At 36.2% G+C, this 60,948-nt stretch overlaps 2 protein-coding genes across 2 annotated transcripts; one reads left to right on the top strand and one right to left on the bottom strand.

Annotated features, from left to right (window-relative positions):
• Positions 1-10,408: 10,408 nt before the first annotated feature.
• On the top strand, positions 10,409-24,930 carry LOC114414116 (cytochrome P450 CYP72A219-like). The gene is made up of 5 exons (XM_028378463.1): positions 10,409-10,676; positions 12,983-13,200; positions 19,196-19,440; positions 21,374-21,761; positions 24,378-24,930. Exons 1-5 carry the CDS (start codon positions 10,418-10,420, stop codon positions 24,801-24,803), a joined length of 1,536 nt encoding a protein of 511 aa, XP_028234264.1. The 5' UTR covers positions 10,409-10,417; the 3' UTR covers positions 24,804-24,930.
• Positions 24,931-31,129: 6,199 nt separating this feature from the next.
• Positions 31,130-35,310, bottom strand: LOC114416774 (protein transport protein Sec61 subunit alpha-like). The gene is made up of 7 exons (XM_028381776.1): positions 35,157-35,310; positions 33,756-34,123; positions 33,283-33,510; positions 32,799-33,153; positions 32,588-32,715; positions 32,291-32,426; positions 31,130-31,634 (listed from the first exon to the last, which is right to left on the bottom strand). The coding sequence occupies exons 2-7, from the start codon at positions 34,097-34,099 to the stop codon at positions 31,395-31,397; spliced, it is 1,431 nt and encodes a 476-aa protein (XP_028237577.1). The 5' UTR covers positions 34,100-34,123; positions 35,157-35,310; the 3' UTR covers positions 31,130-31,394.
• Positions 35,311-60,948: the final 25,638 nt, after the last annotated feature.

Raw genomic sequence — 60,948 nt, 5'->3', positions numbered from 1 at the left:
CTTCTTATTAGGTGCCTGATGTTAAAAGGATATTCTCTACTTAACAATGCTCATGTGTTCTATGGTGTCTCCTGAAATGCTAAATCCTGATTCCTCATGATAATCTAGCCTAATCCTGATCAAGCATCGTCCTCAAATTCCTCTTGTTGGACTAAACTCGACCAGAACCTCATTAAGACAAACATACAAACAACTAGGTTACCGTACCTCGATCCCTCGTGATAATACGATAAACTAGCCCTGTCCTATCAAGTTCTAAGAATTAGACCAGTTTCCATTGTTGAATGATCCTAACAAAGCATGCATCTACATGATCAAGGCAAAAGCACACTGAAATGACGTACTAATAGCACAGAGAACACATAAAACATCATTAAATAGATATACAAGTATTTACATCAAGTACCTACAAGGAAGAACCAACAGAGGATTTAGCTCTCCATATCTGGGAAGCTTCCTTTACAACAAAGAGAAGAGAAAAATGAAGGATTGAAGAAATACAAGTAGTGGGGATGTCTCCTCCACCTCTAGAACCTCACAATCACTCACAGACTCATCTCATGCTCTTAGGATGGCTTCCTCTTCTCGCTCAGTTCTCTGCCAATCTTCTCATAGCAAAAGCTCTCAAAACTCTCTATAACTTGGGCTTTTTTCTCTCTAGAAATCTCTAAACATGCAAAAGCTTAGAGAATTGCCCAAACTCCCTTCCAAAATCTGATTTCAGGCTTAAATAGGTGGCTTTGTTTGTGCTAGCATGCTTAGCGCGACTATGAACCACTCAACACACATTAGTGGATTTCAGCTTAACGCGTGCTTTTCTCGCTCAGCGGATGGTCTGAAGCGGTGCGCTTAGCAGGATGACCCTTCACTCAACGCAAATGCACAGCTCATCCTCCTTCTAGATTCTTCCTCATGCTCAGCCAAGGAGTGTTGCGCTCAGCAGATGGCTCGCTAAGCCAGAAGATTGGCTTAGCGAGTTGATGAAAATCAGCACTTCATAAACTTGCCCAATTAACCTGAATTTGAGAGGAAATGGTTATTAAACACACAAAATGGGAGTACTAAGTATTTATTACCTATCTTTAACAAAAAGTAATTACAACACTAAATTGGAGGAGTTTGATACAATTTACACAGGTTTTATACACAAAAGTTAGTCGTATTCATCGACTAACATGTGATAAGCAAGAAGAAAGTAGTATGTAATTACAAGGTAAACTAGGCATGACTAGTAAAGAAAATAAGCTATGAAGTAAGCAAGAAATTAAAGTGCAAGAAATGTAAACTACCGAATCCTAAGAGTGTTTGGATTGCCGCATTTAAGGTTCCCAACAAAACACTCACTATCCTAAGGGAAAATTTCCTAAAATTATTACACACAAATGAAAGTTTGGTAACCTATTAGAGGCTCCCCAGATACTTCTAATGAAAGACCTTTTTGTTACCAAATTTGAAAGCAATGGATGTAAGTAAATTGTCAATTATAAAATTACAAAACAATCCTCAATTTTGGTGGTTGTGCTCTCTTTGGCGATTCACTCAATTTGGAGTGCTTCTTAGTCCAATAGCTCTTAAGGTGGTTGGCCCCTTGCTTCTTGACTCAAATTCTTCAAGGGATGGTACCAATCCTCCTTTCTGAATCCCTATATGGCAACTCACAAACAAGGAAACAAAGAGACAAGCAATAACCAAAGACCAAAAAGTGAAATGAAAGCTAAACCAATAGAGTTTTAAAAAGACAAGTTTTCAAGGATTATTCAACAATTAAAGCAATGAGAAGCACACAAAAGCAAGCTAGGACTCAAAGAGAAATCTAGAATGACTCTAAAGTAGAGTTAAAAAAAACAAAAAAAAAAGACTCAAGAAACCTCTAGTTTTGACATTTGTTTTCACACTAATTTTCAATTGAAATTTTATAATTAAGATTGGTATAAAATAGGCACCAATTATAGAACAAATTTCAAGCCAAAACAACAAACACATTTCCCATTCACTTTTTTTCTTGGACACTGATTTTCCTGCCAACTTGAGTGATTTTTCATATTTTTCCTTTTATTCAAATCACTTGTTTCTTTTTTTCTAATTTTATTCCAAATGTCTAGAAAATTTAGTAAAAATTTCAGCTCAAAATTCGCAGTGACCAATTCCTAGTAATTTTTACAAGTTTGTATGTTCAAGATGCCAACACCAACTATTTCAACCTAGAAATCAATAGTCGTGTTTATGTTGCTTAAGGCTTGGATAATTACAATTTGTGTTTGCTTATGCTCAATTGTCTTGAATAACACAATTCAAGAGAGCTTAATACTTATGTTTATTCACAAATCCAGCCAAAACTCAACATCACAACTCAATTTCTTCGTAGGCATCATATAGGAAACTTAGAAAACAAAACAAAGTTCAACAACAAGACTACTTCTAGGAATTGATTTAGAACATGTTATGAACTAAATAATATGCATGAATTAGACTTAAAATTCAAAAGATAGGCTAAGAATGACAAGAATACATGAACAATTGTATCTAGAATTCAATCAACAAAATCAAAATTCAACACAAACTTAGAACATAATGTGACAATTATTATGACTAAACATGACTCTAAGACAACATGGATTAAGTGATTTACACTTAGATTTTTGTGTTTTTTTTTCTAATCAATATTTTGGAATAAAATTTAGATCTAAAGGTTCAACACAAGAATATTATGACTGAAAAATGATAGAACCTAAAATCAACACAAAAACATGATTCAAGAGTAGATCTATAAAATTTGAACCATAGAAATGCAAGAATAAGTGTAGATATAAGATTTAATCTGTTTATTTTTTTGAATCTACTCTAAACAACACCAAACCACAAGACAATGGAGGATATACATGGAGAATAAGATGAAGAACAAGGAATTAAAGTGAATTGACCTAACAAAAAGATAGAGGAAGCAAAAGAACATCACCTAGACGAAGATGCTCTTGATACCACATGATGTAGCTCCATGTGGAGCTTGTAGGCCTTAGATCTTCTTCATCAATGGAGTCCTTTGCTTCTTGAAGATCAATGACAGTGGAATGGAGAAGGAAGAAAGATGATTGGAGATGCCACTTTAAGGAGAAGATGAGTTAAGAACAAGCTCACCACCATACGAAACCATGGATAAGAGCTTGAAGGTAGGAGAAGATGAGTGAAGGGAGAAGGAACATGAAATTTTATGCCTCAAATGAGGTCTGAACTTTGAAGTGTAATTTCTCAAATGATCAAAGTTGAAAAAATGCACACACATGACCTCTATTTATAGCCTAAGTGTCACACAAAACTGCAGGGAAATTTGAATTTTGAATTTTTATTCAAATTTCACTTGAATTTGAAATTGAATTTGTGGAACTAAATTTTGGAGCCAAAATTTCACTAATTATGATTAGTGAATTTTAGCTATGGTTCAGTCCGCTAATCCAAGATCCAGTCCAAGATTTTTCACTAAGTGTGCTTAGGTGTCATGAGGCATGTAAAGCATGAAGGACATGCACAAAGTGTGACTATATGAGTATTTGAACCTTGTAACTTAACAAAACCAAGATGAATGCCCCTAAGTTCAAATGAGGAACACAAAGAATATAATAAGTTAGATCGTATAAAAATTAGCCGAGGTTTGATGTCTAATATCCATGTTAAAACTTGTTCTCAAATTGAAGACTAGAAAGGTCAAATTGTGAGAAAGTTTAGAATTGGAAACTATTTTGTCTACTGTCAAAATTTGACAGTGAATAAGTTGTCTTGCAGAAGCTCTTACATCCAAATCCGAAAGCATCTGACTACGATATTTTACGTACTTTTAGCACTAGAAGTCCTCTTTCAAACCTCTTTGGTCCCATAATTTTTCGATTTATACAGAATATTTTCTAATTATTTTTGCCAGAGAGGTTGCAGGGCTTATTATGCAAACTTGTTTTTGGCATATTCACTGTTTTACCTTAAGAAAATAATCATGGTTTAAACTAATGACCGAAAACACATTACTTAGTCTTATGCTTCAGTGGGAACCCCAAATTGTTTATTCTCAGGTTTGAACAGGTATGTTAAGCCAGTTAAAAGGGAGCAATACTGATTTCCAAATTATGTAGGGGAAAAAATAATAATTAATGTGTAGCTGCTCTATTTTTTTTTGTTTGCTCATGATAGAAACCTTGGATGGACTTGGGAGTGATCTTTTGTTACTTTCTAATTTTAATTGTCCTCTAACTAACCCCTGTGACCCCATAACTTGAATATCCTAGGAAATATTTAGCAAATACTATGGTAGCCTATGTTTAAGTGAGATTGCTGAAAATTTTAAAGAGGGATAGTGATTTGAAAAGCCTGAGGAGTGAGGATACAACCTTAACTAATCTTGTTTTATATGCCAGGAGTGGTATGAAACAACTACTCAGCTATATAAACACTTACCATGTTCGTTAATCACCCGATGTGGGATTCGCAACACGCCCCCTCGAGCCAGGGCTCGTCACCACAAAGCGAGGGCTAGCGGCACTATCCACACCACCATGCATAACCTTCTCTGATACCATGTTAAAGTTTGGCCAGGCACCCGAAAGATCCCCTTAAAAACCGATTCATAAGGGGGTGACCTACCTAGCTATATAAGCACTTACCATGCTCGTTAACCACCCGATGTGGGACTCGCAACACGCCCCCTCGAGTCAGGGCTCGTCACCATAAAGCGAGGGCTAGCGACACTATCCACACCACCGGGCAGAACCTGCTCTGATACCATGTTAAAGTTTGGTCAGGCATCCGAAAGGTCCCTTTAAAAATAATAATAATAATAATAATAATAATAATAATAATAATAATAATAATAATAATAATAATAATCTCATTATTATCGGAATGCCATGCTCTTTGTACATGTGAACTATAATATTCTGTTTATAATGATTATCAAATCGATATGTGACTTAATTATGTTTGAGATCAATGATTAAGGCAACCTTTATTGGTCTCTATATGAATGAATCATTGAGTATGTTGATGCAAATATGATTGCTTGAAGATTTTTGATGAGTGTGGAACCTCTACTAATGTGTGTAGTAATCATTTCCCTACATAATGAATCCTCCAAGGATAATTTTGATAGATTGTGGCAAGTTGTATTACCCAATTGCATGAGTAGATAACTTTGTTCAAACTACCTAAGATGATGACCGAGATGACAGATTTTGGTTTGAAAACTTTGTCTAGGAGTAGGTGTCCATTATATTTATGAATTTTGGAGTAAATCAAATTCTTTGAAGACCCTATTCAGGGACTACGTGTCCATTGACTCCGTAAATTTTAGTGTAAGCCTTTTCTTGAAGTTTTACTAGGGACTAGGTGTCCAACAATAATACTTTCCCCATTAAACTTTCCCCATCAACCTTTTCTTCCAATAATACTTTGACTCATGATTTGTGAAATAAGAAGTACTTACTTGTAAGTGAGTACCTAGACTTTTTGCCAAGGTCCAGGTGCCCTTTAGAACTCCTTTCTCATATTTAGCTCTTTTGATTTTTTTAAGGAATTTATTGTATAAATACTCATGCTTTGAAAAGTTTGTGAAAAGATAGATGTTCCATGGATAAGGTCTTATCTCCTTAAAACCCATCTCCCGTTTTCTCATTGTGGCTGCTAATAAAGGAAATGACTTAATAATTGATCATGCATCATGACATCCCAAGACTTAGTGTCCACCCCAAGCTAGGTGCCACATCCAGGCTTAGTGTCACCCCAAGTCTCTGGGTTATTTCATGGCTTAGTGCCAAAGGGCGCCATATAAATACAATCTTCAGGTACCCACATACATCATGCATTAATCGCAAGATAATTACTAGTTGACTGTATCACCAAGCATGACATTCATACTAGGTGACTAACTCTTATTGGATGATTGAACACACTTATGCATGTCAAATGAGTATTGTACTCAAATTGTATTCTTCCATGTGTCTACTAAATGTAATAATGTTACTTGTGAAGTGCTACTGGTGCTCAAAGTGCAGGTGGAGTAGGAAATTGTCAATGCTTGAATAGTTGTAATTGTAAATGATAATTGTGTTCCGTATTTGGATTCTATAGTGTAGTATGACCACTTGACATAATGGTAAGTTATTGTGATTTACTCAAATTAATGATTGATGTATTATGCATGAAGTAGATTCGAATAGGGTTGAGCTTTCAATTACTTATATATGACTTAGTGATCAATGAGAAAGGATTACAAGATTGTTGCCATAAATAGAATTGTATTAGTGTTCCAAAGGTCTATGTTTGTTGTGGGGCGGATTACTTCTAGAGGCAATGGTATCTTCCCCAGTCTATCATGTTATGTACATTGCATGCTCTTTGGCTTCATATCTCACACCCCTTTGTTTCTTGATTTGTGGCCCTGTTTATCACAAGCAATTGATAGACAAACAACACGGCAAGAAACATTCCTAAATCTACAAGACAAAAAGCTCGTGGCGACTAAGATGATATATCTCTCGTGAAGACTATAACCCCCTAAGGGTATTATTGTAACTAAGCTTAAGATTTCTAATGACGTGACAATGAAAAACATTCACACGACGTCATCATGCGGAAGCTAGCGAATAAACTTATAAAACTACAACTTGATTCCATGTATTATAAAAAATACAAATCATCTCATATACAACATACAACATAAAATGAAATACATAGAGATATAAAACAACATCTTCCAAGACAAGACTCTATGCTCCAATGACATGTGTTGTCACATGTTTTTCTGAAAAAAAAAAAAAGGAACTTAAAGGAGTGAGACATAATGTCTCAGTGAGTACTCTAGGGACTCTAAGGTTGGATTAGACTTCTCTTCTAGGACAACCCAATCATTTGCTTCTCATGGTTTTATCCTCTCTGAGTCTCTATCAAATTCTATCATTTATATAGTTTGATTTACATATGTTGATCATAAACACTTTCCTTTGACATATTCCTTGTAATCGCTTACTACAATAGTTCATCTTCACTAACATCTTGAGATTTATTCTTTAAGCAATAAGTTATTTAATTTTATAACTCTCTCTCTCTTGCAGTAACTCCACTTTCCTTACTCGAGTTTTACTTCCAAACACTCACCTAACATCAATCTTTGCTCAAAGGAAATATTTGTTTTAGGATATACTCACATAATGTCACTCTAGATACATCACACCATGCCCTTAAAGAGCTACATCTCATCCCATCACAAGTTATCACAATAATTTAACATATAGATACATATACATTATTAAAACTATGGGTAAAATCATTCACACATAACATAAGTACAACACAAGCCACACATGGCTTCCACTTCATAAACCACACAACTTAGACAATTCATAGATATACACATATGCAATGTGATGTCGATTTCTATTTTCTCATGCAAGTGGTACCAAAAAACATTTGTGAAAGAAGATCGGGAGGACATGTAGTAACGACCCAACATGATTCCATTAGTACGCTCTCACCAAGAAGAGATTGCCAGCGGCGCACTAGGATTACCCAGTCTTGCAAGGATACTCCAACCCATGGGATCAACATAAGTCCTACTAAACGGGATACCTCTAAGGATAAAGTCATACTTTAACTAATTCATGTCCTCCCCAGTTAAGCTCAACCACATCTTTCATCTTAAAAACATATGGACATTTATGATGCATGATCACATAGGATGCACATGGTTTAGTAGTAGTAGTAGTAGTAGTAGTAGTAGTAGTAGATATGCTGATAGTGAGGATGCTACGATTGACAACTTGCAGATAAGCATAACAACTTTTACAAATAAATGAATAACACAGATAAATTAATAACAATTTAAATACATTTGAATGTTGAAACAAACAATTTAAATACATTTGAATTTATGTTGTTGTGGTTTATCCATTATTTCCCACATTTGAAAATGACACTTTTTGCTACTACCACCATTACCACCATCACCAACATTGCATCACCATCGCCACTGCCACCAATACCACCTTCGTCATTGTCACCACTGCCACCAATACTATCGTTGTCATTGTCATAACTGGCTGCCACCACCACGACCACAAATATCGTTACCACCACCACCAACATTACTACCACCATAGTCATTATCATCACCACCACCACCACAACCACCACTTGGTGCCACCATCATTGCCACCGACATCACCAAAACCACCATCATTGTTACCACCAACACCACCACCACCAATGTCACTGTCGCACCACTACCAATGACATCACCTTCGTCACCTCCACCACAACCACCACCAACATCGCTGCAACCACCACCACCCCACCACTATCAAAGCTACCACCACCAACACCACTGATATTACTACAACCACCAACACCACTACCACAAACATTGCTACAACCACCACTATTACTATCTCTAATACCACCTTTGTCGCCACCACCATTGACATCGCCACCATTGGCTGCACCACCTCCACCGCTACCACCACCTCATTGTCATTGCCACCACTACCACCATTGTCACTGCAATCACCACTGATATCTCTATCGCTACTGTCGTTGTTGACATCACCATTGTTGTCTACACCACACAAAAATACTCTCGAACTAATTTTAATACAATATGGAACTTTCAAAATGAGTTTATTTGAAATTAATCACATTTAAAAACCGATTTAAAAATTGTTTGAAACAAAAACTAAAAATTGGTTGTTATTTTAAAAAATTTTGGCACAAAATTAAAAATCACCCCAAACAAACAATTATTATATTTATGTTGCTTCTGGTAGGTGACTGAGATTGGGTGAAGTTTGTTATTTTGGAACTGGTTAGTTCATTTTAAGGAATGTATATTAATTATGTTCATTCAAATACTTCTTTCTACAAATTTAGTTCATATTTATTTTCCTACTTATGATCATGTAAGGCATCCTCTATTTTAATGCATGCGAAAATTTATATATTTCTCTTCCCACCATCCCATATACAATTGTTTTTAGACACCAACAAACAGTGGCACCTACCTTAAGTTTTACTTAAATTTTATTTAATTATAGCAAGATTTATATTTGCTTATATTTCCAAGAAATTTTATGAAAATATTGGTATATAGTAATTGTTCATCAAGTATTTGTGGACAAGATCATTATCAATAATTAATATTTTGTATTTATTTATTTATTTATTGAGCACATATAAGCATGCACACTTTTTTTCCATGTTTCATAGTATATAAATTTTATAAATTGAAATACAAGTTTCCAAACATCACAAAAAATTTACTCATAATTTTATCAACTTTAGCCAGACAAAGATCTCTTTGCTATATTCAAAGTTAAATAGCTAAGTTCCAATCCTAACAAGTTAGGTCTTTAGAGACGTTGTTAAAGAAAAATTGATGAAAAAACCAAAATGAGTCTATTCATAAACATAAAAGACTAAACTAAAAAAAACAAAAAAAAAACATAATAAATCAAAATAATAATTTAGCCTAAGATTTAAAACATATCTCCCTTCTCATCTAATATGAAAGAGACATTCTCATTGATTTGTCTCTTGTATATATTTACAAATTTGAAACTAAGTTAATTGAATCACAATATTTAGACACCTAAGCAATACAAATATCTAATTAGCACATTTTGTTTATCTTTATATATCTCTTCTTCTTGTGACATTACATTTCCAATTATATTAATTACTTATCTTTCTTCTTATTTTCTTATTTAATTTAGGTTAAAATGTAATTTTCGTCCTCTTATTTTTTTATAACAACAATTTTAGTCTCTTTATTTTTTTAATTAAGACATTTCATTTTTCACTTTTAAAAATTTTATGATTTTAGTCCCTCATTTTTTAATTGAAGGTTTTCATTCCCCACTTTTAAAAAATTCACAATTTTAGTCTATGTAATTAATTTCAAACATTGATATATGTACTCTATAAACATTGACCACACATGTTTATTTATGATCCATGACTTTTTAAAAGTAAAAAACAAAATATCTCAATTAAAAAACACACTAAAATCACATATTTAAAAAAAAAAAGTTACATTTTAGCCTTGAATTTAAACCAAGAAGTGTCCGTCAGACTTTTTTTTTCTAAACTATTTAATTTCTAAAAGAAAGAAACAAAGTTTACAGCAAGCATACGTCGTTGTCCCCATAAATTTCAACGATGTATGCCTTTGATTATTGGGTGGATCGATGTGTCGTTAGAATTGAGTTGGAGGTTCTTATTGTCCGTACACGCATATGTGTCAACAGTTGTTTTCTTATTGAGAGACTCTTCTCTAGTTCATATATATATATATATATATATATATATATATATATATTGGACTTCCAATTAAACCAATTATTATAGACACTTCACTAATTTGGAAATGGAAGTTGATGCAACAACGATGATGTTTGTTGGATTTTGTATTGCATTTGTTACCATACTCCTAACGAAAGCACTGAGTTGGCTGTGGCTGGAGCCAAAAAGGGCAGAGAGGTACCTTAGAAGACAAGGCTTAAAGGGAAACTCATACACACTTTTCTTTGGAGACATCAAAGCAATTTCTACGTTGATACAGAAAGCAAAATCTAAGCCCATAGACATCAACGATGATGTTACTCCTCGCCTAGTTCCATTTCAACATCAACTGATAAGAAATTATGGTATGAAGTCTAATTCCTTGTATATTTCTAATACTTTCCATGTTTGACTATTGAAATTAATACTCGGTTTCATTAATCAAGCAATCCATTTTTCAAGGAACTTGGGTTGTTATTTTCCCGGAAAGTAGCAGGCAATTTTATGAGTTATGAGCTATCTAAAATATTTTCAAAATATTAAGGACTAAAATACACTTTTTAAAATTTGATGCAGTGAAAATCGAGATTAATCTTAAAAATATTTGTTTCACGAAATCTTATTAAAATTTTAAAATTGTTATTTTTGAGAATATTATACAGGAGTGACCTTCTTTGATATTTTGAGAAAAATATGTATTTGGTTCACATTATTTAGAATATTATACAGGAGTGACCTTCTTTGATATTTTAAGAAAAATATGTATTTTAAAATTGATTGGAAATATTTTTTATATTTTTGAAAATATTTAAAATATATATTTGGTTCACATTATTTTTTTTAGAAATATATGTTATGTTACCAAAATATCTTTTATGCATTAAAGAAATTATTATATTTTATATCAACAATCAAATTTCTTATGCTTCTCATGAGTCAATGCAATGTAATTATCAAATTTTAATAAAAAATATTAAATTATAATTTTGATTCTCTTATAATTTTAAATTTATGATTTTGGTCTCTCTAATTTTAAAAAGCAACATTTAATCACCTTATTTTTCATAATCAGTTTAAGCCTAACAAAAGATATGTTACAGTAATGAAAATTAAACCAAAGGTAGTGGGGTAGTGAGTATATTGGTTGTGACTTGTGAGGGTATAATACAATTTTTACACAATAAATATGATTCTCACCACATAAAAATTTACTCTCATCCTCATTTCATGAGAATAAAATCAATGTAAATATATGGAAATCTCATTTTCTTAGGAATAAAAGATACCCAAGAATCTTTTTTTATTATTATCTAACAAACATGAAAAATATATATTTTTATCTCCATATTCCTAAGAATTCAATGACATTTTTTGAAACAAACACTTCATAGAGATTAATCTCGGTTTTGATTGACTCTATTAAATTTTAAGAAAATGATATTTCTTTTGTGTGTACAATAATCACACTAATATTTAAACCCATGATCTCGTGCATTAATATTTTACCCGAATCCTATTAGGCTGACCTGACCATGGTGGGTTTTTAAGAAAAATTAATAGAAGAATTACTATACACATTAAAAACCTTAAAGTTCAACTTTTTTTTAATATGAACATACTAAGTTGGACATCAAACCTCACGTACTAATTTTCCCATAGTTTTTAAAAAATACTTATCTAAGCGGACAAATACTAGGTATATATATATATATATTTGGTGTAAAGATATTCTTATATTTTATAACTTGCAATTATATCTTAGCAACACTTTGTTTCACTAGCATTACTAATTTACTATTGTATTTTATGAAGTGTTTGTTTCACAAAATTTTGTTGAATTTTTAAAAATATTACTCCTAGGAATATTGGATGGGAATACCATTTTTAAGTATTTCAAGAAAAATTAATATGTTTGGCTAATTATTGAAAATCTTTTTATATTTTCAGGAATATTTAAAATATATGTTTAGTTCACATTATTTTTTCCTAAGAATACATGTTATATCACTAAAATATTCTTTTTGTATTAAATAAAATTATATTTTATATGAACAACCAATTATACCATGAATCGATTATGTATGACGCTACACCATACATCATTTAAACCTACATATATATGAAATTAAATTCAAAATTAAAACACAATTGAAGATATTTTATACTTACAATTTTGAGGTGAGTATCATTAAGCGGGAATAAAATCTGATTTATACAGTAATAGGAATATACAATATAGTGAGAATAATTGAATTCATAGGTAAGTAGAGAAATAGATCGAGAAGTAGTGGGGCAGTAGATATTAGTATAGCAAGAATATACTACTATTTTTACAAAATAAATCAGATTTTCACCACATAGAAATTCATATTTCGATCCTCTTTTCATGAAAATCAAATCAATACAACAAAATGAGCATGATAATCTTACTTTTTACCTTCTAAGAAATGAAAATATATATTATCATTTATAAAATTCTGTGAAACAAAACGTCCCTGAATATTTATATAACCATTTTATTATATACATTTGTATTAGCGGATAATAGAACCCACTTTCTTTCTTGTAACTAAATATTCCTGCTTATTATCGTTATTATATACTTTTTCTGAATTATTATTTATTATTATTATTATTATAACATATATTTATTTACATAATCATTTTACAGGTAAGAATTCGTTTTTTTGGTATGGCCCGAAGCCTGTAGTGCATATTATGGATCCTGAAGCAATAAAAGAGGTTCTCAATTTGATAAATGACTTTCCAAAGCCGACCTTAACTCCACTTTCCAAGTTCCTGATAACCGGACTTGTAGACCTTGATGGTGATAAATGGTCAAAGCACAGAAAGATCATCAACCCTGCATTTAATCTCGCGAAGCTAAAGGTTTTTTTTCTCATTATATATTGTGCCAATCTCTAACTTTAAATTTTATTATATATTATTGAAGTTACAGGGTTTGTCAAGTTCAGATTGCATCCGATACACACCTAGCTAGTAGTGGGATCTTAATGATTCTCTCATATCGAGGGTGTATCATGTGCACTCTTAACTTTCAAGTAGGATTAATCTTATGATGAAAAACGATAATATATATATATATATGTGGGTGGGTGTGGGGTGATGAGATGTATCAAATGCAAAGAAATTTAAAATGAGAAATAAAAAAAATTAATGATTGAAATTAAAACCCCAATTTTTCATAAAATACTTTTTATATTGGTTAACAAAGATTTTTTACATTAATTTGTGATTTAAAAAGTTTGACTTTTTATTTCACTTACATAAACATTGTATATATAATCAATGTAAAAAAAAAATTTGTAGTAATATTTTTTCAATTGGATACATGATATATTAAAAATTAGAATTTTAATCTTAATCATTAATTTTTTTAATTATAATTTAACAATTAAAATTAATTTTTCTCATTTAATTTGATAAATCCCATATATAAAATAACCAAATAAGAGTAGTCTTGCGCAACTGATATAAAAATTGAGTAATCTTGTTTTTTATGAGACATATATGAACTGCTTGATTAAACGAGAATGAGAGAAGAATTAACCTCAATCATGATTACTTTTGTAAAAAAAGAAACTCTATTAACCGTATCATGCCAAAAAATTCAAAGAAATATAAATCTTAGCTTGTACTTCACATAAGAGGATAATCAACCAGGAAAGTATAATATAATTAAATTAAGTTTAATATGTTATTCAAATTAAAAAAGGTCTATGTTATTCCATAGAATGGTCTAAGCGTCCGGAGAAGTTAATTAATGATTATAATTGATTTTGACATTTGCTGGGTTTATGAATATATATATATATATATATATATATATATATATATATATGACTAGGCATGAGGGACTAGTGTCAGTATAGAGTAATAAAAAAAGAAAAATAAATAAAAGAAAGAGAGAAAAGACACAAAATTTGACGTGGTTCAGCACACAATATATGTGCCTACGTTCATGGCTACATTAGGAGAACTTTTATTACTTGCACACATATAAAAGCTTACAAAGTGAAACACTAATGAGACACAAGTTTTTACAAACCAAGCGATGTGGGACTAAGACTACAAAACTCTAACAATCCAAGCGATGTGGGACTAAGACCACAAAACTCTAACAATTCTCCCGCTTGGGGTCTAAGTTCCAAACTCTAGCAGCTCCTTGTAAGCGATGAGTTCATCGACTCTTTACCTAGTGTAGCGCCTTCATCTTCAATTATCCTTGAAGGTCAACTGAGGCAACGCAAAGCCTCAGTTTGTCAGTTGTAACAACTTTAGTCAACATATCTGTTGGATTCTCTAATCCTAAGATCTTCAACAAAGATAAGTCTCCATCATTTATCAACTCCCTGATAAAATGGTATCTTAATTGAATATGCTTGCATCTAGAATGGAAGACTGGATTCTTAGCAAGACTTATAGCACTTTGACTGTCACTAAACATTGAAGCATTATCTTGTTCTTTCCCTAATTCATTGAGAAAATTCTTTAGCCAAATCATCTCCTTAGTTGCTTCTGAGATAGCTATGTACTCGACTTCCGTGGTTGAGAGAGCAACTCTATTTTGAAGTTTAGACTTCCAACTCACAGCAGTACCTCCCAATGTAAAAATGTAGCCTGTGGTGTTTTTCTTGGTATCAAAATCTCCTCCCATGTCTGCATCTGCAAATCCCTGTAAAGTGAGATTGCTTTTTCTGAAGCACAAACACATCTCTGAAGTACCCTTTAGATATCTGACTATCCACTTTACGCCTTCCCAATGCTCCTTTGCTGGATTTGATAGGAACCTACTGACAACTCCCACTGCATGTGCTATGTCAGGTCCGATACACACCATAGCATACATCAAACTCCCAACTGCTGATGCATATGGTACTCTTGACATATAACATTTTTCTTCATTTGTCTGCAAAGATTGCTTCTTTGAAAACTTCAAATGAGATCCCCAAGGGGTATTCCTGGTCTTAGAATCTTCAAGGTAAAACCTGTCAAGCAACTTGTGTATATATTTCTCCTGAGACAACTTCAAAATTCCTTCTGATCAGTTTCTAAGAATTCTCATACCAAGGATTTGTTTAGCTGGACCAAGATCCTTCATTTCAAAGTTTTCTGTCAACTGTTGCTTCAACCTGTTAATTTCTATCATACTAGATCCTGCAATCAACATGTCATCAACATATACGACAATGATAACATAACTATTAGTATATTTCTTAACATAGCAGCAATGGTCTATGTCGCATCTATTGAATCCTGAGTTGCTCATAAACTCATAAAACTTCTTGTACCACTGTCTCGGTGCTTGTTTCAAGCCATATAAACTTTTGTGAAGCTTGCACACAAGATTCTCCTTGCTTGACACTTCAAAACCTTTTGGTTGGGTCATATAGATGTCTTCCTTTAAATCCCCATGCAAGAATGCAGTTTTAACATCTAACTGCTCCAAGTGAAGATTCTTTGCAGCTACAATACTCAGAATAACTTTGATGGTAGTCATCTTTACAACTGGAGAGAAGATCTCTATGAAATCAATTCCTTGTTTCTGCTGAAACCCTTTCACCACAAGTCTCGCCTTGTATCTTCTTCTACCGCCAGATTCTTCCTTTAGCCTATAGACCCACCTATTCTGTAACGCTTTCTTTCCTTTTGGCAATTTAGTTAAAGACCATGTCTTATTCTTCTGAAGGGATGTCATCTCATCTTTCATCGCTAGCTTTCACTCAATAGTGTCATTCCCCTGCATAGCCTCACTGAAACATTCTAGCTCACCAACATCAGTTAACTACAAATAATGCAATGAAGGGGAATACCTATCTGGTGGTACTGAAATTCTGCTAGATTTTCTTGGAGAAGTTGATGGTTCTGACTCAACCTCTACGCATGTACTCTAGTTTCTGTTGGCTACATCACTTTTTGAAATTTCTTCAAGTGTTGATTTCTCAGAAATTTCTAACAGTTTACCTGCACATGTAGATTCGGAAAAAAATTTGTCCTTATAAAATAAGTTCTCATTAAAAGTAACGTTCCTGCTTCTGATAACTTTCTTGGTTTGGTCATCCCAAAACCTATAGCCATACATGTCAGATCCATAACCAATAAAATAACACTTCCTCGCCTTCGGATCCAATTTATCTCTACTATTAGAGTCTGTCAGTATATATGAAACACAACCAAAAATTCTCAAATGTGAAAGTTTTACCTCCTTTCCAGACCATACTTCTTCGGGCAACTGATAATTCAAAGAAACTGATGGTCCTCTATTGATGAGATATGCTGTTGTGTTTATTGCTTCTGCCCAGAATGCTTTAGGCAAGCCAAATTGGATCCGCATACACCTTGCTCTCTCGTTCAAGGTTCTATTCATCCTTTCTGCAACACCGTTTTGCTCAAGTGTTCCTGGTATTGTCTTGATCATTCTGAACAAAAGTCTTTAAACTCCTCACTATCATACTCCCCGCCATTGTCAGATTTCAGACTTTTAACCTTTAGACCTGTCTGATTTTCAACTTCTGTTTTCCACCTTTTAAACACAGAAAACACATCAGATTTATTTTTAAGAAAATAAACCCATACCTTTCTGGTAGAGTCATCGATAAAGGTGACATAATAGCGTGAGTTTCCAATAGATTTCACTGGGGCTGGCCCCCAAACATCTGTGTGCACCAATTCTAGCCTTTCAACTTTAGGAGTCTTCCCTGCCCTTGAGAAGCCGACCTTTTTTCTGCTTTCCAAGGATACAGTGTTCACAAACACCAACATCAACATGCTTTAGGCTTGATAGCTTACCCTTTGTCGCCATAAGCTTCATTCTTTTTTCACTCATGTGTCCAAGTCTTTAATGCCACATGGTTGAATTATTGATAGCCTCAGTAACTGCTACCATATTCTCATTTGCAATCATGTAAAGAGATCCTCACTTCTTTCCACGAGCCACAACGAGATTGCCTTTTGTTACCTTCCAAGCTCCATCTCTAAAAATGGTGTGATGCCCCTCATCATCTAACTGCCCTATGGATATTAAGTTTCTCTTTAAGGCAGGAATATGTCTGACATTGTGCAATGTCCATAGGGATCCACTGGAGGTCTTGATGTCATTATCACCTCTTCCGAAAATGTCTAGAGATTTTTCATCTGCAAGGTAAACTTTCCCAAATCTTCCAAAAATATAGTTAGACAATAAATCTTTAGAGGGAGTGGTGTGGAATGACGCACCTGAGTCCACGATCCATGAATCAACAGGACTATCCAAATTGCAAATTAATGCATCATCAAGTTCATCAGTTGCTGCATTTGCGAATTCATCATCATCATGCTTCTTGTTTTTGTGCGACTTGTTCTTCTTTGGTGCCTTGCACTGATTGCTAAAGTGACCTCTCTTGTCACAATTCCAGCAAGTAACGTCACTTTGAAATTTTTTCTGACCTTTCCCTCTTGACTTTGATCTGCCTCGACCATTCTGACCCTTCAGGGTAGTCCTTCCCCTGCCTTCAGTATTCAATGCTGAATTGGAAACATGACTGGAAGATTCTCCTGAATCTCTCTTGTGAACATCTTCGCTTAAGATCAAGTCACGGATGTCACTAAGCTTTAATGTGTTCTCCTTTGTAGAACTACTAACTGCAGTAACAGTTGCAACCCAACTATCCGGTAGTGATGACAATAGAATCAATGCCTTCACCTCATCCTCAAATTTAATCTGCACTGATTCCAACTGGGCAAGAATAGTATTAAATTCATTAATATGATCAGTTACAGAGATAACTTCTCCCATCTTGAGGTTGAACAACCGGCGCATCAAGTATACTTTGTTGGCTGCCGACGGCTTCTCGTACATATCTGATAACGCCTTCATTAAGCCTGCAGTAGTCTTCTCGTTTACGATGTTGAACACAACATTCTTGAGTAGTTTCAATCTGATCACGCCAAGAGCCTATCGATCCAGCAAATTCTATTCTTCTTGCTTCATGTCGTCTGGCTTAACCCCTGATAAGGGCTGATGCAACTTCTTCTGATATAGATAATTCTCTATCTGTATCTTCCAAAAGCTGAAATCTTTGCCATCGAACTTCTCGATCTTCACCTTCCCCTCTTCCAATGCCATTGTTCCCACTGCCTCCTCTAAATTGAGAAGACTCCCATTAATTCCTTTAAACTAAGGAAATCCCGTGAAATAACCAAAAGCTCTTGATACCAGTTGTTAGTATAGAGCAATAAAAGAAGAGAAAGAAATAAAGGGAAGAGAGAAAAGACACAAAGTTTAACGTGGTTTAGCACACAATGTATGCCTACGTCCACGGCTACACTAGGAAAACTTTTATTACTTGTACACATATAAAAGCTTACAAGGTGTCTCTATATATAATACTAATGAGACACAAGTGTTTACAAATCAAACGATGTGAGACTAAGACTATAAAACTCTAACAATCCAAGTGATGTGGGACTAAGACCACAAAATTCTAACAACTATGTTAAAGCATCTTTCTACTTTGTCCCAACCCGTGCATTTATTGACTTATATTCAAGTTGACAGACTCTCAATGTACGTATTTTTGTATACTTCTATTTCCCACTAAGAAAACAAACAAGAAAAAAACAAGGCTTTACACATAAAGGTGGCTATGAAAATACATATATAGCAGCATAAAAATTACATAATTTTCTTTTTCTCATACTAATAAATCGCATTTAGTGATAACAAAATTGAAAAATATTTTTTCTTCAAATTCGGAGAACCTAATAATTATATTCAAAGCACAAAAATAAAATCATTCTTATTTTTAGCATTAGTGGATTGATCCATTGGATATTTCTTCACTCAATATCTTCATTTTTTTTTCACTTCTCAAATTTGTCGCAGCTTGTGTTGCCTGCCATGTATCATAGTTGTAACCAAATGATGAACGAATGGAAGATGTTAGTATCCAAAAAAGAATCATGTATGGTAGATGTTTGGCCCTTCCTAAATAGCTTGACAGGAGATGTCATTTCTCGTACGGCTTTTGGAAGTTGCTATGAAGAGGGAAAAATAGTATTTCAACTCCAGAAAGAACAAGCCGAGCTTACAGCCAAGGTTTTTCAATCTGTTTATATTCCAGGATGGAGGTATATTTAATTATAGTTTCAATGTTTCATTTAATTGTCAATTTTTATTCAGTAAAGAAAAAAATTCTATTTAGGGAGTATACAAGGTTACTCCACGGTCTTCACACCTTTAGCTAAGAGTTTATATATAAAGACAAAATTTAATAAACTCTTAAAATAGTTAGTTAAAGGTAATATATACTATTGGGAAAAAGGAAAGATATGATCTATCTAGTTTTGACATACCCATCACCAACACCTAGTCTTCACGACAACCATAAACTTAACATCAATTTCTTTGAGAGAGTTTGATTGGGGAGAAATTTTCATTTTCTCATATAATTCTAACTTCGGAAAATTTAGTTTCTCACATTTAATTGATACACTTTTTAAGAAATATATTTCTAAAAAACTATGAATTCTGAAAATTATTTTTAACTCATATAAAAAAAAACATTCCTATGAAAGGGGTGTGAATCATATTTTTTTAATTTTAATTTTTTTATTATAATAAAAACAAAAATGTTATACTTATTAAATTATTTAATGTGTTAAATAATTAGAGTTATTGGTAAAAATATCATGTAATTTTTGATTCCTAAAAAATTATTTAATCATTCTCAATGATCAACCAAATAATTTTTCTTCATTCCCAGATGATTTTCAAGAATTACTATTTCCAAAAATTATGACTATCCGGTATGAAAATTTTTTTTTCCTACCAAACACTCCCTTATTTAAAACGCTTAATATACTTTTGGTGTAATTTAACTTTTTTTTTCTGGTGCTTGTAAAATTCTTCCTTTGTTTAGTTTTCATCCTTAATTTTGTACTTCAATCTATTTAATATACATACATATATATATATATATATATATATATTCATTTTAGTTCCTATAATATTTGGTTTATTTTAAATTACTGCTTATGAAAAAAATTGATACGGCTAAAAGTAAATTATCCACATATTAAAAGGATAAAAGCAACAAAAAAAAAACAGATAATATTATAATGACAACAACAAAATAATAAGGATCAAAATGAAAAAAAAAGCACCATTTTGAAAAAAAAAATCGTAGGGTGAAAAACCAAAATTGGCCGTAATTACACATATTAATGAGATGTTTAAGTCTTTTTAAAAACTACACCATTAACTCTTTATTATCCAATTAGACTATGTGATAGTTAAACAAGAACACATTCCTTGTCTTTGTTTGTAAAGAAAACATAACAAAATAGCTAGATCTTTTTTTTTCTTGTTAAGAAAAAAATGGGTTAATTAATAAAATCTCACCTTTACACCATAATCTTTCATGTTAATTTCAAGGGAATGAAAACTTCTACAACCATACTCTACCACTAAAAATTTCCACATGTTTTTAACTCTAAAATTATAACCCAAAAAATTGGTGTAAAAGAAAACCGTAGATTGACAAATCATCCTTCTAAAAACGTTAGTAACATGAATGTTCCTACGAACTCTTCAACCATGGAAACTTCCATGGTTACTCTCCAGTCCACTTCTCTCATCCACAAGCTTAATTCGTTCTTTTAGACTAGTTTCATGCATGATTTCAATTAATCGGTTATTACGTAATAACACGGTACTGTTTATTCAATTTTCTTACATGTTTTATAAATCATCTACTATAAATAATTAAAAAGAAAGAAACAAGAGGAAAAATAAAGCTCAATCAGGAGAAGAAGATTCAACCTAACATGCATCCTTTTCCCCTTTTCTATTTCAAGGTTTGTATCAATTAAATTGAACAAGAGGATGAAGGAGATTGATTGCAAAACTAGAAACATAGCATTTATTCAAATTTAATTTATTGCATGTTTTATAAATCGTCTATTATAGATAATTAAAAAAATTATATGGGAAAAGCTGCTCTAGAGAAGAAGATTCATGCTAACATCTTTTTTTCCCTTTTTTTTTTAATTTTATTGTAAGGTTTGTACCAACTAAATTGAACAAGAGGATGAAGGAGATTGATTTTGAAATTCGAAACGTACTTAGTGGAATTATCCAAAAACAGGAAGCGGCTATGAAGACATGCAAAGCTCCAAATGATAACCTACTAGGATTATTATTGGAATCCAATCAAAAAGAGATCGAAGATCGTGGACATAGAAAGGATGTTGGAATGAACACCGATGATGTAATTAACGAGTGTAAGTTATTTTACTTTGCTGGACAAGAAACAACGTCGGTGCTACTTAATTGGACAATGGTGTTATTAAGTAGGTTTCCAAATTGGCAAACACTAGCAAGAGAAGAGGTCATCGGAATTTTTGGCACAAAAGAACCAGACTATGATGGATTAAATCGTCTAAAAGTTGTAAGTTTAACTCTATTTCCAGTTGCTCTTTCTCTCATTTTTTTTTTGTCCTTTAAGCCTTGCACTTAGTTTTTTTTTCATCAACACTTAAGGGTTTTGCAACTTATGATAATTTGAAACTTTTTAGAAAAATTCCAACCTTTTTTTGCATCATGTCTTGAGGTCATGGTACTAAGGTCATTAATTGATTTCTAATTGACTATTCATTGTACCATGAGAAAATTCATACTTATAAATTTTGGATTTGTCTCATCTAGCAAAGTATAAAAGGCCAAATCTAAAAAAAAAAACATTTAGGAGGTATTTTCTTTAAGTGTTTCATAGCATGCAAAACTACTTCTTTGTTATCATTGAGCTTGTTTAGTTCATTGTTATCCAACACGGATCATGTCGGATGAAATTGAGAACTTTGAGCTTCCTTCATCTACCAAACTAGATAACACTAAACCTCAAAAAAATTTTGAGGAGAGGTTTTCTCCTAGTATTCCTAGCATGGAAGATTACTTCCTTGCAATAGTTGAGTTTGTTTCATTTATTGTAATCCAACGGATGAAAGTGGAACTTTGAGCTTCCCTCGTATACCAAGCAAGATAACTCCAAATATTAAAAAACATTAAGGAGAAGTTTTCTCTTAATATTTCCTCGCATGGAAAGCTGCTGCCTCTCAATCATTGAGCTTGTTTCGTTCATTATTTGGGTTTCCCTCAATTACATAACCAGATAATTCCAAATCTTGAAAAGTTTTTTAGGAGAGGATTTCACCTAGTGTTTCATAACATTGAAAGCTACTTCCTTCCAATCATTGAGTTTGTTTTGTTCATCATAGTCCAACTAGGATCATCTAAGACAAAAGTGGAAACTTTGAAATTCTTTCATCTACCAAACTAGATAATTTCAAATCTTGAAATCTTTTTTAGGAGAGGTTTTCTCCTAGTGTTTGCTAGCATGGAAGGCTACCTCATTGCAATCGTTGAGCTTGTTTCGTTCATTGTAGATCAATTTGAAAATGGAAGATGAAAGTGAAAACATTGGGCTTCCCTATTTATCAAATTAGATAACTCCAAATCTTGAAAACCTTTTATAAGAAGAGATTTTCTCTTAGTGTTTCGTAGCATGAAAGACTACTTCCTTGCAATCATTGGACTTGTTTCATTCGTTGTAACCCAACTTGGAACTATAGAATAAAAGTGGAAACTTTGAGCTTCCTTTACCTACCCAATTGGATAACTCTAAATCTCAAAAACATTTTTAGTAGAGGTTTTCTCATAGTGTTTACTAGCTTGAAAGGCTACTTTCTTGCATTCATTGAGCTAATTTTGTTCATTATAGCCTAACGTAGATCACCTGGGACGAAAGTGAAAACTTTAGGCTTCCCTCATATATCAAACTAGATAACTCTAAATCTCAAAAACTTTTTAAGAAGAGGTTTTCTCCTAGTGTTTCCTAGCATGGAAGGTTACTTCATTGCAATCATTGTACTTCTTTCATTCATTGTAGTCCAACTTGGATCATCTGGGACGAAAGTGAAAGCTTTGGACTCCTTATCTACCAAACTAGATAACTTCAAATCTTGAAAACTTTTAAGGAGGGATTTTCTCCTAGCATTTTGGTAGCCTAGAAGGTTACTTCCTTGCAATCATTGAGCTTGTTTGGTAGCCCAACTTGGAATTGCAGGATGAAAGTAACAACTTTGGGCTTCTCTTATCTACCAAACTAGATAATACCAAATCTCGCAAACTATTTTAAGGAGAGATTTTCTCCTAGGGTTTACTAGCATGGAAAAGTGAAAACTTCGAGCTTCCCTCATCTTCCAAACTAAATAACTCCAAATCTCAAACTTTTTAAGGAGAGATTTTCTCCTAATGTTTTCTTGCATGAAAGACTACTTCCTTATGAAAATTGATCTTGTTTCATTCATTGTTGTCCAACACTAATCATCTCAAACCAAATTAAGAATTTTGGGCTTCTCTTCAAGTCTAGATGCCCTTAGTTTTTTTTCTTCATCCAGACTTAAGGGTTTTGCAACTTATGATACCTTGAAACTTTCTAGAAAATTTTCAAACTTTTTTTACATCATCATCTTGAGGTCATGGTACTTAGGTCATTAATTGATTTCTAATTGACTATTCATTGTATATAGAGCAAATGCTAACTTCATACTTATAAATATATGGTCTCGGCTAAGTTTTATATCATTGCTCTTCATCATTTTATACCCTATATGGTCACGTTAAATTATCTATGACGAATTTGATTTGAAATAGAATATTAAGTGAAGCTCAAATCTTTTATTATTGGAATACTAAATTTAGTATTCGGCATGCACCCAAAAAATCAAAAATAGAAAATGGTAACTTCATACTTGTTAGCCTTAATTTCCCTCTTAATGATTTTTTTTTTCTCTATTTTAATTCATCTAAATCAAGTCTACCAATTGTCATACCTCATCCAAAAATCTTGTTCAATTTATTATTCATATGAGAAGTTTTGAGAAATTGACGCTCTTGCGATAAACTATTACAATGCTTTCATAATAATTCCTATGTTCAAGAAATTAAATCTCTTGTTTATGTCAATTCAATTCATTGTAGTTTCATGCATGTGGCATTGTTGTAGGTCACAATGATTTTGTATGAGGTTCTACGACTATACCCACCAGTTACTGCTATTACAAGAGTCGTAAGAAAGGAAGCAAGAGTTGGAAATTTGACTTTACCAGCTGGAGCACTTGCTACTATTCCAATCGTGTTGGTACACCATGATTCTGAATTATGGGGCAGTGATGCAAAAGAGTTCAAACCAGAAAGGTTCTCTGAAGGAATCTTAAAAGCAACAAATGGCCAAGTTTCATTTCTCCCATTTGCATGGGGTCCCCGAATATGCATTGGACAAAACTTTGCTTTGCTTGAAGCCAAAATGGCATTGTGCTTGATTCTGCAGAACTTCTCGTTTGAGCTTTCCGCATCCTATACTCATGCTCCATTCACTGTTATAACTGCTCAACCTCAATTTGGCACGCCTATTATATTACATAAATTATAGTTCGTGATTTTGAGAAGATGTTGTATTGTTTTAAGAGAAAAACGATTACATACTCACAGTTTAAAAAGTTTTACATCGTTCAATCATAACTCATCATGAATAATAAATTTGTTGAGTTTTACAATAATTATTTTAAAAGTTATATTAACGGCGAATTATAATTAGATGAAAATATAAAAGTGTTTACATTATATTTACATAACCATTAAACTCTTATTTTAATACATTTCTATCTCATGTTGTGTGGCTTCTAGCTAAATTTTATCATACACAAGTGACATACAAAAGAAAATCTTCATGTAAAATATGTAATAATTCTACGTATAATTTTATCTGTTATATGTTTTACTACAAACTCTATAGTGATGGACTGATAGCTCTGTTGGAAATAAGGCTTTTTATGTTTAGGAAAAGTGTTTAGGAATATTGGAGACTTTGAATAGAAACTTGATAGGAAGGAAAATTATTTATGGAGGAGAAAACTTTGTATTTTTGCTTGATACAAATGTGTAGGATTACATCTCTATTTATACTACTCTAAGGAGAACTCTAGACACACTAATTTTAGAGAGTTCTCAACTCTAGATATCCAAAGAGTATTTTAGAGAATATTACAACCATAAGAAATATCTAGACACTCCAAACACTACAAGAATTCTCTAGAAACATGACCCATAATTACTTAAGCCCAAAATAACTAAGTCCAAGGAACCAAATAATTAATTTAGGCCCAAATCAAGTTTATATTTCAACATCTCCCCTTAAACTTGATTTGTGACTCCAAGCATACTCCTTAGCTTCACGAAAGTTTCCAACTTGAGTGGCTTTGTGAAAATGTCGGCAGCTTGATCTTAAGACATCACATACTTCAACTTTACCTCTTTCTTCTCAATGCATTCTCTTATGAAGTGGTAACGGGTGTCGATGTGCTTACTTCTTTCATGAAAGACTGGATTCTTTGCCAAAGCGAGTGTTGATTTATTGTCAACACATATTTCCATAGGTTCTTCTTGTGGCATTTTTAACTCTTTCAACAAGTTTCTTAGCCAAATTGCATGACAAACGCATGATGTGGCAGCGACATACTCGGCTTCACAAGTTGATAGTGTGACTATTGGTTGCTTCTTTGACATCCAAGTAAAAGCAGTATCTCCCATAAAGAACACAAAACCAGTAGTGCTCTTTCTATCATCCAAGTCTCCACTCCAATCGCTATCACTATAGCCAACAATGTCATAATTGTCAGAAGAGTAATAGTGCAAGCCAAAGTTTGTTGTACCTTTGATGTATCGAAGGATTCTCTTTGTCGCCTTGAAGTGAGTTGTGGTTGGAGCTTCCATGTAGCGACTTACTACTCCTACAGCATAGAGAATATTCGGCCTTGTACATGTCAAGTAACGTAAACTTCCAACCAAACTTTTGTAAAGAGTTGGATCCACATTCTCTCCTTTTTCATGCTTGCTCAACTTGCTGCCACATTCCATCGAGGTGCTAACTGGATTGGCGTCATCCATCTTGAACTTCTTAAGGACTTCTTTGGCATAGCCTTCTTGGGTGATGAAAATTCCTTTGTCTTCTTGTTTTACTTCGATGCCGAGATAATATGCCATGAGCCCCATATCCGTCATCTCAAATTCATTTGACATATCTTTCTTGAACTCTTCGAACATGCTTGGATTGTTCCCTATAAAGATCAAGTCATCTACATACAAACACACAATCAAAATATCTCCACTTTGCGCTTTGATATAGAGTGCATGCTCATATGGACACTTGATGAAGTTCTTGTCTTGAAAGTACTTGTCGATTCGAACATTCCAAGCTCTCGGTGCTTGCTTGAGACCATACAACGCCTTCTTCAACTTCAAGACTTTTTCTTCTTTCCCTTTTACTTCATAGCCCAGTGGTTGCTCAATATAGACTTCTTCTTCGAGAAAACCATTCAAGAAGGCTGACTTCACATCCATTTGATAGATCTTCCATTTATTTTGGGCTGCCAAAGAAATGATCAGTCTAATAGTTTCAAGACGAGCAACAGGAGCAAATACCTCATAATAGTCAATTCCTTGTCTTTGACTATAGCCTTTAGCCACCAATCTTGCTTTGTATCTCTCCACATCTCCTTTATCATTCTTCTTTGCCTTGTACACCCATCTTACTCCGATTGCTTTGTGTCCTCGTGGAAGTGTAGTAAGTTCCCACGTATCATTCTTCGTGATTGACTTGATTTCTTCGTCCATGGCGTCTTTCCACTTTATGTTTTCCGCCGCTTCTTGATAGCTTAGAGGCTCATAATCACCAAAAAGACAAAAGAGGTTAATGTTGTTTAGGTTTTTGGTTACCTCATAAATCTCTTCAATGCTCCTTAGTCGCGGTGTCCTCTCACTTGAACTTGTTTCATCCAGCCTTGGTGTCGGTGAGGCAGGTGGTGTAATATGTTCCTCTATGATTGGTTGTTCAATTTCATCATCTTCTTCAAAATAAGGAAGAAAATCATACTTATCTTCTTGAACACTCCAATCCCAACAATCTTCTTCGTCGAACTCCACGTCGCGACTTATGACGATCTTTCTACTATTTGGAATATAGAGCTTGTACCCCTTGGATCTTGAGTCGTAACCCACAAACACGTACTTCTCACTTTTATCATCGAGCTTTGTCCTCTTTTCATCTGGAACATGGGTATAGGCAATGCTTCCAAACACTTTGAGGTGAGAGATCCCAGGCTTCCTTCCACTCCATGCTTCTTGTGGTGTCTTCTCATGCACGCTTCTTGTTGGGGAACGGTTTGTTAGGTAAACTGCACATGCCATTGCTTCAGCCCAAAACTCCTTCGGCATCTTCTTGCTCTTGAGCATGCTTCGCACCATGTTAAGTATGGTCCGGTTCTTTCTCTCTGCTACTCCATTTTGTTGTGGCGATCTTGGCACTATCAATGGGCGACGGATTCCATGGTCTTCACAATATTTGTTGAACTTATTTGAAGTGAACTCTCCTCCTCGATCATATCTCATGGCCTTGATGGAAAGACCACTTTCTTTCTCCACGAGGGCTTTGAACTTCTTAAAGTTTTCAAACACTTCTGATTTCTCCTTTAAGAAATAAACCCAGGTTTTTCTGGAATAATCATCAATAAAGAGGAGAAAGTACTTATTCTTACCAAATGAATTGGGTTTGATTGGTCCACAGACATCGGTGTGTATGAGCTCTAGCGGCTTTGTTGCTCTTGTTATTGATTCATTTGGAAAACTTTTACGAAATTGCTTCCCAATTAGACATCCTTCGCAAAGTTGGTCTGGGTGGTTGATGCTAGGCAAGCCTCTCACCATCTTCTTCTTCGCTAAACGTTCTAGACCGTCGAAGTTGAGGTGCCCGAATCGTAGATGCCATAGCCACGAAGAATCGGTGTAGCAAGCCTTGAGACACTTTGCCACATCATTTTGAATGTTCAAGAGGAACATTCTATTCTTTGACATAGGCACCTTAGCAATCAAGTTATGTCTACAATCTCTTAAGAAAAGACTATGTTCTTTCAAATGGATGTCATAGCCTTTCTCTAATAATTGTCCCAAGCTCAAAATATTATTCTTCATGTTAGGCACATAGTAGACATTGGATATGAATTGATGACTCCCATTCTTCAAACGTATGAGAATTTTACCTTTGCCTTTGACTGATATCTTTGAGTCGTCTCCAAATGAGACATCGCCAGTTGCCGCTTCATTGATCTCCACGAACATGCTTTGATTGCCGCACATGTGGTTGCTTGCGCCGGTGTCGAGGTACCACTTGTTTCTTTTCTCTTCAAATTTGTTTTGGCACGCGAGTAGCAAAGTTTCTTCTTCTCCGCCTTTTTCTTCTACAAAGTTAGCTTTCTCTTCAACCTTCTTCGAGAATCTACACTCGGATGCGTAGTGACCAATCTTGTTGCAATTGAAGCACTTGATTTGTGATTTGTCATACCTCGACCATGAATTTCCTCTTCCACGACCTCTTATTACTTGTGGATTCCAACTTCTTTCTCCATTGTTGAATTTGTTGGAGTGGTTGTTGTAACCACCTCTTCCTTCTCCTCCATGTCCTCGTCCACGTCCACGATCTTGGCCGCGACCTCGTCCTCTTTGGCTCTTGTAATTTGCATAGTTTGCTTCCTTTACGTTGAGTTGTAGTAGTTGCTCCGTAGCCTCCTTTTGTTTAATTTTTCTCTTTTGTTTTTCTTCATATGCTTGTAAGGAACCCATGAGTTGCTCAATAGTCATGGTCTTTAAATCCTTGTTTTCTTCAATGTTGGTAACAATGAAGTCAAAACTTGGATTTAAAGTTCGAAGTATTTTTTCCATGACCTCACCTCATCAACATCTTCACCATTTCTTTTAAGTTGATTGACTACGGCCAATACTCGAGAAAAATAATCAGAAATTGACTCGAACTCCTCCATAAACAAACGCTCAAAGTCACCTCTAAGAGTTTGAAGACGAATCTTTTTTACCTGCTCAACTCCTTTGTTGCAAGTTTAAAGCTTATCCCATGCTTCTTTGGCCGTCGTTGCATTGGATATCTTCTCAAATGTATCTTCATACACCGATTGATAAATGAGAAAGAGAGTTTTCTTGTCTCTCTTTCTTGACTCCTTCAACGTCTCCTTTACACCTTGGCTTAGCGAGGCTTCATCTTGCTCCTCGAAGCCATTCTCTACAATATCCCACACATCTTGAGCTCCTAGTAGCGCCTTCATCTTGATACTCCAATTATCATAGTTGTTCTTTGTGAGCATCGGCATTTGGAAAGGAAAACCTCCATTCGCCATCTTTTGAGGATCTTGAAGCTCTGATACCACTTTGTTGGAAATAAGGCTTTTTATGTTTAGGAAAAATGTTTAGGAATATTGGAGACTTTGAATAGAAACTTGATAGGAAGGAGAATTCTTTATGGAGGAGAGAACTTTGTATTTTTGCTTGATACAAATGTGTAGGATTACATCTCTATTTATACTACTCTAAGGAGAACTCTAGACACACTAATTCTAGAGAGTTCTCAACTCTAGAGATCCAAAGAGTATTCTAGAGAATATTACAACCATAAGAAATATCTAGACACTCCAAACACTACAAGAATTCTCTAGAAACATGACCCATAATTACTTAAGCCCAAAATAACTAAGTCCAAAGAACCAAATAATTAATTTAGGCCCAAATCAAGTTTATATTTCAACAAGCTCTTCCCTAATGTTACATCTGAATTTAATTTTTAGTGCATTATTTACAATCGGCCTTCCCAAAAAATAACTTACAGGCAGCGATCAAGTTGAGAACTCGAAAAGTGTTTGACGAATTCGTCTTACTCACAGAATTTATAGGAAAAGTGTGCCACTTAAGGGCACAGTCGCCACTATTAAGAACACGGAGTGAGACCCTCTTTGAGAAGATGAAAGAGGAGAAAGAGATGCCTTAGAAAATGATATGAAAAGATTTTATTAAGAGTTTAATTACTGATGAAAAGTATGTTTCAGAAATTTCATTATGTAACCTATATCATAAAAGAGGATAAAAAAAATGTGATTTTCTAGACATTTAAGATGGTGCACATGACTCACAATTCGTTTTAAATGAATCACTTCCATATACCTGATAGAAAAATTTAGTGATGCCTCACCTTCGTACCTTATCTTGAAACTTCACATTGGGAGGCATTTGTTTCAAAATATAATTTTGGGTTCTAGGAATCATTTTCAAAAATATTTATTCTAACATTTAATTAATTAATTAATTTAAGTTTTGTAATTTCTAATAAAAATTAAAATTTAATTAATTAGAATTGAAAAAATAGGGTGGAGAAACTGTAGAATGAAAGAAAGATAGATACCCCATCTTTCAGTAAGGCAAGTGACAACAGTGAAACTTCACATTGGGAGGCATTTGTTTCAAAATATAATTTTGAGTTCTAGGAATCATTTTCAAAAATATTTATTCTAACATAATTAATTAATTAATTAAAGTTTTGTAATTTCTAATAAAAATTAAAATTTAATTAATTAGAATTGAAAAAATAGGGTGGAAAAATTGTAGAATGAAATAAAGATAGATACCCACCTTTCAGTAAGGCAAGTGACAACAGTACTACATTATATTCCTACGACTACGAGTCAACAATTCCTAAAAATATATTTTCAAAACTTGTACAAAACATGAAAAATGTTCACTTTTTGAGAAATTCTGTCTTAAATCTTGAGATAAACCTAACATCAGACTTTGCACCTTAACATCAGCTATACCTTTCAAATAGTTACCCTTTCAATTGAAAGATTCACGTCAAAAACTACTGCAATGCACGTCAAGAAAACTAATAATATTAAATAGCAAGTAATTTCTAGAACTGACAACTTAAATTAACGCAAGTGTATTCAGAGAAACTCCATAACGTTTACAGTGATATTATACTAGGGCTTCCTCGGTTGAGAAAAGTGATACAAAACTAATCTAAGTTCTTCCTTACTGTGTTAAACAACCTACCAACCAGTCCTCATTACACAACAAAACTGTGGGTGCGGTAGAGCCGAATTGCGTCACCAACAGTGAATGTGCTAAGCAGAGCTTAGAAACCGAAGAAGCCAAGCTCGCTTGCTCTCTCCTTCTCAAATGTTTCGAAGTACTGATAGATGATTGTTACTGCAAGCAATATTCCTGTCCCTGAACCAATTGCCCCCATGAAATCTGCCAACACAGTCAATGCACCGATACATATGCCTCCAAATGCTGCCGCGGTGGGAATGTATCGGTTCAGTTCTTTCTGCAAGTTTGATTCCCGATGTCCAGGCATTACCATTTGTTGTTCCTGCAAATTAAAAAAAAAAAAAAAGTGACAACCGAAAATTTAATAAACAACATAATAGATTCAGGCATTGAGCTCATGAATCTTACTACAAACTACAAATATCAATTTCCGTGGGTTAAAAATAAAACAGAGTGCTTGATAAGACTGATCGATCAGCTTACAGAAAACATTACTTATATAAAGTAGAAATGAAGCTGGAGTTTGGCCCAACTTTTTTGGGCCTCTTCTTAAAAGTAGAAATCTTCTAACCAGCTTCCATAGAAGAAGCTCTACTTTTTTGGGTTTTGTTTATTTAAAAAAAAGGAAAAATTACATTAAAAAAAATTGTGACTCAACTTCTCCTTTTAGAAAGAGAAACCCAAAGAAAAGTTGAGATAAACACTACATTAGACAAAATATTGCTTCTAAAGTTAGGTTTGGACCAAATCCTAGCAGACCTGTTCATGTGTTTTGAGTGGAGATTTCCAGTATTAATTAATTGGGAAACAAGACTTAGAACATGTCACAATATAATAAATCACACAGCTTATCAACAAATGAACTTTTATTATGAACAAATATGATGAGAAAACAGGCTCATTATATTGAAGTGCTAATGTTCTTCCAGATACAAAACAAAATAGTAAATTCACAAAAATGCATGTTATAGTCAGTACCTTCAGCTGCTTTGCAACATCTCTAGCAGATGAACCAGAGACTTCAATCCAAGTTTTAGAGAACAAGGCACAGGCTGACAACATAAACACAAGGTAGAATAATGCATGGAAAGGATTGGCTGCCATATCAGCTAAGCTGCCAAAAATAAAGAGCCAAAATGAAAATTGAACTAATATAATAACAATGAATGGCAAAAATATAATTGATTGAAGTTTTAGATCACATCAGCATGACAAAGTACAGAGATTTGCATGTTTATAAACCATAAACCATACAATGGGAAGCACTTCTCTTACCTGGAAGGTGCAGTGATGTAGTATGCAATACCACCAACAGGAACAGACTGACCACCTCCATATTCAGACTCCTTCCATTTGCCCAATAGATCTACAATGAAGTTTCCACTGTACTTTCTGTGTAGAAGCTGTACAAATCCATTAAAATATTGTTAAAACAATAACAAAATTTTACTCCAAGTGACAATTTACCATCATTAAACTCCACTACCTGAGAAATGAAGTAGAGATTGGAAACAAGGGCAGACTGAAGAATAATGGGCATGTTGGAGGTATAAAATAACTTGATTGGATAAGACCCCTGCTGTCCACGGGCATTCTTTGATCTCACAGGCAAAACCACACGAAATCCTTGGAAGTATATCACAATTAGGAAGATCAAGATGGTAGCAAGCAGATTTGTCACATTGGGAAGGTTTTGCCGGTAAAATGCTTCACGAAGGGCACGAACCTTGTCTGTTCTAGTTATCAACAAATGGAATAGAGCAATGACAGCACCTTCAAATTCAGCTCCACGTCCACTGTTAATGGTGGTGGGACTAAATGCTTTCCATATGATGTTTTCACTGCAATGTAATCAGAGAATTCATATAAGTTTTTTATAAAAGACCATACACTTTGCTAATAGTTGCTATGAGACACAAGCTCGATGCTGGAATAAATTATACAATAAATTAAGGGACAATAAAACTTACCATATATTAGTGGCAATGAACAGAGAAATTCCAGATCCCAAGCCATAGCCTTTTTGAAGGAGCTCATCCAAACATATCACAATAATACCCGCAAAACATAGCTGGAGGATGATGAGGATGGCATTTCCCACTCCAAGTTGACCCACACTACCATACATTCCAGAAAGAACATATGCAACTGCCTCACCAACAGCTATCAAAATGCCAAGTAGCTTCTGTGCACCATTTCTGAGAGAGGAGAAGACATTATGTCAATAGAAAACATATACAAAAGCGCAAAACCTCCTTAAGAAAATTGAAAACTGTGAGACATAAGCCAGTGCACATGCTAATAAATTTTATACACCATTAACAATGTATCACAAATTGACAACCACAAAAGCAACCAGCTAAAATCACAGGAATTGCAAAAGGAAAAGTGTAAAACACATGTACCAAGAAAATTAATAAGATACAGAAATAAAGATACTTACAAGAGAGCACGATCCTCCCTTACATTGTTGTCCACTTCAATGATCTTCGATCCAGCCAAAAGTTGCATTACCAGCCCAGAAGTCACAATGGGGGTGATTCCCAGCTCCATAACAGTTCCACGGTTTGAAGCAAGGATAACACGCATCCAATAGAATGGATCAGCACCTGTTGTTGAGTGTATGCCATACAGAGGAAGCTGACTGCAAACAAGGAAAATGAACAGAGAGATCACAGTATATATGACCTTCTCTCTAAATGGCACTTTCCTGTCAGCAGTCTGAACTTCAGGAAGAAACGAGAGAAATGGTCTAACTAAGTGAAGCACTCTAAATCCACCACCCATCTTACCAAACTACACAAACTTAACCTGCACCAGACAGTTAAAAGGTATAGATAAGAGGATTTCCAAAGAGGGGAGGAAAACAAAAACTGTAATTTAAAAGCATACCCTTAGCCTCCAAATAGCAATTAAAAAAACAGAAACCAAGTAATGAAAAAGTAGACATGGCATAATAATTTTTTTATTAAGTTCTTTAATTTTCTTTTATTGGATGGAATGTGGGGGGAAAAGAAGCTGCAAGAATTTCACAAAATTCTGATCACCAAAACCCATGATGCATGGAGTAGTTGCAATACTTAAGGATTATTGAGTATGAGCATTTAACCATGCATAAATGGAACAATGACACTTATAAAAAAGGAAAAGAAATGGAAAAAAAATCACTTTCAGCTCTAGAGAAAACTCCTGAATTAATGTAGATGGTCATCTCTAGATACAAGTCATGCACCCCATGAATTAACATAAATAACGTCAATTGTTTCATATAATCATAATAATAATAATAATAATAAAAAAAAAAATTAGCAGCTTGAATACTACAATCAATTACAAAAATTCAAACTTTTGGTAAATGCATTAACTAATACAATTGAAGCAATCTAACATTCCCTTATCTGTGGTTTAGAAGAAAAAAAATATAATGATTCAAGCAAACCATTCAGATAACCACTGACAATCCAGATCACCTACATTCATCACCAAACAAAAATTAAAATAAATGACAAGACACCAATCAAATCATGCGAAGCAGCACCACACTCGATCAAACTAGATCTGAATCAACGCATTAAAGGACAAACCCTAAAATAACACAAATCGGAACAGGATCACGAATTCAAAACCCTAATCGCACGCCATCAATCGACAATTCGCACACGACATGTTCGTTCGAACACAACGCACGCGAGAATTCAATACCAAAGACGAACATGCAATCATTCACAGAACCAGAAAACGTTTAACGGATGGAAAATGCAGATCGAACGAAGCCAGAAATAACACAGATCTGTGAATCTGAAAATTCTCGGAAACGAATCGGAGAAAGAGAAAGAGAATTTACCGGTTTGTTGAAGATCTTTGGTCGATAGAGAATTTTAAAGAAAAATCTAAAAGAAAAAAAAAGATAGGACAAGAATGGATCTGAATTCTGAACTATGAAGAATGAAGCTTTGTGAATTTTGTGAAGCTTTTGTGAGAATTCTAATAGGAGAAGCGGAGTTGCAGCTTTTGCGCTGCGTGGAGAAGTGGTACGTGGATTCACGAATCATCGTTCGACACGTGTACTAATAACGTGACGTGGCGAGCGTAGGCATTTTTTGACTTGTTTCTTGACATTTTAGCTGGGTCAATTTTTTTCAAACCAAAGGCTTTTTTTTTTTTTTTTGGAATTTTGGACGAGATTTTTTTTTCTAAATTGAAAATTTTGTCCTATAATTTCTAATTCGTGATTTTGCACCTTTTATTTTCAAATAAAAATATTTAGTAAATAATTTTAGTCTATCAAAAATCAATGATATGACATATAAATGTTGATATGAGAATTATATACATAATCAACATAATACTTACGTGATAAATATTAAATAGAACAAAAAATATTTTAATAGGAATTAAATACATTTAATATAATAATAAGGGAAGAAATCATTGTGTCACTTAATTATTTTGTTTAGTTCATTTTTAACAATGTTTCTATGTATATGCATTTTTTAAATTATAAAAATTTATAAATTAAAAAATATTTCATATATAATTTTTATTTTATTTTATATAATTTACGTATTTTTATTTCAATTACACAATTTTAATCTGAAAAAAGAATTATTTTTTATTTTAATTATAAAAAATATTTAAATTTCAAACAGTACAGTTGCTCTAATTATACACATTAATATAATTTCATCATGTAAATTATTTTTTGTAATTTATACAAATTACATATATTCATTTTCATATACATATTATTTTATGTAATTTTTTGTATAATTTAAATATTAAAATTAATTTACATAATTTATATAAATTGTATAAAATAATTTATATAAACAATTTAGATTTTAATTTATGTAAATTTCTTTATTTATATAATTGGAATATAAAAATTATTTATTATATAATTTTTTAGTTAAATTTAAAATTTTAACATGCTATTTATATTAAATAAATTTTTGTAATTGAAATAAAAATATGTAAATTGTTCAAAATAAAAATATGTAAAATAAAAAATATTTATATATAAAATAAATTGGTTTCATTTATAAATTATTAGAATTATAAAAGAAAATAACTCTTGGCATAATGATACATAAAAAACATTGTGTACAAATAAAATAAAATAAAACAAGTGGCATGTGTTAAATTCCTACAAAAATACTTTTTATTTTTCACTATTTAGGGAGTGTATTTGATTAGGATTTATAAAGAGCATTTTAACGTAAAAAATTATGTGAATTTAAAAGTAATGGCTTTTAAGATTTTTTTAAGAAATTTTTATGATTAGAATTTTGTAGTTTGGATTATAATGAATTTATAACAAATAAATTCATACAATCTGAAAGAAATTTATGGATTAACAAGATTTTGAAAGATTTTATAAATTTGTAGAAAATATTCGAATTTTAACATATAAATAATAAGTTTTGAATAGAGAAAAGTAAACCACCCACCTTCCATTAGATATGCAAATTGTAGAAAATTAGCCTTTATTTCTCATTGAGCCATAGAAGTTTATAAGGTTTTGGGTGGTGAATGATAGTCATGTTCAATTTGGAAACTAATCTTGTGCTACAACAATTGCAACAAGATCCACTATCCACAATGAGAGAACAAGTTTTATCTAAAATTTTTGCATCTTGAATGAAAGATGTTCTCTCTTTAGGATTAAGATAGATCACAAGATTGACTTCTAAGGAGTCTTCTAACCATTAGGAGGTCACCTTCTTCATGAGGGTAGACTTCCTCACTAGACTCTTCATCCCTCATTTCATCTTCACTTCCAGTAGAAGAAGGGTAAGAAGTAGTCTCCTCTTGACTACTATAAATATCTTGACCCCTTATAATCATGGTTTCTTTGTGGGGCATTAAGAGGCAATGCGACCTCTCCCAAGACATTTGAAGCATTTAATGTTACTAGTCCTTGCTTGTGAACTAGTATTAGGGGTGGATTTCTCTATGGTCTTACCCATATCTTCCTGGGGTTTTGAAGGTGTAGCCCCCATAATTCCTTGGACTTGGTCCTTCCTTGGATAAGAATGAAAGCCATAAGATTCTGAAGAAGGCTTTCTTTTAAGTTATTGCTCCACTCTTATACAAAGTTGGACTAGCTCATCTAGGTCCCTATATGGAAGGAGTTCAACCTTGTCCCTCACTTCCATATTAAGCCCACTAAGGAACCTAGCTATGCTTGTTCTTTCCTCCTCCCTAAATCCAGCTCTTAAAAGGAGTAGTTCCATTTGTTGTCTATATTCTTCAACACTCTACTCCCTTGTCTAAGCCTTTGGAGCTTGTCCATGAGCCCCCTTTCATAGTAGGAAGGAATGTGTCTCTTCCTAAGGGCACTCTTAAGATCATTCCAATACTCTATTGGAGGATCCCCATGAATCCTTCTTTCCCTAACAAGGGAAGTCCACCAATAGAAAACATACCCTTGAAAGCTAAGGGTAGCCAATGAAACTTTTCTCTATTCACTAATATGATGACAAACAAAGAGTTGTTCAACCTTCATTTCCCAATCTAGGTAGGCCTCAACATTATCTTTTCCATGCAAATATGGGAGGCTAATGTTAACCTCTTGAGGCCTTCTATCCTTTTCTCTTCTTTGGGAGTGATGTTTAGTATGTGACCTATGCCGTCCTCCATAATAGTTGCTATGTTCTTCACTTAAAATTTTGCAAGAGTCATGATTACTATATGAGACATATGGTTGAAACTAGCCAAAATAAACACTAAAATAGGTGTGAAAGATAAGGTAAAAACTAATTAGTGAAAAGCAAGCTATCTAGGCGGTTTGACAATGGAAGGTAAAGGAAATTTAAAGCAAGCTAGACGGTTTGCTATGTGAAGGCTTGGATGACCCTTTGGAGGTCCCAACTAGCTCTTCAGTTAGTCTACACAATTTACACTAAGCTATTACATGCAAATAGAGGTTTGGGTGGTCTCTTGTAGACTCCCAATTGTTAGTCGATGAATACGACTAACTTTTGTGTATAAAACCTGTGTAAATTGTATCAAACTCCTCCAATTTATGGTTATTTTGTAGTGTTGTAATTACTTTTTGTTAAAGATAGGTAATAAATATTTAGTACTTCCATTTTGTGTGTTTAATAATCATTTTTCTCTCAATTTCAGGTTAATTAGGCAAGTTTTGAAGTGTTGATTTTCACCCTCTCTCTAAGCCAATCTGCTGGCTTAGCGAGCCATCCGCTAAGCGTAACATTCCTCGGCTAAGCATGAGGAAGAATTTGGAAGAAGGATGAGTTGTGCGTGTTCGCTGAGCGAAGGGTCATCCCGCTAAGCGCACCGCTTTAGTCCATCCATTGAGCAAGAAAAGCAGCGCTAAGCCGAAATTCACTAATGCGCACTAAGCGGTTTAGAATTGCGCTAAGCGCACTAGCCCAAACAAAGCCACCTATTTAAGCCTAAAATCATATTTTTGAGGGGAGTTTGGCCTTTTCTTGAAGCTTCTGCATAATTGGAGAGTTCTAGAGAGAGAAAGGTCCAAGTTCCAAAGAGTTTGAGAGAATTTATTGTGTTAAGATCTGTAGAGACAAGAGCTGGAAGAGGATGCCGTCCAGAGAGCTTGAGATGAGTTTGTGAGGTCCTAGAGGTGGAGAAGACATCCCCACTACTTGTATTTCTACAATCTCTCATCTTTCTCTTCTCTTCGTTGTAAGGAAGCTTTCCAGTTATGGAAAGCTAAATCCTCTGTTGGATCTTCCTTGTAAGTACTTGATATAAATATCTTTTTTTTTTAATCTATTTAATGATGTTTTGTGTGTTCACTGTGCTATCAGAACTTCATTCTACCCTGCTTTTGCCTTGATCACGTTGATGCATGTGTTTTTAGGATCATTCAACAATGAAAACTGGTCTGATTCTTAGAACTTGATAGGACAGGGCTAGTTTGTTGTATTTTCACGAGGAATCGGGTTACGGTAACCTAATTGTTGTATGTTTGTCTTAATGCGGTCCTGGCCGAGTTTAGTCCAACAAGAGGAATCTGCGGATGATGCTTTATCCGGATTAGGCAAGACTATCATGAGGAATTGGGGTTTAACATTTCCGGAGACACCATAGAACACATGAGCATTGTTAAGTAGAGAATATCCTTCTAACATTAGGCGCCTATTAGGAAGACCAACGTGTCGTCTACTTGTTTTTACGCATCATTTCTGAAATTCTGATACAGAGGTCAGATGTCGTACCAGATGTCACGACATCACGCTTCAGAACATGCAGATGATGTTTGACTGTATGAACAGATTAAACAAGTAAATAACACAAGAGAATTGTTAACCCAGTTCGGTGCAACGTCACCTACATCTCGGGGCTACCAAGCCAGGGAGGAAATCCACTAAAATAGTGTTAGTTCGAAGATCTAACAGCCACTGTTTACAACCTTCTCACCTAACCACTACCCGTGCAATCTCTACCTAAGAGCCACTCTTAGATATGAGAACCCCTCTCACTCCCTCTCAATCACTCTCCCGTGTTTACAAATAAATCCAAGACACACCAGAGATTGCTCTCTGAACAAAGAGATCAACTCTACACACTCAGGTCCAACACTTGATGTTAGGGTAACATCAAGGTGGCTCACAAAACACTCAAGTCCCAAAACTCACAAAATAACTCTTCAATCCCGGACTTGGTAGAAAACTCGTGCAGCCTTCATGTTTATATAGCAGTGTGCGTATCTGGGCTGCAACAGCTTGCGCTGGATGAGATCTATCATTCTCCTGAAAAATCTGCACTTAAAGATCTAAAAGATCAAGTTTGATCTTTTAGTTTTTATCTTTAATCTTTAATCCCTGAACGAACTATTCAAGTTTGTAATTCGAACTTTAATTATCTTTTAATTCGTTCCTAAAGATAGATCGCCAAATCTGTTGCTAACTGCACATTAATCTGTTAAAGATATAACAGATTTATGTGTCCAGTATTTTCGGGCCGGATGTCAGGACATCGTGTCCGACATCGTGGATCCTGCAGCTTCAATTCTTCATTTGACATTTTATCTTGCCTTGTGCATTGTGCAGCCCAATCTGATTCCTTGACATAACGTTGGACATCATGTGCAGCAACTCCAGCTTTCCTTCATTGTCTAAGTGCTTATGTTTTAACAAAATTTTAGCCAATCTTTTAAAGCTCAGTAAAGCTAAGCACTAACAATCTCCCCCTTTGGCAAATTTTTTCTAAAACATACTTAGACACTTCCTGAGCAGGTACGAGCAGTTATGCAAGTGGGATCAGCAACTTTCATTATCAGAGTAATCAAGCACAGCGGTATCTGTAGTGGCGACAGCAAAATTCTGCAAGTTGCAAGTCGTTTCCAGGATGTCAAGACATCTCACGTGACATCAGCTTTCTGCTCCCCCTGTCTCCATGCTCCTACTGCTGTGAAGCAGTTCACGGCAGCATCTTCTATCAGCTACTAGTCTTTTCCAGGATGTCAAGACATCTCATGTGACATCAGCGTTCTGCTCCCCCTGTCTCCATGCTCTTACGGCAACATCTTCTATTAGCTACTAGTAGTTACAGTAGCTTACATCAGTCATCAGCAGCAGTCTCCCCCTCAAAATCATATACATACAACTCCCCCTCAAAATCATGAATCATGCATACATCGTATCCTACTTACTCAAGATCATAAATCATGCATAATACTATTACTCCCCCTTTTTAGACAGAATTTGACAAAAGTAGAATGCATGCAAATATTACAGACCAATAGCAATCAATTGTTCAAAGGGACATGCCCCTATAGCTAGTAAGAGTAAAAAGCAAAAATAAAGGTCTGATGGTCATGGGGTGGCCTCAGAATCATCATCATCTGATTCTGTATCCTCTGCTGCATCTTCTTCTTCCTCAGCTGCTTCTTCTTCCTCAGCTTCTTCTTCTTCCTCAGCTGCTTCTCCATCATCAATGCCACTTTCTGAGAGTCTTTTGATCAGCCGTTCCAGCTCCATTTTCTTTTCTGTGGTGGCTTTGATGGTTGCTTCCAGCACCTTGCATGTGTCCTTGAGTTCAGCAATCAAAGCATCCTTGGACACAGCACCTGAAGCAGCAGCTTTCCCTGATGTCGAGACAATGTCTGGGACATGTGTCCCCTCAAGCAGTTTGTAATGCAGGGACAGAGCCGATTCTCTCTTCATCGCAGAGTCAATGTTGTTTAAAATATTGGGATGTTGACTCAACAGAATGCCACACAATACAGTTGGGAAGGCAATGGGTAATTTGACAGCAAACGATTCTGAATGCTTAACAGTTTGATCAAAAATGTAGTTTCCAAAATTAAATTTGGACTTGGTTCCAACAGCATACAGAAATTTACCCAAACCTGTGGCAACAGTGGAAGTATGATTGGTGGGTACCCAGTTTGCAGCCCCAATCCTGTGCAGGATTGCATACTTCACACTTAGCTTCCCTGCAGAAAGCTTCCCTTTCTTTGGCCACTGCTGGACTTGTTTGGCAGTGATTTCCTTGGCAATCTGATGCTCAGAAACATCAATATCCACCACTCCTTCAGTTGGTCTGCCCAGGTATTTGTTGATTACAGCAGGGGAGAATCTAACACATTTTCCTCTGACAAACACTTTCTGATACTCATCACTCTTTCTGTTTGTTATGTCAGAGGGAATGTTGACAATGAATTCCCTGACTAGACTTTCATAGCAATCTCCCAACTTGGTGACAGTTTTCAGCAGTCCAGCAGCCTTGATGAGGTCCATGATCTCCTTGCAATCCAAGGCATTTCTTCCCAGTTCTCTTTCTAAAGCAAGCCTTCGTTGATATACAAATTTCCACCTTTCAACATTGCCAATGGAGTGGAATGAGATGTTGTCCAATGGTGCATCAGGGACATTTCCAGGCACCTTTTTCCCTGATTTCTTGGCCCTCTTGATGTCGGGAACATCTAGTTCGACATCATCATCAGAATCAGATGAGGAAATTTCTTTCCTCTTCTTGGAAGGGATTGCAACTTTGCTCCATCTGGATGTGGTAGGAGTGATTGGTGTGCTCTTCTTCTGTGCCATAGTTTTGATTCGTCCAGACCTAGTAATGGGGGTTTTTCCCTTTCTGCTTTGTAATCTTTCTGCAATGCCAGGTGCCAACTTGTTGGCAATGGGTTCCTCATCAGATTCTACTTCTTCTAGGTCAATGAGGTTACCTGGAGCAGGTTCTGGTGCCCTTGGTGCAGGGGTCTCCTCTGAGGCTTGATCCTCTTCCTCTGTTGATTCTTCTTTGCTGGATGAAGAGAGGACTTCAGCATTTGGGGTGGAAGATGTTGGAACATCTTTAGCAGCATCAGGGACAGAAACATTTGGGGTGCAAGATGTTGGAACATCTTTATCAGCATCAGGGGCAGAGGCATCTTTCAAAATGCTACTCACAATACTGCGGATCTTCTTATCCATCTCCGGGTCTACTTCCCTAGGACTTGTTGCAAGGCTAGGGTTTTCAGAAATCTTCACTCCCTGTTGTCTTTTGGGAACCAGTTTCTCAGGAACAGGGGCTTGACCAGGAATCATTTGTATGGGTTGGATATGGAATTCAGGTTGTTCCTGGTTTGATGGTGCTTTGGTGGATGATGGAGATGATGGTACAGAGGGTGAACCAGGAGATGAAGTATCTTTTGGTGAGGTAGCCATGGAGAAGCAGAGCTTTTGAAATGGTTTCGTGAAAATCTGAGAGGTGTTGGGGAATGCTGATGAAAACGAGAATGCCACGAAAATGTAAATTTGAATGAGGAATGTAGAGGGACGTGTGAAGCAACGGTCGAATTTGTTGTGGCCCAGTAGTGAACGCGCTATTAACGTTTGAGCACGTTCAGATGAAAGTAATTGCTATAAATCCTCTAGCAGACAAATGCCCAGCTTGCCCCTCAGTTTTTCAAACTGATTTGCATCCAATGCCTTTGTGAAAATATCTGCTATTTGTTCCTCAGTGTCAACATGCTTCAGTGTGATAACTTTATCATCAACAAGATCTCTAATATAGTGATGTCTAATGTCAATGTGCTTGGTTCTGCTGTGTTGAACAGGATTTTTAGAAATATTAATAGCAGTCAAGTTGTCACAGTACAATGTCATGACATCTTGTTCGACATTGTACTCCTTAAGCATCTGCTTCATCCAAACTAGTTGTGAACAGCTGCTTCCTGCTGCAATATACTCTGCTTCTACAGTAGATAGGGACACACAGTTCTGCTTCTTGCTGAACCATGAAATAAGATTGTTGCCCAAATAGAAGCATCCACCAGAAGTGCTTTTTCTGTCATCTGCACTTCCAGCCCAATCAGCATCACAATACCCAACCAGCATTGAATCTGAACAATGACAGTACATAATCCCATAGTCACTGGTGCCATTTACATATTTCAGAATTCTCTTTACTTGATTCAAGTGACTCATCTTAGGATTGGCTTGATATCTTGCACAAACACCTACTGCATAGGTGATGTCAGGTCTGCTAGCTGTTAAATATAGTAAGCTCCCAATCATGCTTCTGTACAGACTTTGATCAACACTGGTGCCAGCTTCATCTTTTGACAGCTTCAAGTGAGTAGGTGCAGGTGTTCTTTTATGGCTGGCATTTTCCATCCCAAACTTCTTGACAATGTTCTTTGCATACTTGCTTTGTGAGAGGAATATGGAGTCTTCCATCTGCTTCACTTGGAGTCCCAGAAAATAAGTCAGCTCTCCAACAAGACTCATCTCAAATTCAGATTGCATCTGTTGGACAAAATGTCGAAGCATCTCATTCGACATCCCTCCAAACACAATGTTATCAACATATATCTGTGCTATCATCAAGTTTTCAGCATCTTGTTTGACAAAGAGAGTCTTGTCAATTCCTCCCTTCCTATACCCTTGCTGAGTAAGGAATTCTGTTAGCCTTTCATACCAAACTCTTGGAGCTTGCTTCAATCCATAGAGAGCCTTCTTGAGCCTGTATACGTGATCTGGATGAGTTGGATCTACAAATCCCTTTGGCTGCTCCACATAGGCTTCTTCATTCAGGCATCCATTCAGAAACGCGCTCTTCACATCCATCTGGTACAGCTTGAATTTGAGGATGCAAGCTACGCCAAGTAACAATCTGATGGACTCAAGTCTAGCAACAGGGGCGAAAGTTTCATCAAAGTCTACACCTTCAATCTGAGTGTAGCCTTGAGCAACAAGTCTGGCCTTGTTTCTGGTTATAACATCTTCTTCATTGGTTTTGTTCTTGAAGATCCACTTGGTGCCAATCACATTAGTTCCCTCGGGTCTAGGAACTAGCTCCCAAACTTCATTCCTTTTGAATTGCTCCAATTCTTCTTGCATAGCATTGATCCAGAACTCATCAGTCAGTGCCTCTTTCACATTCTTGGGCTCAATTTTGGAGACAAAACATGAATTGGAGACAATCTCAATCTCCCTTGATCTTGTAGTGACTCCTCTGTTTGGATCTCCTATAATCAGCTCCTTGGGGTGCATCTTCTGGATTCTAATGGAGGGTCTCTTGTCAGGTTGATTGATGTTTGGTTCATCTGTAGCAGAATCAGAGTTTTCTGCATTTTCTGCACTTTTAGCTGTATCTGCTACATTGTCTCCCGATGTTCTGACATCTTCTTCGACATCCTTCTTTCTTGCTGGAGTTAGATCATCAACAACCACATTGATGGATTCCATCACAGTTCTGGTTCTGGAATTGAATACTCTATATGCTCTGCTGTTTGTAGAGTATCCCAAGAATATCCCTGCATCACTCTTGGGATCCATCTTTCTCCTTTGCTCTCTATCTGCCAAAATGTAACATGGACTTCCAAAGATGTGGAAGTGCTTGACAGTTGGCTTCCTCCCTTTCCAGATTTCATACAGTGTGGTTGGAGTCCCTCTTCTAAGTGTGACTCTGTTGTGGATGTAGCATGCTGTGTTCATAGCTTCAGCCCAGAGATTATAGGGAAGTTCTTTGGCATGAAGCATGACCCTAGCAGCTTCTTGCAAAGTCCTGTTTTTCCTTTCAACTATGCCATTTTGCTGTGGTGTAATGGCTGCAGAGAACTCATGAGTGATGCCTTCAGATGTGCAGAATTCAGTAAACTTGCTGTTTTCAAACTCTCTGCCATGGTCACTCCTGATTCTCTTGATGACACAGTCTTTTTCTCTTTGAAGTCTTAGACTCAACTCCTTGAATACTTCAAAGGTGTCTGATTTTTCTCTGATAAAGTTGACCCAGGTAAATCTGGAGAAATCATCCACAACAACATAGGCATACCTCTTTCCTCCAAGGCTTTCAACTTGCATAGGCCCCATCAAGTCCATGTGAAGTAGTTCCAGTACCCTGGAAGTGGTCTGATGTTGAAGCTTCTGGTGGGACATCTTGACTTGCTTTCCAATCTGACATTCACCACAGATTCTGCCTTCTTCTATTTTCAGATTGGGAATGCCTCTAACAGCACCTTTGTCAATGATTTTCTTCATGCCTCTTAAGTGCAGATGTCCGAATCTTTGATGCCATATTTTGACTTCATCTTCTTTGGAGAATAGACATGTGGAGGAGTAACTGGTTTCTTGAGGTGTCCATAGGTAACAGTTGTCCTTTGATCTGCTGCCCTTCATTAGAACTTCACTCTTCTCATTTGTCACCAAGCATTCTGACTTTGTGAAGTTTACATTGAATCCTTCATCACACAACTGACTGATGCTGATCAGGTTTGCAGTCAGTCCCTTCACCAGCAGTACTTTGTTCAGACTAGGAAGTCCATCATGGGCTAGCTTTCCCATTCCAGTGATCTTTCCTTTAGAGCCATCTCCAAATGTCACATAGCTAGTGGAGCAAGGTTCAATGTTCACCAGGAATTCTTTAACTCCTGTCATGTGTCTGGAACAGCCGCTATCTAGGTACCAATCTTCCTTAGCTGATGCTCTAAGTGAAGTATGAACAACAAGACTAACAATCTTGTGTTTTGGAACCCACATCATCTTCCTTCCACTGCTGCTACTTTGAGTTCCATGATGTGGATGGCCATGTAAATGATAGCAAAAGGGCTTTATGTGACCATACTTGCCACAGTAGTGACACCTCCACTTCTTTCTTTTGCTCCTTTTCTGCTGCATTCCATGATGTCGAGACCGATGTTGTGACATCGTGGCTCCAGTGCTGTTTTTGGCAGGAACAAATTCTGTCATGGTTGTTCTGCCAGCAGATTTATGATTAAATCCAAGTCCTCTCTGGTTTCCAACATTCTTCCCAAGCTGTAGCACCTCATCAAGCAAATCTGAGCCTTTATTCAGCATCTTTATTGATTTTGTCATGTTTTCCAGTTTAGAGTTCAGAAAACCAATTTCTCCTTTAAGTTCAGAGATTTCCTCTTCATGTGCCTCCTTCTCAGCCTCCAGATTTGCAATGACCTTCTTTAGTTGTGCTTCTTGCTGAAGAATCTTCTCACTTTTGATGCATAGTTCTCTATAGGATATAGCAAGCTCATCAAAAGTGATTTCACTATCTGTATCACTTGAATCTTCAGCAGATTCAAATCTCCCAGTGAGTGCATTCACATCTCTGTCAGAGTCACTTTCTTGTTCACTCTCTGTATCATCAGACCGACATACAGAAAGTCCTTTCCTCTGCTTCTTGAGATGAGTGGGACATTCAGCTTTGATGTGTCCATAGCCTTCACACCCATGGCATTGAACTCCTTTGCTGTGACTGGGCTTTTCTTCTGACCTTTTCTGGTATTCACTACCTTTCCTGATGTCGAAAGGGATGTTCCGGACATGTGGTTTCTGCCTCCTGTCCATTCTGTTCAGCACTTTGTTGAACTGTTTTCCAAGGAGCACAACTGCGTTAGTCAGACCTTCATCAGTATCCAGGTCATACTCGTCTTCTTCTCCTTCATCATTGGACACGAACGCCAGATTCTTGCTCTTCTTTTCAATCCTATCCGAGAGTCCTAGCTCAAAGGTTTGAAGGGAACCAATGAGTTCATCTACTCTCATGTTGCAAATGTCTTGGGTCTCCTCTATTGCAGTGACTTTCATGTCAAATCTCTTAGGCAAAGATCTGAGGATCTTTCTCACCAGCTTTTCATCTGTCATCCTTTCTCCCAAGGCAGTGCAAGCATTGGCAATTTCTAGAATGTTCATGTGGAAGTCATGAATACATTCTTCCTCCTTCATCTTCAGATTTTCGAATTTTGTAGCCAATAGTTGCAATCTGGACATCTTTACTTTGGAGGTTCCTTCATGAGTGGTTTTCAGGATCTCCCATGCATCCTTGGCCACTGTGCATGTGTTGATCAGTCTGAAGATATTCTTGTCAACTCCATTGAATAGAGCATTCAAGGCTTTGGAGTTTCCAAGTGCCAATTCGTCTTCTTCTTTTGTCCAGTCTTCTTCTGGCTTTAATTCATTAGTGGGCTTTCCTTCTGTGTCCAGCATCTTGGGATGATCCCAGCCTTTGATGACAGCTTTCCAGGTTCTGCTATCCAGTGATTTGAGGAAGGCCACCATCCTTGCTTTCCAGTATTCATAGTTGGTTCCATCCAGAATTGGTGGTTTGTTCACTGGTCCTCCTTCTTTCTCCATGTTCATCAGAATTTATCTCCCTAGATCTCACTCAGTGATTTAGAGTGCCTGCTCTGATACCAATTGAAATTCTGATACAGAGGTCAGATGTCGTACCAGATGTCACGACATCACGCTTCAGAACATGCAGATGATGTTTGACTGTATGAACAGATTAAACAAGTAAATAACACAAGAGAATTGTTAACCCAGTTCGGTGCAACGTCACCTACATCTGGGGGCTACCAAGCCAGGGAGGAAATCTACTAAAATAGTGTTAGTTCGAAGATCTAACAGCCACTGTTTACAACCTTCTCACCTAACCACTACCCGTGCAATCTCTACCTAAGAGCCACTCTTAGATATGAGAACCCCTCTCACTCCCTCTCAATCACTCTCCCGTGTTTACAAATAAATCCAAGACACACCAGAGATTGCTCTCTGAACAAAGAGATCAACTCTACACACTCAGGTCCAACACTTGATGTTAGGGTAACATCAAGGTGGCTCACAAAACACTCAAGTCCCAAAACTCACAAAATAACTCTTCAATCCCGGACTTGGTAGAAAACTCGTGCAGCCTTCATGTTTATATAGCAGTGTGCGTATCTGGGCTGCAACAGCTTGCGCTGGATGAGATCTATCATTCTCCTGAAAAATCTGCACTTAAAGATCTAAAAGATCAAGTTTGATCTTTTAGTTTTTATCTTTAATCTTTAATCCCTGAACGAACTATTCAAGTTTGTAATTCGAACTTTAATTATCTTTTAATTCGTTCCTAAAGATAGATCGCCAAATCTGTTGCTAACTGCACATTAATCTGTTAAAGATATAACAGATTTATGTGTCTAGTATTTTCGGGCCGGATGTCAGGACATCGTGTCCGACATCGTGGATCCTGCAGCTTCAATTCTTCATTTGACATTTTATCTTGCCTTGTGCATTGTGCAGCCCAATCTGATTCCTTGACATAACGTTGGACATCATGTGCAGCAACTCCAGCTTTCCTTCATTGTCTAAGTGCTTATGTTTTAACAAAATTTTAGCCAATCTTTTAAAGCTCAGTAAAGCTAAGCACTAACAATTTCTAACGTGATTTTCCCTTTTAATTGTTAGTTTACACACATGTTCATAGTAAACACATCTCTTTTCACACGAGACACCTATTCACTAAAATAGCTTTACCAAGTAACACAAGTTCCCCGAGAGTTCGATACTTGGTTCTTACCGTTTTATACTACTTGCGTGATCCGGTGCACTTGCCGGAATCGAACAAGTTTTTGGCGCCGTTGCCGGGGAATTTCTTTTTATTTGGAAAGTTAGTTCGTTTTTAGGTGTCTATTCTTTATTCGTTATTCTTTGATTATTTATGAATAGTTGTTTTCAAATCATATTTATCTTCTCTTATTGAATTGGATAATCGTTGTGTTTGTTAGTATTTTATATGCATAGATCTCCCACAGGCAATTTAGTTCCTCTGGACTTAGAAATTAAAGCTACATTGAGAAGGAACAGGGTCGAGAGGAGAAGGAAACTTCTGCAAGATAGAACAGTTGCATCCATTCTTGAGGAAGAAACTTATTTTTTTGATTCATTATCACTTGATTCACCATAATCAAGGGAATCTGCTACTCAATTGCCTAAAGCCACCATCATGGCAGACGAGCAACATCAGAGGATCACCCTTGAGGATTATTCAAGCAGCTCAGTACCACAATTCTTTACAAGCATTGCACGTCCTGAAGTGCAAGCTCACAACATCAACTACCCGCATTCTTTAATTCATTTAATACAGGGGAATTTATTCCAAGGATTACCTAATGAAGACCCCTATGCACATTTGGCAACGTTCATTGAAATATGCAACACTGTTAAGATTGTCGGTGTGCCAGATGAATCTATAAGACTTAGCCTATTCTCATTCTCATTGGCAGGAGAGGCCAAGAGGTGGCTTCACTCGTTTAAGGGTAACAGTCTAAAAACTTGGGAAGAAGTTGTTGAAATTTTTTTAAAGAAATACTTCCCAGAGTCCAAGATTGCGGAAGGGAAAGCTACAATCTCTTCATTTCACCAGTTCCCTGATGAATCTCTGAGTAAAGCATTGGAAAGGTTTAGAGGTTTATTGAGAAGAACTCCCACCCATGGGTTTTTAGAGCCAATTCAATTGAATATGTTCATAGATGGGTTGAGACCACAAACCAAGCAACTGCTAGATGCTTCTGCAGGGGGAAAAATAAAGCTGAAGACCCCGGAAGAAGCAACTGAGCTAATTGAGAATATGTCAACCAGTGATCACGCCATTTTGCGCGACAGAACCCATCAACCCATAAAGAAAAGCTTGTTAGAACTATCATTACATGATGCTTTATTGGCACATAATAAGTTGCTTTCTAAGCAACTTGAGATTTTAACAGAAACACTTGGTAAGTTGCCAACTAAACTGTCTATTGGTCAACCTTCACATTCTTCTGTTTTGCAGGTTACAAGTTGTACCATCTGTGGTGAGGCTCATGAAACAGGCCAATGTATTCCCATTGAAGAAAACACTCAAGAAATTCATTATATGGGAAATCAACAGTGACAAGGGTATACTCAAGGAGGATTTTCAGGCTTCCAGTAGGGTCCTTATAATCAACAAGGATAGTGGAGGTCGCACCCTGGTAATCAGTTCAACAAAGACTAGGGTGGACCTTCGAACAGGCCAATTCAACAAGGGCCTAACATCTTTCAGAGGACTACTAAGCTGGAGGAGACTTTGACTTAGTCTATGCAGGTAACAATGTCAAATCATAAAAGCACCGAGTCAGCACTAAAGAACCTTGAGGTCCAGGTGGGACAACTGGCCAAGCAGATAGCTGACAAGTCATCCAACAATTTTGTGGCAAATACAGAAAAGAATCCCAAGGAGGAATGCAAAGCTGTGATGACAAGGAGTAAAAGATTTGTGGAGGCTGAGGATGAGGAGAGTGTTGTGCATAAGAAGAAAGCTGCTAAAAAGAAAGGCACTGAGGGCAAGAAAAATGATGTGAGAGGTGAAAGCAATCAAGAAAAAGAGAAACAAATAATGGTCAAGAAAAAAAGAATTTAATGACCAAGAAAAAGAAAAAAGAAGTAGAAAAAGAAAAAGAAAATAAAAAAATTGAAAAAGATGAAAAAAATGAAAATGAAGAGAAGAGTAGAAGTGATAAAGCTGTAAACGAAGGTAAGGAAGTACCATATCTTGTGGTACCTTCCAAGAAAGAGAAGGACCGTCATTTGGCGAGATTTTTGGATATTTTCAGGAAACTGGAAATAACCATGCCCTTCGGAGAAGCTTTACAGCAAATGCCACTCTACTCCAAATTCTTGAAGGATATGTTAACAAGGAAACATAAGTATATTCACCAGGAAAACATCATAGTGGAAGGAAATTGTAGTGTTGTGATTCAAAAGATCCTTCCACCCAAGCATAAAGACCCTGGGAGTGTAACTATTCCTTGTTCAATTGGAGAAGTCACTATGGGAAAGGCTCTTATTGACCTGGGAGCCAGCATTAATTTAATGCCACTCTCTATGTGCAGAAGGTTGGAAGAGTTGGAGATCATGCCCACTAGGATGACTTTACAACTTGTTGACCGCTCTATTACCAGACCATATGGAGTAATTGAAGATGTGTTGGTCAGAGTGAAACATTTTATCTTCCCAGCAGACTTTGTGGTAATGGATATCTGTGAAGATACTGATATTCCTGCATAGTTGATATGGGCAGAAAGAAGCTAGAGATAGGTTTTGAAGATCAGAAAATTGATTTTGATTTGTTTGTTGAAGACAAGCCTACTCTAGAACAAAATGTTTGCTTATAGGTAATGGAAGTGGGTCAAGAGGTTCTGGAGGTAAGAACCAAAACATGATATCACCCATTGAGGTAAAAGCGTCAAGCTAATGACGTTAAAGAAGCGCTTCTTGGGAGGTAACCCAGTTTTAATTTCTGTTATCTTTGTTTTTCATGCATTATATAATGTGTGATGCAATCCTACCCTGCAAGGGCATTGGATAGAAAACTCCAAGTAGATTGGGCCAGAGATGCAAGAGAAGGCCCTAGGGTTCTTATGAGCCTTAGGATAGTTTTCGGGCCCATGGGCTAAGTACGAGCCCACTTATCTTTGTAAATATTAGATTAAGGTTTCATTATTTTTGGGCCTTGTATTTAGGGCTCCATAATGTAGGTAGGGTACCCTAGAAATATAGGATTTTTCAGCCCATGTATTTTAGGGCACCTAGACTAGTTTTTGTATTAGGGGTAGTTTTGTAATTTCACATGCACTCAGTGGATATTTGATGTGTGTGGTTGGAAATAAATTTAATTGAATTGGTAGAAGCCCAATCCAATTAAATTTTAGAGGGGGAGGTGAGCATTTGCTTACTACACCCCATTGCCACATCATATAGTCACACTTTGTGCATGTCCTTCATGCTTTTCATGCCTCATGACACCTAAGCACACTTAGTGGAGAATCTTGGAATTGATCTTGGATTAGTGGGCTGAACCATAACTAAAATTCACTAATCATAATTAGTGAAATTTTGGCTCCAAAGTTTGGCTCCACCAATTCAATTTCAAATTCAAGTGAAATTTGAATTTCCCTCCAATTTTGTGTGACACTTAGGCTATAAATAGAGGTCATGTGTGTGCATTTTTTTCAACTATGATCATTTGAATATTAAACTTCAGATTTCAAAGCTCATTTAGAGCACAAAATTTCGTGCTCTTCTCTCCCTCTCCCTTCATTCATCTCCTTCTTCGTCCAAGCTCTTATCCATGGCCTCCTATGGTGGTGAGCTTCTTCTAGACTCATCTTCTCCTTGAAGTGGCGTCTCCTCTCTCTCTTCCTTCTCCATTCCGCTGCCATTTATCTTCCAAGAAGCAAAGGAATCCATTGATGAAGAAGATCCTAGGCCTACAAGCTCCAATGGAGCTTGCATCAATGTGGAACTTGCTTTATAATCTGTACATTGGAGTATATCAACTTATCCTTGAATGTTAGATATAAGTGTTTCAATTTGTTGAGGAAGGGACTGAAAAATGACTTAGAAAACATTTTCTGAAAAACAGTCCTTTCGCTAAGCGCAAGCCTCGCGCTAAGCGCATCTTTGTTCATGCACTAAGCCGCGAGTCTCAAGCGCTTAGCGATCAACCCTTGCATCTGAGGTTGGTTTGGTACGCTAAGCTGGCCAAGGTTGAGCTAAGCCAATTTCAGTTTGATCTAAATTCGGCTAAGCGACGGCCTAACCACTAAGCGTAGTGTAGTGTTTGGCTAAGCGCGACTCGTAGTCGCCAAACTCATTTCTTTGCGGCCAGAACTGGGGTTCATGGAGCTAAGCGCCAGTCATGGCGGCTAAGCTGAATTCCTTGCGGAAATGTAAGCGCTAAGTGATTCCTTATTAGCTAAGTGGTCTCTCCTTTGTACTTAAAATGCATCATTTTAGCTAAGTCGGCAGAGAGCCCAGCTTAGCGAGAGTTGCAGATTTTTGATCTGCATAACCCGCTAAGCGGTCTTATCCAAGTGCTAAGCCAAGCCTTTTGTTTGTGCAAAAAAAAAAAAAATCTGATTTTGAATTTCAAACGTCGGCTAAGCGCGCGAATCCGCTAAGTGAGAAAGCAAACATCTCTCTGGCTCGTTTAGCGCGGCGGTCCGCTAAGCGAGAGTGTTAAAAACTGCTTAAGTAAGTGTAACGAAAATTACACTCACAATTGCCAAATTCCGCCAACTTCTTCTCTGCATTCTCTCTCTCCAAAATTTTGCACATTTTGCATCTGTGCTTTCTTGGTGCATTATCAACTTCCAATCACAAAGCATCAATGATATAAGAAAGTTCCTTACTTCCTTTTCTCTTTCTCTTGTCTAAACTTTAGGGTAGAAAACCTTACATTTAACTTTAGATTTTTAGGGTTTTAATGCTTTTTCAGAAATAGTTTAAGGTTAGGACTTTATATACGTTTGTACTGTATTGATTATTTTGGGAACATTACATGTCTGATATGCCTTTTAGAGGCTTGAAAAATGCAAGAAAATGAACTGCGTTTTCTATGTTTTCTAGAAAACGCAATGAACTCACTAAGCGAGCATGCTGCGCTAAGCGAGTTCATCAATATTCATTGAATATATGCATTCTCGGAAGAACTCGCTAAGTGTGCCTACTGCGCTAAGCGAGTTCATCTTTTGAGGATGAACACTCATCCTATTGCTGAGATGCCTGTGGCTAAGCAAGGCTGAATTGCTAAGCCCAGATAACTTAGTCAAATTTTTTTGTTGATAGCTACGTGCTAAGCTGAGCTTCCCTGAGCCAAGCGCATTTCGTCACAGCATCCATCGAGCTAAGCGAGCTTCGCTCGCTAAGCGCCCACACTTAGTGTTTTTTTGAACTGTATGGTGCCGCTAAGCGCAACCTCTGACAAGCTTAGCGCAAATCCTTGTGGCAGACCTTAGGCTTAGCGGGCACTTGCCAGCTAAGCCAATTATGCAGAAGCTGAATTTCTGCAACTTCCGCTAAGCGACCTGATGCAATCCTACCCCGCAAGGGCATATGGTAGAAGACTCCAAGTAGATTGGGCTAGAGATCCAAGGGAAGGCCCGAAGGTTCTCATGAGCCCTAGGGTAGATTTCGAGCCCATGGGCTAAGTATGAGCCCGCTTATCTTTGTAAATATTAGAATAGGTTTTTCCTTTGTCTGGGCCTTGTATTTTGGCCATTCTATTGAGTAGTCTTTGTAGTAAGGACTTTTTTTTTTGTATTTTCATGTTTTTTGTCATGGGGTGAGCTTAGCTATTATAGGGGGTGTGTAGCTAAGCTCTAGCTTCTCAACTCAAGGAGGTAAGCTTAGCTATTAGAGAGGTATGTGTAGTTAAGCTCTAGCTTCTTTAAGAATCTTCTTAAGGAAGCCTCTCAAGGAGGTGAGCTTAGTTATGAGAGGGGTGTGTGTAGCTAAGCTTTAGCTTCTCAAGGAAGTTTTCTCAAAGAAGCTTCTCAAGGAAGTTTTCTCAAGAAAGCTTCTCAAGGAAGCTACCTAGTCTATAAATAGAAACATGTGTAACACCTGTTGTAACTTTGATGAATGAGAGTCTTGTGAGACATACTTCAAAGTTCCACTTCTCTCCCTCTTTTATTCCTTCAATTTCGTGCTCCCCCCTCTCTCTTTCTCTCCCTCTTTCTTTTCCTCCATTGAAGCATCCTTCCAAGCTTCTTATCCAAGGCTCATCTTGGTGGTGAAGCTCCTTCTTCCATGGCTTATTCCCTAGTGGATGCCGCCTCCTCTCACCTCTTCTCCTTTGTCTTCCGCTACATCTCCATGGTGGAAAATCACCATTAAAGGACCTCATTGAAGCTCAAAGATCCAGCCTCCATAGAAGCCCCACAAGCAAGTTTCCATCACGACCCCATGTGTCGCTAAGCGGGATTGTGTTTTTTTATGAAGGCCAGCTAAGCGGACCATGTCTCGCTAAGCCGCCAGTGCCTTTTTCAGTTCTATTTTTTAGTTTTTGAATTTGATCAACTTGTGTCCTATTTAACTATTTGGTTCCTTTATATGCAAATGACTTGTAGGAAATGCAAAAGTATTGGTTCAAGACCCACAACACAATATGATACAAAAAGGTTTTCCTCCTTAGATGCTTGGAACCGATACATAGATAATGTTTTGGGGAGAAACATCTTACCTGAAAGGAAGGTAGAGCTCTATCACACTGAGCTAGATGATTTTAAAACTGAATTAGAGAGGCGTAATTTCCATAAATGCCTCACCAATTTGGTTGATGGGAGCATAGACTTGGCTTTGGTGAGAGAGTTCTATGCAAACTTATACAGCTCTGAGGGACCTTCACCAAAGCAATCCAGAGTCAGAGGTCATTTAGTGAAGATTGATACTGACAGTCTCAACACATTCTTGGAGACACATGTGGTATTGGCAGAGGGTGAGACTTTACCCACATACTCCAGATATTGCAGGCTGCCCATAGATTACAGAGAGTTTGTGGTTGCCTTATGCATACCAGGCCAAGGGTTCATCTTGAACACTGAGGGCCATCCTGGGAAGATTCTTAGGAAGAATTTGACTACTCTAGCTTAGGTGTAGAGTGTTCTCTCATACTCCAACCTGGTCCCCACATCACATACCTCTGACCTGACAGTGGACAGAGCTAGGCTGATCTTTGGCCTAGTCTCTCACATGGACATGAACATATGAGCTCTTATTTCTGGCCATATGACTTCTATAGCCCAGTCTAACACTTTTAGACTTGGGTTTCCTACTCTGATCAACACATTATGTAGAGCCAGAGGGGTTGTCTTTGACAGCCTTACTTTTGAGCGCCTGAGCTCGGTCATTAACTTAGCCTACATCAGGAAGAACTGTTGGAATCCCGAGGATCTAACAGTTTCTATCCGAGGGGCTAGGAGGGCAAGGGCGAGGCCAACTGAGCTTCCTTCCACTTCTGCAACTCCTAATCCAGCATCCACTTCAGCAGCTCCTTCTGTCCCAGCTCAGACAGATTCTCAACGCTTTGAAGCCATGCTTTAAAGCATTCATCAGGGACAGATCATTTTATTACAGAGTTTACAGGTGGTGGCACCTCCAGGATCTATTCCTTTAGTTGAACAGTTCAGAGAGATGGTAGCCTGGCCCGAGACTTAACCTTCTCTTCACAAGGAAGATAAAGGTCCCACAGCCCAGGTACCACAACAAGTGGAGGATGAGTCATCTGAGGCCACCATTCCAGAGCCATTTGTTTTAGGGGAGGAGGCAGGTGAGACACAGGTGAGACATGTAGCTGCTGCCACTCCTGAGAGATCTCTTGAGGCCACTTCAGAGCCTTCTGCACCAGTGGTGGACCTACCCTCACCTTAGCATACAACAGATCCCTCTATTCCTATTCTAGAGATATCAGAGGACCTGACCACACCAGTCCTGGCTATGGACACTTCTCCTCCAGCTACTCTAGTATTTCATCTGATAGATGAGGAGGATGTTCATACATAGGATACTCAGGACCAGTGACAGGAATTCTAAATTCCTGATGATGCTTTTTGTTTTCTTTTTGGGTTATTATTATTATGATTATGGTTTCAGTACAATATTTCTTTTATGTTTATATACACTGCTAGTTTTATTTATGGGTAGTTGGTTTGCTCATTCTAAAGCATATGGAACAGTTTGACTTGATTTTGATGATATGGCAGTAGAACACTTTTATCTTTTTGTGAAACTTGGTGTATGATTTGGTTTTGAATTGAATGCATGATTATGATGGAGTTTATGTTTCTTTTCATGAGTTTGAGCAAGTGTGTATGTTAGACAAAGAAAGAACAAGAATGTGAACTTGCATTTAGAATTGTTAGTCAGTAGATAGATTGATTGAGAAAGAAAAGCTTGAACCAAAACCGGTGAAAGTGTGAACTTAAACTGTGAGTGAACGACTAGCTGTGAGTAATAATCTTTGCATCAATCTCTGAATTTTTGAATGAAATGTATAAATGAGGACATGATGAAGGCCATGATTGTGCATACACAAGCCTTTTGACCAAAAAGCTTACCTTGAATTACAATTGTATCATTTGTACCCTTTGTGAGCTGAATGATTTTGTCAATAATTGAACCCTGAACCTGAATGATTATCTCCAGATACCTTGTTTAGATTCTAGGAGAGCATATGGTTCAAGGCAAATTTACCCCAAATTTGGGGGAGTGGAATTGATTGGGATGCAAAGAAAAAGATAAAGCATCAGCACACACAAAAATAAGTTGAGTGTTAAAAAAAAGGAATCAAAGAAAATGTGTGCTGGTGTAGTAAGGTCAAAAACAAATGAAAGTGAAAAGCTAGTGAGTAAGCTAACTGTATTAAAAAGATCACTTGGATAAGTCTAGGATTTGTGCTCTCTTAGAATCTAATCCTTTGAATCCTAGAAAAAACCAATGAATTTTTGTAGCCAAGCCTCACTACAAGCCTGGGAAAGTCCTCCTGATTCTGTTTATAGATTTTTTTGACTTTATGGCATGAGATGAAGTACAAAGATTGGACCTCTTGCTAGTTGTTATTAATGAATAACTTAAACACTTGTGCGTGAGTGAAATAGTGGTCGTGAGACTGTGGTTTAAGCTACTTTCCTTGATATCTGTCTTATGCCTAACTTCATCTAATTGTACAGGTTACATTTTATTCTTCTCTTTGGATAACTGCATGCCGTGTAAAAGACAAGTGATGAAAGCATTTTGCTTCATTCTCTTATCATGCAATTAGTAACTTTTGTTGCATACACCTTTGTACATAGTCACTGCATGTTATTGTTACTTGGGGACCAGTGAACTGTTCTTTATTTGCTTGAGGACAAGCAAAATTGTAAATTTGGGGGAGTTGTTAGTCAATGAATACGACTAACTTTTGTGTGTAAAACCTATGTAAATTGTATCAAACTCCTCCAATTTATGGTTATTTTGTAGTGTTCTAATTACTTTTTGTTAAAGATAGGTAATAAATATTTAGTACTTCCATTTTGTGTGTTTAATAATCATTTTTCTCTGAATTTCAGGTTAATTAGGCAAATTTTGAAGTGCTGATTTTCACCCTCTCGCTAAGCCAATCTGCTGGCTTAGCGAGCCATCCGCTGAGTGCAACATTCCTCGGCTAAGCGCAAGGAAGAATCTGGAAGAAGGATGAGTTGTGCGTGTTCGCTGAGCGAAGGGTCATCCCGCTAAGCGCACCACTTCAGTCCATCCGTTGAGCGAGAAAAGCCGCGCTAAGCTAAAATTCACTAATGCGCACAAAGCGGTTCAGAATTGCGCTAAGCGCACGAGCACGAACAAAGCCACCTATTTAAGCATGAAATCAGATTTTTGAGGGGAGTTTGACCTTTTCTTAAAGCTTTTGCATAATTGGAGAGTTCTAGAGAGAGAAAGGTCCAAGTTCCAAAGAGTTTGAGAGAATTTGTTGTGTGAAGATCTGTAGAGACCAGAGCTGGAAGAAGAAGCCGTCCAGAGAGCTTGAGATGAGTTTGTGAGTGATTGTGAGGTCCTAGAGGTGGAGGAGACATCCCCACTACTTGTATTTCTGCAATCTTTCATCTTTCTCTTCTCTTCATTGTAAGGAAGCTTCCCAGTTATGGAAAGCTAAATCCTCTGTTGGATCTTCCTTGTAGGTACTTGATGTAAATATCTTTTTATCTATTTAATGATGTTTTGTGTGTTCACTGTGCTATCAGAACTTGATTCTACCATGCTTTTGCCTTGATCACATAGATGCATGTGTTTTTAGGATTATTCAACAGTGGAAACTGGTCTGATTCTTAGAACTTGATAGGACAGGGCTAGTTTGTCGTATTTTCATGAGGAATCGGTGTACGGTAACCTAGTTGTAGTATGTTTATCTTAATGCGGTGCTGGCCAAGTTTAGTCTAATAAGAGGAATCTGCGGACGATGCTTGATCAAGATTAGGCCAGACTATCATGAGGAATCGGGGTTTAGCATTTCAGGAGACACCATAGAACGCATAAGCATTGTTAAGTAGAGAATATCCGTCTAACATCAGGCACCTATTAGGAAGACCAACGTGTCATCTACTTGTTTTTACGCATCATTTCTGACGTGATTTTTCCTTTTAATAGTTAGTTTACACACCTGTTCATAGTAAATAAATCTCTTTTCACACTAGACACCTATTCACTGAAATAGCTTTACCAAGTAACACAAGTTCCCCGAGAGTTCGATATTCGGTTCTTACCATTTTATACTATTTGCGCGATCCAGTGCACTTGCCGGAATCGAACACCAATACACCCCTAAGGAATGTTCAAATACAAGGAATTGCAATAGAAAAAAAATCAGCACTCAATTGTTCTATTACAACAAATTTAACAAAGCAATTAAGATATTCAAATTTGTATTCAATGCTTGTTTTTTTTTTTTTTCTGAAGTGTTTCACTCAAAATTTGCTAGGACGGTTAACCTCCAAGACTCAAAAATATTCCTTCAAGCAACACACCAATTTCCTCTTCCAATCATTATTGTAGGCAACACTTAAACATAAAAAAAGAAGACAAGCAAGAAACCAAAAGATGAAATGAAAGCTAAACCAAAAGGTTTTTTAACATGAAATTAATTCAATGAGATTCAAGAAAAAATAAAGCAAAAGGACATCACCATAAGCCAAGGTGGAACACAAAGGAAGTCCTAAAATGGCACTAGATTAGATTGACAAATTAAAAACAAGACTCAAAGCAAAATTCTAGTTATGTCAATTTAGAAACACATCTAAAAGATGAAAAAATTAAAGGAGTCAAATAGGCTTGTAATACAACTCAAAATAATGAACAATTTTCAAGCAAATCAAGCATACACATTTTTTGTTGTTGTTTTGGAAGTGTATTTTGATGTTAACCTTGATCACCTTTTCTTGCACATTTCTTTTTCATTTTTGTTCATTCTTTTTTCCAGTGTTTTTGTCCAGCTGCATGTTTTATCCAGTTAAAATTTCAGCTCAAAACTCAAAGTATTCAAGCCATGGTGGAGTTAAGAAGACAGTGTGCCAAAACTGACAACAACCAGAATTTCAACCTAGAAAGCAATAGTAGTGTTTATGTTGCTTAAGGCTTGGATAGGTACAATTTGTGTTTGCTTATGCTCAATTGTCTTGAATAACACAATTCAAGAGAGCTTAAGACTTATTTTGATTCACAAATCCAGTCACAACTCAGCACCATAACTTAATTTCTTTATAGGCATCATATAGGAAACTTAGAAAACAAAAAAAGTTCAACAACAAGACTACTTCTAGGAATTGATTTAGAATATGTTATGAACTAAATAACAAGCATGAATTAGACTCAAAATTCAAATGATAGGATAATAATTGAAAGAATACATGAACAAATGTATCTAGAATTCAATTAACAAAATCAAAATTGAACACAAACTTAGAACATATTGTGACAATTATTATGACTAACATGATTCTGAGACAACTTGAATGAAGTGATTTACACTTAGATTTTTGTGTTTTCTTTTCTAATTACTATTTTGCAAGAAAATTGAGATCTAAAGGTTCAGAAAAGAAG

The sequence above is a fragment of the Glycine soja genome, chromosome 6 (genome assembly GCF_004193775.1).
Source record: "Glycine soja cultivar W05 chromosome 6, ASM419377v2, whole genome shotgun sequence".
NCBI classification, from domain to species: Eukaryota; Viridiplantae; Streptophyta; class Magnoliopsida; order Fabales; family Fabaceae; genus Glycine; species Glycine soja.
Note: the sequence above shows the minus strand (reverse complement) of the source record. Positions and strands in the feature narration are given on the sequence as shown.

What these genes read in the sequence shown, in the direction of transcription:
- LOC114414116 (XM_028378463.1), top strand. Translation starts at nt 10,418, where the DNA reads ATGATGTTTGTTGGATTTTGTATTGCATTTGTTACCATACTCCTAACG. An exon ending in TTAATCTCGCGAAGCTAAAG is followed by an intron (nt 13,201 to 19,195) that starts GTTTTTTTTCTC and finishes AATTTGTCGCAG; the next exon opens with CTTGTGTTGCCTGCCATGTA. An exon ending in GATTAAATCGTCTAAAAGTT is followed by an intron (nt 21,762 to 24,377) that starts GTAAGTTTAACT and finishes GCATTGTTGTAG; the next exon opens with GTCACAATGATTTTGTATGA.
- LOC114416774 (XM_028381776.1), bottom strand. Translation starts at nt 34,099, where the DNA reads ATGGGTGGTGGATTTAGAGTGCTTCACTTAGTTAGACCATTTCTCTCG. An exon ending in AGGGAGGATCGTGCTCTCTT is followed by an intron (nt 33,511 to 33,755) that starts GTAAGTATCTTT and finishes CTCCTCTCTCAG; the next exon opens with AAATGGTGCACAGAAGCTAC. An exon ending in TACATCACTGCACCTTCCAG is followed by an intron (nt 32,427 to 32,587) that starts GTAAGAGAAGTG and finishes TATTTTTGGCAG; the next exon opens with CTTAGCTGATATGGCAGCCA.